General features: G+C 45.2%; 2 protein-coding genes and 1 long non-coding RNA gene across 4 annotated transcripts; 1 reads left to right on the forward strand and 2 right to left on the reverse strand.

Annotated features, from left to right (window-relative positions):
- Nucleotides 1-5288: 5288 nt before the first annotated feature.
- On the forward strand, nt 5289-7576 carry LOC309352991. Of its 2 annotated transcripts, none has more exons than XR_014161510.1 (3): nt 5289-5389; nt 6549-6856; nt 7461-7576. It is a non-coding gene; the product is annotated as an uncharacterized lncRNA (long non-coding RNA). The 2 variants fall into 2 exon arrangements; XR_014161511.1 differs by lacking the exon at nt 5289-5389 and adding an exon at nt 5480-5622.
- A 1915-nt stretch (nt 7577-9491) lies between these two features.
- TWIST1 (twist family bHLH transcription factor 1) lies at nt 9492-15450 on the reverse strand. The gene is made up of 2 exons (XM_081833942.1): nt 14311-15450; nt 9492-10353 (listed from the first exon to the last, which is right to left on the reverse strand). Exon 1 carries the CDS (start codon nt 14987-14989, stop codon nt 14345-14347), a length of 645 nt encoding a protein of 214 aa, XP_081690068.1. The 5' UTR covers nt 14990-15450; the 3' UTR covers nt 9492-10353; nt 14311-14344.
- A 23150-nt stretch (nt 15451-38600) lies between these two features.
- Nucleotides 38601-39344, reverse strand: FERD3L (Fer3 like bHLH transcription factor). Its single transcript, XM_081834927.1, has one exon. The coding sequence runs from the start codon at nt 39298-39300 to the stop codon at nt 38749-38751; it is 552 nt and encodes a 183-aa protein (XP_081691053.1). The 5' UTR covers nt 39301-39344; the 3' UTR covers nt 38601-38748.
- Nucleotides 39345-71918: the final 32574 nt, after the last annotated feature.

The following is a 71918-nucleotide window of genomic DNA, read 5'->3' on the forward strand; positions in this document are numbered from 1 at the left end:
TACCAGATTGCACTGTTAAGTCTTTTAAGATGCCGCTCCTTTCTTGAACGGCGTGCTTCCACCCTTTCAAATCGAATTGCAAAAAAAAAAAAGCTTACCATGTACGTATGTGTAAGATAGACCATTTCATACACAGCTGCGGCAAAAAGACGCATCTGAGACTAATCAAAAGCAGGAAGTCATATTGGCCATTAGAGCAAAATTCAAACAGAGACAGTAAAAGAAGACCTTTATTGGGATCAAGCAAGGTTCAGAAATGTGCCAGCTTCCCAGTAACTCAGGACTCTTCAACAGAGTAAATTCTGAAATGGAATAGTTCCTTCTTCGCAACCTTCTAAGAGGTTTCAACAACAAAAAACTACTTTTTGATCAACGCCGACATCATGGGTTTAATATCAAGCCAAATTTCTCACCTCCACCCCTCCCGCTTGGCTTAATATCGATGATATCTCCTGGACTCTGAAGCTTGATCACTTTCTCCTAACATTTTGGTTGGTCAGTATAAAAAGAGGAATTTGCATTCCCACCTTCAGAAGAAAAATGGCCGTTCTGCATTGTAATCTAACCTGTATTTAACCACTTTAGCCTATTCGGAGAGTATCTACCTGGAGAAAAAAGCTTACTTGTTTAGGAGGCAGACTGGGGAAGACCTGCCCCCCGGAAATGACACTAGTGTCCCTGATATGAAGAACACCTCCTCAAAGCTGGCAATTAAGAAAGAAGGGGAAACGAGGTGGAGATATTCTGTATTCAGAGAAACGCCTCTCCTCCCCTCCCCCAACAAGCGTCATGAGGAAGAGTGCTGTATCACACAAAAGCTGGGACACCACACCATGAACGTCGGTCGATTTCATGAAGATATTTTTTTCTCTCCTTCCCTTATATTAAAACCTCGTGATCTAGAGAGATGACATTTTCGGAGGAAAGAGCAACCGGGTGGTTGTCTTTGGGTTTCTAAATTGAGGGTTGGATCTTATGATTCAGAACTACTTCCAGGGATTCTAGCTGATGAAGGACTCCTTTAACCGGTCAAATCGACGTGGGTATGTCGAAGCACTGTTTAGGAAAGAGAGAGAAAAGCCACTCCCCAATACGAAACACGTTTACTGGGAAGCGAAATGCAACTGATTTGGATGAGATTTATTCCCAAGTAAATTAGTTCAAGGGCTGAGATCTTCCCATTCCAATGTTGCTTCTTTTTAGCTGTCTGCTCTAAAGCACGTGATTTTTATGTAGTAGAAGCTTAGATGGGGGGGGGGAGGATGCGACTGCTTAAACTAACCTCTTTCTCGGCATCTTTTAAATCCAATATTGATTATTCTCAAGCAAGGCAACCCTTTCTGGATTCGCCGATCACGTGCTCAGTTGCTTCTAAAGTGGAAACAGGGTCTGCTGTTCAGAAGAGGGCGGGGGATGTGAAGAGGGGGGGCAGCCTGTGCGAGTGATTTTAACCTGCTCCACCTTGAAGTGACCTGCCAAATGCACTTTCTTATTTTATAGACATCTGGGAATTCCATACATGCCTTAAACGCCAATTACACACCTTCTTCAAAGGACACGTGCTTTGATTTGCCAAGAACATTTAAAGTCGGCCGAAGTTTGAAAGAAAAAAGAAAAAGCACTACTGCAAAAGAAAGAGGGGGAAAGAAAACGCATGGTTTTTTTAAAAAAAATGGTGGGGGATCCTGTACAATGTTCTCTGCCTGGAGAAAGGGGAAGCGGGGAGATTATGTTGTTTTGTGAACGAATCGATCCGGTTTGGGGCCGAAAGCTTCTAATTTTCCAGGGTCTTCCAGACTGGAGCGGGGCCTGACCTCATTTATTTCGCTAAACCTAGAGGCTTTATCTCTCTCTCTCTCTCTCTCTCTCTCTCTCTCTCTCTTTCTTTCTCTCTTTCTCTCTTTCCTTCCTTCCTTCCTTCCTTCCTTCCTTCCGATGGCATTGCTTAAAGAAAATGGACCAAGCCTGCGATTCTATGCACTCTCCCATGAGCAGCACGTGCATTAGGATTGCAACTCCATGCACAGTTACTCTGGAGTAAGCACTACTGTGCCGCAACCCGAGGCCTGGGATGCGCAGATAACCTACCTGACTCCCTTTGCTCTATTACCGAAACAAAAGGTGTTACGCTAACTGCAAATGCAGAATCCCGAATCGGAATCGAAACCAATAAAAGGGGAATAATAATAATAATAATAATAATAATAATAATAATAATAATAATAATAATCACAATAACCGCAAGAAGAAGGCGAATCACGATCACTTATTGCTATTACCCGTCCTTCAAAATGCACGCAACGATCGAGATAAGGCTGAATCTGGAGGCGAGGGGTCGTGCTCTTGTGTGGTGCCAAGACCCGCTGGAGGTGCTCATCGCCTATCTCTGGTGCTCAGTCTCACGGTCTCGGGTGGCTTTGTGGGATTCTCTTCCCATGCCTCTCTGAGGTTCCTCCTCCTGACCTGAATCTGGTCTGTTGTACCAACTGGCACCCAAGAGTCCTTGGAAGGCTTTCAATGGAGCCTCCTCGGCGAGGAGGAATTAAGGGTCACGGATCCGCATCATGGATGGGGAGGGAGACTGCGGCTCCTCCAGCTTTTGCTGGACTCCGACTCCCATCAGCCCCAGTCGATGGGAATTGGAGTCCAGTAGCAACCAGGAAACTCACCCCGAAACGGTTTTCCAGGCAGTACTCGAATGAGAGGGTTCTTTCCCACGAGTTTCTCACTGAACCCAAAGCCGCAGGAACAGCCTCAGTCAAGAGCTGAGATTTACAAGTCTCAGTTGCACCCCACAAATAAAACGTGAGCTATCCCCAAATCATACCTCTCTATGGTCTGACTCAGGGTAAGGTGCCTTTCAGGTTTACAACCTGACTCTCAGTTTACAACCTCAGTCAAGCACACAGGGGTGGCGTAAGCACATAGATGTGTTAAAAGCACCCACCCACCCAAGAATCCTGGGCACTGAAATTTGTTAAGGGTGCTGCAAATTACAGTGCTGCGATGGGCAAACTACAGTTGCCAGGATTCCTGGGGAGTACGCTTTACATGTGCTTTTAATGTATGGTAATCATATTTATATTGACAAGGAAAGTAGGTCTCCTTGCTTAAATATTAAATATTGCTTAAATATTGAACACATATTACTTCGAAATATGTTTCCTTGACTGCCCTGGGATTTTCTTTCACCGCTGCTTGGACGACACTCCAGCTGCGATCCCCACCCCATTGCTCTACCTGCTCCTGCCAACCTAGCAGTTGGAAAGCACGCAGTGCAAGTAGATAAATAGGTACCGCTCAGGTGGGAAGGTAAACGGCGTTTCCGTGCGCTGCTCTGGTTCGCCAGAAGCGGCTTAGTCATGCTGGCCACATGACCTGGAAGTTGTAGGCCGGCTCCCTCGGCCAATAAAGGGAGATGAGTGCCGCAACCCCAGAGTCGGTCATGACTGGACCTAATGGTCAGGGGTCCCTTTACCTTTTAAGTGTACCCTAAGATGAATCCAGGTGAATAATAGGACACTTTTGAGTTAACACAATAATGCATAATTTATGTAAACCGCTTAGAGGTTATGAGGATGGTGTGGTATATAAATCCGGTTAAATAAATATGATATAAATTGATGAGGATTGCCTTCCCCCCCCCCCCCCAGGGCTCTAATATTTGCATGCTAACGGATTGCATCGTTTGATATAACGTAATTGCTTCGGTTTGGATGTTTTAGGTAGGATCGCCTGCCGTTCATCATATACCCCATTACTGTACATGCTTAAGATCCAAAACGCGTCTTCTCCAAGCCGTAGCATTTCTCAACCTAGATACCCGCCTAAACCAAAACCCACCCACTTATTTACTCAGAATATTCCATCCATTTCCTGAACCTGTTCCCAAGCAGGGCTGCGGTCCAGCACCCCTTTACTTCGAGGTAAGCTCTACTCCACGATTACGCCATAACGAATTTGTCACTGCTCCACAAAACTCATAACTGTTTGTGTTTCAACAGATGAATACATCCCCTCCGGAAATGAAAATTAAAGGTATCCCAGTGGACCCGGCCCTCCAGACTGGTTTGTGTGTGGGTGTGTATTCTGCAACGTGTCATCGTTGACACAATAATACTGAATTACTGGTGGAGTTCCACTGGTCCATCCACACAGTATTCCGGTTTATTCGTTGTTCTGCAGTGTCTTCCCAACGTTACAGCATTAGCGCGGTCTGCAGGGACGCTCTTTCGCTATAGCTGAACAAAAGAGGCACACAAACCCGGAATATTTGGGGCATAAAAAGTTACGAGACATGCACCAATTGGAAACGCAGCATGCATACCCTGAAACGTTTGCAGGAGCAAAAAGTATTGAAAGCACGACCACCGTGATAAGTACTAACGATAAGGGTAGTGAAAAGACGTCTGCAGGGGCCCCGTGTCTTTAAAGTATCTGTGCACCCTTACATTCGAGTAAGCCCTGCTGATCTCAAGGAGGCTGACTTCTGAGTAGGCCTGCCTAGGATCGTCCTTTAAAACAGCAAACCTCGCAGCCCTTTACTTTGCAGCAAGCCCCATGGAAATCAGAAGGGCTTACTCGCGAGTAAACATGCCCAGGACAGCGCCACCCAGAAAGCCCCGTCACTGCATGGGACGAAGTTAAGACTTAGGCACAAACACTACCACCAACGCCACCCAAATACACGCGCCCTTCCTCCAATTTTCATTGGATCTGCTTGGATTTCCCTAACATTTGTTGTTTCCCCGCACATTTAAGTTTGTTTTTCATCTCCCCTCGCCCCTCAAAAAACAACAAAAAAAACTTTTTTAAAAAAAGATTACAGATGCAGGGAAAAACCGCCTGACATCATGAGAGCGGGGACAAACGCTCACTTTGAAGGATTCCTGGGCAGGACTTCAAGTGAAATCGTATGCCTGAGAAGAATTTGATACTGGACTAGAGAAAATAACTAGATCGGCGTTTGCCAAACCGTGGAATGTGCAAGAAGGCTCCGCGGGCGCGCTCTCTAGCTCGCTCTCCAGCGCGCGCGAGGGCCAAGTTGCAGCAAAAGGTTGCCTTGCTTCTAGGGCAATAGCAACAGCCCCAGCGCCGCACACTCCATTCCCTGCACCAGGCCACCGGCAGCCGGAGCCCTCGCTCTCTCCCCCTTTGACTGGCAAAAAGAAAAGAAAAAGTCCCAGGAGCCTTTGCAAAATTAAGAGGGAGGTATGTGTGTGTGTGAAGTGGGTTGCTGGGGGGGGGGTATCCCAGAATTCATTTGTCTTCTTCCAGGTTTCTGAGTGGTCCAAGTCCTCTCGCCAGTCATCAAGCCCTGTTTCGCAAGAGGATGAACACCATGGCAACCAAACATGGCCGGCTTCCTTATGGGGAAGCAGATCAGTGGGTGAGGAACGTACAAGGCTTGAGGGGCGGGGAGGGGGGAGAGAGAGAGAGAAGTCAGAAAAGTTTGGCTGCTCCAAATGCAGCTTTGACTCTCCCCACCAATTGTCAGCGAGTTTCTCAATACTCAGAAAACTATGGCCATCCTTGTTTTTTATGTTACACACAGATCTATATATCGATCGATCATCTATCGATCACCTTTCCTCCAATTTATCCTCACAATAACCCTGCAAGGTAGGTGAAACTGAGAGACAGTGGCTAGGCCTAAGTCACCCAGTGGACATCACCATTGAGGGGGGCAGGGGTGCCAGCTTGAATAAAAAATGGGGGGGGGGAGGTAAGCCACGCCTCACATAATCACAAGACAGGGAACACACACACCGTTGCTCATCAACTTTGAGGAGGTCAGAGTCCTTAAATGTTTTATTTGGGGTGGGGTGGGCGAAGGGACCTCGGCACCTAGGAGTTGGCTCCTGTGGGGTGCGAACTTGAACCCTGGTCTCTCAGGTACTGAGGTAGGCCAGCAGTCTGCACCGGCCCCCAAAATACCCAAAGCAGGAGGCGAGCTGGAGAATGCGAGAATCCATCCTATGGCTCTTTAGTATACCAAGCGAACGCCTTCCTGCTTCAGCTAATCCCACAATGTCCTAAATCCCAAACATTTCCCTAAAGGGCCATCTCGACTGAGACGGCAGCATCCTCTCCCTTCCTCCCAGGGGTGCCAACTTGAATAAAATATTAGGGTGGGGTCAGGTAAACCCTGCCCCACATAATCAATCACAAGACTCGGCGTATGTACACCATCTGAATGGGGGGCTGAGGGGAGCTTGGTGCCCAGGAGTTGGCTCCTATATTCCCCCACCCTCCTCCCCTCTCTGAAAGGAACAAGGGGTGAAATAAAAAAACCGGATATCTACAGTTCTATGATCCTTTACTAAGGAAGGATACCAATACCATCAGCTAGCCAGCATAAAGAGGGTGGAAGAGAAAGGTGCCTCTGGCAACTGTTCTGAAAGGGGAGGGGGGACGGTGGCCTTCCGGACGCTGTTGGACTTCATCTCCCATCAGTCCCAGCCATCGTGGCCAATGGTCAGGGGTGATCGGAGCTGGAGTCCAAACAATATTCTGGAAGGTCACCAGTTCTCCACTCGTTGCCCTAGTTGGAAACCCTCTCCAGGCGTGACGGACGTTCTCCCCACCCTCCAGCGCAACGAATAACATATCAAGGCTCCCACCCCAGTGAAAGTCGCCTGTATTTTCAAGCACGCCCAATGAAACTGAAGCAGGCACCCGGACGCCTTTTACCTGGAAGCGAATCCCACTGGTGTTTGCCCTCACTTCCTCACAGAAGTATGCAAAGAATGACATCGGATCTCCTTTCAGCGCCAGAGCCTAAGGCAGCCTTTGGAAACAAGAGTACAGTACTTGGAAATCAGTTCCGCGGGAAATCAGCGGGCCTTACTTCCGAGTAAGCATTGTCCAGTTCTGGCTGTGCATCTTTACTTGGCTCAAAGGGGCTCAGCTCCCCAGGAAGTGCATTTTAGCCTTGGAGCCCTAAACAGCAATCCTGAACATACTTTCTTAGAAGAAAGTTAGGCTGGGGAAAAAACAGGAAGGCGGGTAGGCCTAAACGTTTGCTCAGAAGTACGTCCCACTGGATTCAAAAAGGGTTAGTCCCATGTGTAGGGACCCAGGATACAGTACTAAACAGCCTGATCCTGTGCACATTTACCCCCACTGAATCCAAGGGGAAGACTTACTCCTCGCAAGCGCCTGCAGTCCGAGGAACCGAACTGAAACCAATTCCTCTCGGAGTAGGTGAATGAATTCGAATTTCAGGCGTAGGGCGTGAGCGTCAGATTTACATGGGGGATCCATAGATTTAGAAACAGGCTTCCTGAAAAACCAATGGCAACTACTGCACACCATCTCCACCGATAAATTCGGAGATGCCAGTCGGGGACAACTTTTAGGATCAAGTCCATTCAAGAGGGAGACTGGACAAAGGTTTTTGTACCTTACCTTTTTCAACAGCACAGACCATGCTCTGATTCCTGCTCTCTGCTTTCTAGCTCTCCTCCAGGTCGGAACTGGCCCCCCAGATCTTCTGCAATCTCAGGCCACTTCATTTGGGGAAATCCGGTCGATTCCAGAGCTTGCTGGGCGACACTGCCGAGGGTACCCTTCCTCCTTCTGACGCGGGGCGGGAGATGGACCTCCGCAAGCCTCAAATCCAGTTTTGTCAAAGTCCTGGCTAATCCCCTTAAACACAAATAAACTCTGCCGTTTATCTATCTATTTATTTATTTTAAAAAATTCTGTCAACAGCGCTCACCGGCCCCCGACACGGCCGATGGTGAGAACCGTGAGGAGCTGGGGAAGGCGGCGAGAGGTGGCCTAAGGATGGCCAGGGAAAGGTAAACAAGGCATCCGGAAACGTCAAACCGAACCTGAGCAAAACAAACAGGGATGGTTGGGATGAGGGAGACCAGCCCGGCTTATTTATACGACCAGAGTAATCAGACATGGATAAGGCAGAGCAAACTGGCATCTGCTACCTCCCAGATGCTTCCATTTCAACACAAATGCGGATCAAAGACCTCAAGGACCGCTTTGCATGGCAGGCAGCTCGCTTCCTCGAGTGTAAACCCGCGCGGATCTGAACCGCAGGTCGGCGTCAGAAGGCGCTTTGGATTTTGCAGCTCAACCCAAACGATCCGATCCGAATGGTTTGGGGCGGGGGGCGGGAGAGATGTGTTACCGGATCTTATTGCACGTTTACACGAAAGGAAGCCCAGTTGCTTCTGGCTTGAGAAATGCTAGAGGCGCCAACGGGTTTCTGTCTAATGGGCACCGCGGGGAGGATCGCGTCGCACCCAACCGTGTCAGTTAGACCGGGAGTGCCTCTACTTCGGCTTATATAAAGTGGAATGAAGGGGCTGGGGGGGGGGCGTCACTTGGGAAGGGATAAGGCGAGCCCAGGGGTTGCCCGACGTGCCATTTGTTCGCCTGGTGTGAAACAACAACATAAAAACTGATCCTTAAAAAAAAGAAAAGCAGTGAAATAGGAGACCTTGGTTTTCCCTACTCCTGGAGTAAGCCGCTCGCCTCCGAGCCACCGTTTTGATAACCGCTGGGCTGTTGCTATAGCCGGACACGCTGCTTGGAAGCAAAGCTCCCTCCGAATGAATGGGGGCTTCTTTGCTTGCAAGGCGTTGAGTTAGGCGTGGGCTGTTTTCCTGCATGGACATTCGTCGTCGAGTTCCTTCTGCGGCAGTACAGTCTATTTGTCTGATCGATGGCAACAAAACAATCGGGGGGTAAGGGGACACACACACACAGTCTGAAGACCTCAAGTCTGAGGCTCAAACTTTCGGTCATCTATCTGCAACGCCGCGCACGTCAAGGGTTCGCCACTTCTCATTGGAAAGCCAGCGTGCCTGATCCGAGGAAGTCAGTCCCAGCAAAAATCAGTGCGATCTCTCTCTCCCTCCCCCCCCCCGGCTTACTTTCGAACACACGTTTCTGGAGGCAGGTGTGAAAAACCACCACCCACTCCCTGCTCCCGACTTAATTCGTTACAAAAACAAAACTCTGGATGCATTTGGCTTATGGATGGGCTTCAATCAACCTCCACTCCGCCCCAAACCCTCAACAAACACAAATAGCTACGCGACCGCTGAGCACCTTTATCTGCCGCCCCCCGCCCGCCCGAGATAACAAGAAACACAGCGGTGGAGAAATTGCATGCAGACCAATGGGTGGTTCTTAATTTAGATCGAAGGAGGATGAGGATGATAATAATATTAATACACTACACTTTACCATTATAAAATTTGCTATTTTGATTAAAAGGGGGAGAGAATCCGAAGTCCTGCAAAATCTTCAAGCAGAATCATAAAGCTGTCTCGATAATTAACACTCATGTGTCTGTCAGTAGCTAGTTTATTTGCGTTCTTCTCTCGTTTGTTTATATTCCCTCCCCCCCCCCTCTCTCTGACCCTGGCCCCTTACTCTCCTGGGTAATTTCAGATCTACGCGATCGAGCATTATTTACCTTCAGTTTCAAGCCCGCTTTCCTCCGTACAGACCAAACTTTAAAATTCTTTTAACATTTCAATTTATTTATTGCAGGGAAAAAAAAATATACAATGATATTTACAAAACAATCATAAAAATAGGAATGCATTTAGACACCGGATCTATTTGCATTTTTTTTTAACATGGGTCATCAATAAATAAATAGAATGTTTCATTTTTTTCTCTCTCGCTCTCCCCCCACCCCATTTCCCCCTCCTTTTTTTCTTGCAGGAAAAATAAAATATAAATGAAAGAGGAGCAGGATATAAGAGTTTTGGAGCCCATAATGCATAGCTACCCTAAACATATTTTCTTAAAAAATATGTTTTCCTTTCTCACTCGTTCTAAACGGGTTTTTTTCTTTCCGGGTTTCTCTGTCATTAGATCTGTTCCAAAAAGAGAGCGAGGGGAATGGGGGGAGTCCACAGTAACGTATTTCCTTTCATGAGTGGCTCATAAACTCTCTTGGGAATGCATGCATGCAAGAACAAAAAAAAAAAAAAAAAAAGGAAGTAAAGAGGAAAAAAAGTTAAATTCCAACATTCTTCGTCAAAATAGAAAAATAAAAATAAAACCGGTTCAGATTTTTGATCAGAATGCAGAGATGTCTGGTAGGGCCCTTTGGCCGCCTCTGGATCAGCCGCCGCACCATCCGAGGAGCACCCCCCCCCCCCGGATCTCTCGCCTCTCCTGGTCTCCCAACGCCCTACTCCTTGCAACGTGGGCCAAGAACGCCGCTCAATTTCCAAGAAAATCCTTGGCGTTATATATTGTCTTAGAGGGAACAAAGGGGGGAGAGAAAAACAAAGGAGGGGAGCCGAGTCCAAGTGCAGAGTCTCTCTCTAGATTGTCCGTTTTCTCTCCTTCTTTGGGAACAAATGTCATCTGCAAAAACCCAGAGACAGAAAGAGAAGAAGGGAATGTTGGTTACTGGAAATGGAAAATGAAATATATTGCGCACATATATTAAAAGAAAGAGGCATATTTTAAAATTATTTTAAAAAATGAAACACCTCCTTCTTTCGGTTGTGTTACTTTCTATCTCTGCACATGTCCATTGTATATATTTTGGTACACTGCCCTGGTTGAGTACGATTGAAGGGCGGCATAAAAATACGCGTCACAATTCCAGCAAATAACACCGCTGCAAATGTTTGATTCTAGCCTGCTCTACACAATGTGCTTCTGTGTGTCCACGGGGGTGGGGGGAAGGAGGAATTAAAGCACAAAGGAAGGAGGGGGGAGGGCCCTGCTGGAGAGGCATGAAATTAGGAAACGCGCAGAAGGGAGTGTTACGGATATCTAGGAGAATCTAGTGCATGGGGGGGGGGGCGCTTCCCCCTGGTGCTCTTAAGATCAGCTACTTGGAAGCAGGTCCCCTCAGGTCTGGGGGTAGCTTGCTTTCAAGGAAGCCTGTTCAGCAACCCGAGGTGGATGCTTTCTCAGTCGCTTCAAGGAATCATAGTAATAATAATGGTTCATGAGTTGTCCCCACCTAATTTCCCTGTGTGCGCTGTAAGTACTGCTAGGAGACTGAGGCACAAATTTAAAACAAAACAAATATTTTTTGGGGGGTGGAGGGGAAGCAGAGGCTGGTCGTGGGTCTCTGCCCATCCGGAGAGAGGCAGTAGGAGGCTGGCGGGCAGGCTGCGGATTGCGGTTCGATTGCAAGCTGCGATCCCCGTGACAGTTAAGCTGCTTTGTTTAACCTGACCAGGTAGGCGCTCTGGTCTGGGCCCTCAACCTCCGGCCTAGCTCAGCAGTCGCCTGATGCTACTGGAGGAGAAAATGCTGGGCGGCCCTTGGCTTCACGTAATGCTCCAATCCCGATCATGTTTACTTGGAACCAAACCCCAAATGCCTTCAAAAGGGAGTTGTGGTGGCGAGGAACCCTGGCTGCCCGGATGGTCTCATTTGCACCCCAATTCATCCCCGCTGCTGAGCCGATGGGACTTTTTGCTCCGGGGGAAGCGTGTACAGTATAGGATTGCAGCTATGCATCACCCGGGTACTGCTCGTGTTTTCCCTGGGGAATGTCATATGCAGCTCTGAGTAGGGTTGGTACTTTAAGTACGTTTGCACAAGACTAGACCTTAAGCTGCGCTCCTGGGTGGGTCTGACTTCCCAGTAAACATGCATGGGATCGGGAGTTGCGGTGCTTCCTTCTCTCCCAAAGTCCCACGCCACCCTAAGCGTTTCCTGAAGATTCCACGGACAGGAACGTGTAGTACATTCCCACGTGTCTGTCCTCCTCAAGGCCGCAAGCCAGGAGACTTACAGCCTCGTTCTATATATTTACTCGGAAGTCAGTTAATGGAGCTGCAGCCCCAATAGGGGAGACTCTGCGACCATCTCTCAGGCCAGGCTCCCCCTTGAACATCTCATTATACGCCACATTTTGTTAGAATACTGAGAATTAGGTTGCCTACACGCCACTCATTTCAAACTCATGACTTCGCCCAAAGAACCCCGGGAACTGTAGTTCCTTAAGGGCGCTGGGAATTGCAGCTCTGTGAGAGGTTAAAAACTACAAACGTTTGGGAGCGAGTGTCTCTTTGAGTTCTCCTGCAGCTTTACGTGGTTGAGTAATCCTCAGCAGAGTAAGGCCCCATCCCATCACCATTTCGATCAGTATTGATATGTACTACTGATAAAGGTTCGAATTAAGGCTTCAAATCCATTTAGTTTCCAAGAAAGCAGATTTAACAGCTCGATCCTATCCATGCTTGCTCCTTAGGTCTTCTCCCTAGGTGTTGTGTGCAGAGGATCGCAACATCAGGATGGAAGTACAAATGTACTTGAGATTCTTCCATGGTGGCGCCACCAGTCTCTCCGCTGGGACAAGTCAATGCTTGGCTACCAGCTCGACCGGACTCCGTGGGACCTACCTCCGAGTAAACATGCACAGGAGCCTAAGCATATTAATTTGGCAGCAGGTCTGACTGGGATCCGTGGGACTTACTCATGGAAAGAGGCTGCAACAGTCAGTCATAATAAGGACCTGTTTGATTATGGGGTCTCATCTTAAATGAAGCGGCGTGCGCTGACTCTGAGACTCTAACCCAACATAGAACGCTTTGCAAACCTTAAATAAGAAGTCACCACTACGCCCAAACCAGTTTAGTTGCGTAATTTGAGAGATTATGTTTAGGGCAGCCGATCCAACTTGCCTAAGAATCCCAGCGAGAATCAGTCAACGTCCCATCAGACCTTCGGGACCCCGATGCCATAGGCATACAAGGATTTTTTCGCGAGAAAAGGAAAAGGCGCATTTAAGACTCCCCACAACCCGCGATCTGCTTCCAACAGCCCTTTCCTTGGGAAGGAGCTCCCTCGGAATCAACGCATTTGGAAAGTCCGCAAGATTTTTTGGGTGGGGCTAACTAAACAAAACATTTAACTTCACGCCACAGCCACGGTCCAACGCAGGGCACATGCTCTTTAAAGGAGACGCTTCTGTGGACTGCGTGTTGTTTCTGGCTGGCTCCACGGCCAGTTAACCAGCCTTGAAGTCAAGAGAGGACCTCCGCAAGAAAGCGTGTGTCGAGGATCTAGCGGTGGGTGTGTGGGTCAGCGTTAGGAAATGCGATTCCCTTCCTACTCAAGAATTTACTTCTTCCTTTTCAAGCCGAAGCCTTCTTGGGATGGGATCACCCGGATCTCCCCCGAAGTGGAGGGCGACTCGAATACAGTAAATGCCGAAGTGGGAGCTTTTCTGCTTTGGGTTGGCGAATCTAGCGAGTTCGCTGATTGTTTGCGAGCGGGGTGTCTGCGTGCATGGAGGGGTGTCTAGCAATTGGGATTTTAAATAAAGACTTTCCCCTCTTCCTGATTTTTGGCCTAATTCCCTTCTCAGGCTGCAGGCCCAGAAGTCCCGTTTCAACCTTTCCCCACCACCAAGGAATTTGGATCGGGTAGGGAGGATCCGGGGTGCACCCCGGTAGGACACGTGTTCAGAAGGGGAGGGAGATGGATGCCTTAACAATACACTTCAGGGGTGGACCCCGCTCTCTGCCATCCAAGGTGACTTGCTACCCTCGCTTTTTCGCTTGCTCCTATTGGTCTAGCCTGACTTTCCTTCATCCCGCACGCGGAAATCCATCCCGCTTAAGCCGGGCTGCTAAGGCCTACGCGCGCTGCTTTGGAAAGGCAGCCTTCCATCTTTGAAAGCTGGGGGAAGGCAGGGCGTGTTAGTCGAATGCTTTTTTTCCACCCCAGGAAAAAAAGTTAGTCCGCTCTGGAGTCCAGAGGGACTTACTCAGGAGGATGCGGGAAGTTAAGGAGGCGTCAGAGTGGCGGGCGAGCCTCAGCATCTCCGAAACCGGGAGGGAGCGTCCTAGAGGCCCTCTTTCTCCCGTCTCCAAGAAAGAGAGAGAGAGAGAAAGGCTCTCTCCCTATGGATCTTTGCAAGTACCAGCGTTTTGGACGGATTCTTAACTAGCACTGAAGTGAGGATTCAAAGGGACTGGGGGATAACTCTCTCTTTCTCAAGCAAAGGATCGAGAGGAGGGGAGAGAGGTTGTGAGACAGGAGTGCTTCCTCATAAGGAAGCCTAGCCCAGCTTGGCCTGCAAGCAAAAGGCCCCGATTTTCCAGGGAACTTGGCCGCTCCACCCGGATGCGTGTCCGGGGTCCCGAGATCGTGCGCAAAGCGAGTTCCTTTCGCAGTCTAGGTTGGCTGCAGTCCAGCTGCGCCCGCCCGTCTCAGAGGGATTCCTCGAGAGTCAGGCTGCTCCAGCAGGCCCACGGCGAAGGCCAAGTCTGAGCGCGGGCCCCCTCCTCCTTCCCAGATCCCAGATCTCTCTCTCTCCTGCCCGTCCCGTCGCGTCCCTTTCCCGCTTACCTCGGTCTCCGGCCGGGCCAGTCGGCGCGGAAGGCTAGTGAGAGGCAGACATGGACCAGGCTCCCTCCATGCGCCAGACGGAGAAGGCGTAGCTGAGGCGCTCGTGGGCTACATAGCTGCAGCTGGCCATCTTGGAGTCGAGCTCGTCGCTCTGCAGGACCTGGTAGAGGAAGTCGATGTAGCGCGCGGCCAGCTTGAGCGTCTGGATCTTGCTCAGCTTGTCCGACGGCAGCGTCGGGATGATCTTGCGCAGCGCCGCGAACGCTTCGTTCAGCGACTGCGTGCGCTGCCGCTCGCGCACGTTGGCCATCACCCGCTGCGTCTGGAGCTCCTCGTAAGATTGCGGGCTGCCCCCTCCGCTGCTGCTCCCGCCTCCGCCGCCTCCGCTGCTCCCGCCGCCGCCTCCGCCGGATTTCTTGCCCCGCTTGCCTTGCGCCGGGCTGCACGGCTCCTCGGTCGCCGAACCGATCCCCCCGCCGGCTCCTCCTCCTCCGCCTCCTGCGCCTCCGCCTCCTCCGCCGACCCCGGCGGCGCTCCTTCGGCTCGATCGCCTCTTGCGTCCCCCTCGCTTGCCGGAGCCCTGAAGCTGCTGCTGCTGCCGGTCGGGCTCCTCCTCGCTGTTGCTCAGGCTGTCGTCGGCGGGCGAGACTGGAGAGTTCGACTCGTCCTGCTGCATCATCTCGGGGGCCAACCCGCAGCGCGCTGAGCAGCCCTTTTTAGGGGGCGAGGGAGGAGGGGAGAGGAGAGGGGGGAGGAGGAGAGGGTGCCTAGCCAGCCAGCTCCCCCTGGCTGGATCCTGGGCCTGCGGAAGAAAAGGAGGAGGAGGACCAGGGTGTGGGTGGGTGGGGGCTTTGGGGGAGGGCCTCAGTTGGGTGGGTGGGGGGAAGCCATCGGGAGCCGGGGGAAAAAAGAGAAAGAGTGAGAGAGAAAGAGAAAGAGAGAGGGCGACGAGGACGGTGGAAATCTCCCTGGCGGTGTCAGCTCCCCTCCCGATGGCTCCTTGGAGCTGGCTGGGAGTTGGGCGAAAGTTGCAGCCAGGGACGCTCTTATAGCTCCTGCTGGCGGAAAGTTCGGGGGCAGCGGTGTCATTGGCTTGACGTGGAGAGGAGGGACTTTGCCGAGGTTGAGAGGAAAGTTTCCGCTTCCCCCCCGCACCCTCCCCTCCCAAACGGTTCCCAGACCGTTAGCCAGAGATCGAGTGGAGGAGCCCCCGCTTCCAAAAACCCCGGGTTCCCCTCGTTTGAAGTAGGTCTCAGAGCAGATTGCTCTCCGCCTTTCGGAAAAAGAGCTTTTGTTAAGTATAGCAAAAAAGAACCCCGATTTCCCCTCTGACGGCCTCCTAAGCGCAGCAAGCCGTTTCCTTCCGAGATTGCGCTTTTAAACACACTCCCTCAGCAAAGCCAGGTTGTAGTTTTTTGCTCAGATCAAAATCAATACCTTCGCATCCCACCCCGTTTCCTTGAAAACAGGGCCCGTTGGCTTCCATAGGCTTGGCTTCCGAGACCCTCATTCGCATGTATATTTCAGCAGGTCTGGGATCGCTGAAGCCATTGGTTCGCAACTGCAATGAGCCTTCCAGATCAATGGGTTGGGGATCAAATTGTGACCGCGGAGTGGGGAAGGATTCCCGCAACAATCCAGCTAAAGCAAATCGCCACCAGTCTCCTTTTCCGCTCCTATCCCCAACGCATTTCCTTCGAAGGGCTGCGATCCTAAAGGTAGGCGCAAGTTCTGGAAGTGAATCCCCGTGAAGAATCCACGGGACTTCCTTCCGAGTGAAGATGGCTAAGAGGAGGACCGGAGTCCTGCAGAGCTGGCGGATTCAAATTTTAAACCGGCTCCCAATCCGCAGTGCTTCTTACTTAAGCCTCTAATCCAGTTTCGCTCCGCAGTGCAATTAGCGTGTGAACTCAGCTGCCAGCCCCCCACCGCTTTAGCGGGGAAGTGAAACCCTCAGATCATCAAGGGGCGACCTTGCATTCCAGTAGCCCGGCTTAAGGGCTCTGGGGATCGCTCCGGGAGGACGGCGGCTGTACCCTCCACCGCAGCGCCTATGGCAGTTGGGGAACTTGATCGCTTTGCGCCTCGCTCGGCGGTTTCCCCTCCTTAGTTGCGGCTTTTCGAGGCGAGGAGGTGAAATTGACAAGCGACCTGGAGAGGCTCCCTTTTCCTTAAGCGCTTCTGCGCCCGCTCAGCGCAGCCCGCCCAGGCAAAACATCTCTCTGCTTCTCGGGCAGTGGGTCAGCAAGCCGGGTGATGTCACTCGCGGGGGAAAGAAAGGCTGTGTCCACAATACGAATCAGATCTGAAGCGAATCCTCTTCCGTAGGTTGCAGCAGTCCTGAGCTGGCTGGCTGGGAAGGGAACCCCGCTGGGACCGGCTTCCAAAGGCGGGAGGGCTCGTTTGGGACAGGCATGCCCGCTAATTTTCAGTAGATGCAACAATCCTTGGAAAGGTTAAAAAGGAGAAGAAAGATTCAGACCCCGTCACCTCACACCCACTTCCATCCTAGCGCGATGAAGAAACCCCGAAGAAGACAAACCTCATCTGAGTTGAGACTCGTCGTCAAACTGGATTTAGAACTGGAGGTGTTGGGGCAATCCTCAGCGCCAACTGGGCATCAGATTCCCCAGCGGGCCTGGGGTTGAGGATTGCCCCAAGGAGGGCACCCGAATCTGAAGGCCATTGGCTTAGAAAAGGAGCCATGTGGATCTGAATGGCTCCACATCCAGGGGATTAGAATCGTCAAGATGTTTTGAGGGAAATGGAAGATGACCCTATAGGGCCCATTTTGAGGACATGTTATTTTCTGAAAGTAAAAGCGGTTCAGATGTATCTACTTGCTTGGCTGTCATAAACACACACCACATACCCTACTTTTCTCCCCAGTGAAATTCCATAGCCACATATTCCTAAAACAGCGTGTGTGGAAGTGAAGCCCTACACAGAAAGGAGTCGTTCTGAAATCTACGAGATTTCTTATATCAGACTTTCTGTTTCCGTTTATTTTATTTTATTTGAAGGGAGGTGTCTTGTTGTTCTGGAGCATATTCGATTTTATATTGTCATTTGGCTATCTTCCTACCTGATTCTAGAATTCCCCTTCGCTTCCCCCATTTCAGAACAGGTGGTTTTCTTGCTTGGTTGTTTCCCCTTCATCCCAAAAGTAAGTAAGCAAGTAAGCAGCCCATGGGGGAGGGGGAATGTACCTCCATAAAGTGAGTGGCAATAAATGCGGTTTTCTTTTTAATAAAAAAAATATTCAGGTCACTGCAATACGAAAATAGTTTGCATACAGTATTTCTAAAAGGTTTGTTGAGTCTCCATCTATCTCAAAAAATAAAAATAAAAAACAGAATCAAGATCTACAATATTTTTTCCCTTTGCCTTCTGTTCCCCTAATTTTAAACAAACAAAGGAAAAATAGTTTGCTGTCTATCTGAAAAAGATATCCCAGCCCTTGTCCCTTTAAAAAATATTTTTATCCAGCCTGACTTTATCTTATTTCATTTCCTTAAAATTCGGGATGTTTTGTTAACGGAGGCACAACTGGTAAGGCCCACAATATTTGGATGTGCGGATAAAATGTGTCTCCATTGCAGAGAAACCTGCATCGAGTTCCCTGAGAAAATCCTGCTTGTTTTTTCCAAGACAGGGACCCTCTTGTTCTACAAGGACGGAAGTGTGGAATCTCACCGTTAAGCGTGTAGAACTGAATGCAAAGCTTGTGCCGCCCACCGCATTCCTTTTTGCAAATACGGTAACATAAAAAGCGTACAGGTGGGCCTTTCAAAGGCACCCGCCTAACCCCACCCTAGACGTAAGGAAACCCGCAGAGGCCTCGCATGTTCTGCAGTATACTCGTGTGGTTACCCGCAGGATTGATTTCCCGGCTGCTGATCGATCGAAGTCATTCCCAAAGGGCGGAAAGGGGGAGGAATGCTGTCTAGGGACTCCAGCTGATGCACCAGACGGGGAGACTATTGGGCGCCTCGGACGTACAAGCCACGCCTAAGCCACCCCTAAACTACTGAAAGGGGCCAAGCGCATTGCTGTCAATGGTGCGCGTGGAGGGCAGGTGTCAGGCGACTCTATTTATGTGGACCACTTTCTTGAATTAGGATAATGAATGAGCGAATTACCTGGAGGACATTTCAGGATACGAGGATGGGAACCCCAGAAGAGGTGAGGAGAGGCTTCAGCTGCACCTTGCAAAACGAAGACATCATCCTCACCGTGGTAAACAACTTCCCTTTTCCACACATGACATGGCATAGTAACATCTCGACAATTGGGAGAAACTGGCATGCGGGCGCTGCAACTGGAGAACAGCCTTTATCAAAGGTGTCGTAGACTTTGAAGACGATCGAACTCAGGATGAAAGGGAGAAACGTGCTAAGAGGAAGACACGCTTGGCAAACCCTCACGGTAATCAGCTCCCGCCCTGAAACATTTGTCCCCGCTGTGGAAGGACGTGTGGATCCAGAATTGGCCTCCACAGTCACTGTTGAAACCGTGTTCATGGAAGACAACCTTACTCTGCTACTAGTGATCGCCAAAGAAAGAAGAATGCGTCCGTTTCCTTCATTTGCTATATTTTCGATCGTCTGTCACCCTGAACCCAAGCCTATGAAGAGACTCTTAAGACCTGGAAAAGATCTTGTAGTCCAACTCCGCTGTTCTGTGTAGGGAAGCCAAAGCTAGGTGGCTGCGTGAAGTCCTCATGAGAGGAAGAGCCCATCACTTCTCTAGGAAACTGGTTCCACTGTCAGACCTGAGGACAGGAAGTGAATCCCAATGTTCAGCCAAAACCATCTGTAACTTACGCTCATTCCATCTAGCTACTACAGAGTTTCCCAAACTAGGGTATCCAGCTGTTGTTGGACTACAACTCCCATCACCCCTAGCTAGCAGGACCCAGTGGTCAGGGATGAGGGGAGCTGTAGTCCAACAACAGCTGGATACCCTAGTTTTGGGACATCTTGATCTAGTAACTGCTTCTTTCCTCAGGGGTAGCCCGGATTAATGGCTCATTGGAACATTGGAAGGGTGCTAGCATTGTTCTTCCAGGCTTTCTTTCTACATGTCCAGTTCCTTGGACCTCACAAGTCAAAGTGAATGGTTTCCAATGCAGCTGATTCTCTTTCTTTAAAGCTCGGTGAGCAGTATCCAGACCCCGCAAAGTGCTTGATTTTGGGGTCCTTCAGCTCTTAAGAAGAAGGCCACATTGAAAAGGACTTTCTTGAGGGTAATTCAGGGGAGATCTTTGACCCAAGGATGGGTAACCTGTGGTTCTCTAAATGTTGCTGGATTCAACTCCCACCCCAAGAAGGGCCAATGATCAGGGCTAGTAGGAGCTGTTGTTCAGCAACACCTTCAGAGTCACATCCCTGGGCCAAAGATCTCCTCAATGGAGCCACTTCCAAAGTGGCCTTCTTAGGAGCTGAAGGATCCGAAAGCCAAGCATTCTGTGCGGTATGCAGGCTGCTCAAGCGAGCGGTATAGAAAGAGAAACAGCCGCATTGGAAACCGTTTCTTTTGGCCTGGGAGGTTTCCTGGGCAGCATTTGAAGGTCGGCGGATCAGAATTTCCGTGGTCCTCTGTGCTTTGCTTTTCAGAGTATGGAGGGGAAAGTAACATGTATGGTCTTTACAGTGAGGTGGGAGGGGGAAGGGAGAAAAACAAAACGTTAGCCTATTCTGCGTATAGTCTATTCTATGTACGGTTATATAATTTGTAGTCTGCAACTGGTGACCTTGCTGGGCAGGCTTGGGTATTCAGTGCTATTCTGTAAAGCCACGGACTAGCGCCTTACTGCAGGCCACGCGTAGCAAAACCCCAAGCGTTGCTTTTCCTAGCAGCCTTTCTCAACCTGTGGGTCCCCAGATGTTGTTGAACTACAACTCCCATCACCCCAGCTAGCAAGGCCAGAGCTCAGGGATGATGGGAGTTGTAGTCCAACAACATCTGCGGACCCACAGGGTGAGAACCGCTGGAAGGGGAAGGGTGGGCGGAGATGAAAGGCCCACCGTTCTTCCGCCCTAGGTCTCTCCCAATTCCCCATTGCGCTGCTGCGAGCGCCTGTTTCCTTCGGTTTTGACATTTCGTTCGGGAATACATTCCATTGTAGCTGAAGGCCACGGAGCACATACTTGACCTCCTTCCACTGAACTCAACCAGGCTGGCTTCAAAGAAAAGGAGGTTAGGATCGGAGTGGTGGCCTGACATCTGAAGCACACACCGTTTGGGACCCAGGTCCCTTTTGAGGCGAGTTGCTCCAGTCCTTCGGAAGTCTTATGCAAGCACACCCGAGGAAGAAGTTTGAAAATAAGGGTTCGGTATCCTGATTCCAAGCGTTCTTCCGGTTTAGGCGTTACAAAAGTCTTCCGCGTTAGCCGGTTCACACGTTCGGGCACATCGCTGATTTCGCTCGACTTGTTTAGTTAATATTTAATGTCTAGAGACTGAATGTAGGTCAGCGCTGTGTCTTAGGAAAGAGGCAAGCGGTGTCCTTTTCACAAGGCCTTTCACACGTGCACATATGATTAGCACGTATGTGTGAACTAGCAGGCCCTGGAAAGAGAATCCGCGTGCTTTGCTCGGAAGGGTTGCCTACGATGTAGCTTGTTGGCTCAGTTGTCTCAGGGCTGATGTTATACCTCTTATAATTCTGCAAAAAAACCCCACTGAAATAGAAAACAATAATCATTTGCATTTCTACCCGGTCGCTCTTCCAGGAACATAAAGCGAGTTATATTCCACCCCCATTTCCTTTTTTATCCTCCCAACAACCCTGCGAGGTAGCTTAAGCTGGCGAGAAATAGCGTGTGTTGGTGTGTGAACAGCCAGTGAGTTTCCTGCCTGTGCCGAACTCTGATTGTCGTAAACCGCCTTGTGCATAGTAATATAGAAAGGCGGTATATATATTAAAAGTGAAATGAAATGAAAGAGTCGAAATTCCGAGCTCTTCCCACTACAGCATGCTGGGATGTGGAACCTGCGACCCTTCCGCGCCAGAAATTGCTGGACTACAGCCCCCATCATCCTGAATGGCTGCGGCTAATGGGAGCTGGAGGCCACCAAAATTCCGAAGGCCACACGTCCCCCACCCACCAGAGGAATGTTGGCCAGGCGGTATCGAAAGGCCGCTTTGCTATGGAGCGGAAACCGAGTTGTTCGAAGCGAACTTTCCCTTTCTTCCCGGGCGGTCCATGAAATCGACCTAAGGGCGTCCTGACTCAAACCAAGGCTAATCTCTATCTCCTCCGCTGGAGCAACCCACGGGGCAACCTTCGGCCGGCCGAAGCAGCTTTGGCAGCGAAAACAAAAAAAAAAGTGTTCAAGGAAACCCACCATTCTTCCGAAGCAGGAGGGTTGCCCGAGTGTGCCAAGTTTATTTATTTCCCTCTCGCATCTCGAGTCGAAATGCCCCGTTTGTTTAACACCACCAGATATAACGTTTTATTATTATTATTTTGCAGCCAAGGCGATTGCGTTATCTGGAACTTACCACTCCAATCTAATATAACCACCCAACAAAAAACGCACGAGATGGATTTTTTTTTTTTTTTTAATAAGCCACAAGTCAGTTGCTGGAAAAAAGGAACAAACGGAACCCCTTCAAGTGCTGCCAACGAAAGAGAGAGAGAGAAATCTTGGAAACTTAACAGACCCCCCCTTCTCCCCCTTCTTCCTGCACGTGAATACAATTGCTAGCGTACTGGAAGAGAGGCTCTAGTTAAAACCTTAAAAAAAGCGAGGCCGGCCTTAAACCCCCTCCCAGCTGCTTTTGAGCTTAAATTTGATGGATAATTACTAAAAAGAGTGAGAGTTTAGCCTCTCAGGCAGTTAACGGAAAGCGAAGGGCCACTTTACACGGGCCGTGGGGCGTTTTCATACGTGACAGGAAAGGTGTTTCCACACCGGAGGCTGTGTGTGTGTGTGTGTGTGTGTTTTCTTTTCTTAAATCCGTCAGCAATAAGAGTTTAATATCTAGGCTTACTAGATGGTGCCCAGTTTACTAGACTGCATGCTGCATTTGCAGAGGGTTCTGTTCTTTCAAACCTGAAACAAAAACATTAGCAACAGATAAGCAAGATCTGTGTTAGGCTGCTGCAACTGAGACAAGCTCGTCTCTTGGGGCACCTTAAAGACAATCACATTTCTAAGCTTTCATGGACCAGAGACAGATAGGTAGCCGTGTTGGTCTGCCATGGTCAAAACAAAATAAAAAAATTCCTTCCAGTAGCACCTTAAAGACCAACTGAGTTAGTTCTAGGTATGAGCTTTCGTGTGCATGCACACTTCTTCAGATACACTGAAACAGAAGTCACCGGACCTTTCTATATAGTGAGAAGGTGGGGAGGGGTATTACTCAGAAGGGTGGTGGGAATGGGTGATTGGCAGATAGCTGCGATGAGCCTGTTGACGACTCTTAACGACTGCAATAGGTCTAACAGGAAAAAGCAAGGGGTGAGAAGGTGAAAAATGGCTTTGTCATGTATAATGAGATAAGAATCCAATGTCTTTGTTCAAACCAGGTCTCTCCATAGTTTTAAGTTTGGTGATAAGTTGCAATTCAGCAGCTTCTCTTTCCAGTCTATTTCTGAAATTCCTTTGTAATAGAACAGCTACTTTGAGATCTTGTATAGAATGTCCTGGGAGATTGAAGTGTTCTCCTACTGGTTTCTCTGTCTTGTGGTTCCTGATGTCGGATTTATGTCCGTTTATTCTTTGGCGTAAGGTTTGGCCTGTTTGTCCAATATAGAGAGCTGAAGGACACTGTTGGCATTTGATGGCATACACAATGTTAGACGAGAGAGAGTCCACCATGGACCAGAGAGTCCACTTCATTGCTGCAGCCCAGGGAAGCCTGGGCCATAATGAAGCCTAAACCAAATAATGGATTTGATGTTGCTGTTTTTGCTGCCGTGAGATTAAGGAGGACATGTAAATTGCTCTACCAGAAGGAATTCAGTGGTGCTTACCTCCAGGAAACTGATGTTTCTGCCCCATTAGCTCCCATTAGTCTCTACCTAGTTCAGCAAGCCCCTGCCAGAATCTGCCAAGATGCCTCTCTGAAGCAGGGTATCAGTCATCTCTCTCTTCTTTACCACCCCACTATCCAGTATATTTCCTTATTTAGATGATTTCTATATTGCTTTCCATTTCCACCCTGCACCACCAAACCATCCCTTAAATGCACTTTTAATATGATGAACATAGTGAAGACTGCAGTTTCCCCCAAATTATTAGGACTCTGCAACTGATCAGGCTGAATTCCAAACCAAACTGAGCCTGGAAACTAATCAGCAGCTCATTCAGTTGGGCCAGGCTCAGTGTTACACGTTCAGACCTCTTGGTCTCAGTCAACAATATGGCCACTGAATTCTGCATCAGCTGCAGTTTCTGAACTATCTTCAAAGGCAGGCCCATGAGTAATACATTGTAGTGAAGAACAAACAAATCAATATTTAATAACTTGAAGCCAGTGTGGTGTAGTGGTTAAGAGCGGTAGTCTCGTAATCTGGGGAACTGGGTTCGCGTCTCCGCTCCTCCACATGCAGCTGCTGGGTGACCTTGGGCCAGTCACACTTCTCTGAAGTCTCTCAGCCCCACTCACCTCACAGAGTGTTTGTTGTGGGGGAGGAAGGGAAAGGAGAATGTTAGCCGCTTTGAGACTCCTTAAAGGGAGTGAAAGGCGGGATATCAAATCCAAACTCCTCTTCTTCTTGAAACATGGGTTGGATTATCACATCCTGAAATCAGCAGCACAATAAAAGGAGTATAAGGGCTCCTTCCATATATATATATATCTCACACCAGGCACACTGTAGGACACACTTAACACAGAAGTCCCATTGAAATCAAATTCAGGTAGGAACCAATCAATGGAAATCTATCAAATCAACAGAAGCATTGTGGCTATTTATACAGCACGCCTGGGTCATCAATCCCTAGATCTCCTTGGTCTACAAAACATGGAAACCGAGGCTGAGAGAATCACAAACCACAAGTATTTCCATGTATGATCAGGGATCAGTGGATCACACTGTTTCTTTCAGTAGAGTATAGAGATTGCTCCAATATTCATACAGAATCATGGGTGTTGTTTCAGTTTAGAGATGTGGTAATTCCATCCTCCAACAGCCATGCTGGAATCAGGTGAACACTATTGATCCTACAAAGGGCCCATTTTCACAGTGGAGAGGGAGAGACTGAAGACATTCTGGCAGGCCTTTAGAGCCCTGGACCTTGTCCAGAGTGAGAGATAGATCCGCACAGCATAGAATCCCCTCATCACCGACCCTTTCCGTAGATAGTTATCTGGATCTTTGTTAACAAAGTCATAAAATGAAGATCAGCAAGTTAAACATCCATGACATCAAATGCTTTAAAAAAATTAAAATGAGTTGTTTTGGGGATGGGTAGGAAGGGGCTTGGTCAGCCATGACAATAAAAAAGAGGCAATAACCAGCTGTCTCTAATGAACTGAGGCAAGCTTTGACCTTGGTCAGCTTGACCTGGGTTGAATTTCTCTTTGCTAACTCCCAAGGCCAGGCTCAGCCAAAACTTGGACGGAGGCCCTTGAAAATGAAAGGATCTGCAGAGGTCCAGCATCACATATATGGCAACGGAACTGGAACCTCGCCAGATGGCAAAATGGTGCCTCTTACTTTTTGCTCTGCTCTTGGGAGGGTAGGTTAGATTGACTTTGTTAACTATCACTGGGATTTCAAAAGTATTTGTAATGTCAAGACAACTGATTCCAAACTTTTTTTAAAAAAAGCAAGTCATGTTCCTAGATATACAGATAAAGTCTCAGGGTAAGGTAAAGGTACCCCTACCCGTACGGGCCAGTCTTGCCAGACTCTAGGGTTGTGCGTCCATCTCACTTAAGAGGCCGGGGGCCAGCGCTGTCTGAAGACACTTCCGGGTCACGTGGCCAGCATGACAAGCTGCAACTGGCAAGCCAGCGCAGCACACGGAACGCCGTTTACCTTCCCACTAGTAAGCGGTCCCTATTTATCTACTTGCACCCGGGGGTGCTTTCGAACTGCTAGGTTGGCAGGCGCTGGGACCGAGCAGCGGGAGCGCACCCCACCACGGGGATTTGAACCGCCGACCTGACGATCGGCAAGCCCTAGGCGCTGAGGTTTTACCCACAGCGCCACCCGTGTCCCGGCAAAGTCTCAGGGTAGGGGAACCCATAGCTCTCTAGATATTCCTGGACTAAAAGTCCCATCACCTGTGACAGCTGACCTTGCTGGTTGGGGCTGATGGGAGTTGAAGTCCAACAACATCTGGAGTTGTCCATCCCTGACACATGCGTGGTCAAATCCTATGCATTTTTACTTAGAAGTAAGAGTCTGAGATCAATTGGGTTTCTTGTAAGTGCCTAGAATTGCAGTTTTGAGGTGAAATCTGATACACACTTACCTGGGAGTAAGTCCCAATGAACATGTCTGAGTAGACAAGTATAGGATTGCAACTTCAGACTCTGGAGAGAGAGCTGATATGAGAGAGTGCTGAAGAGAGGTTGGTATGATAACTAAAAGTTGGAGATCAAGGATTCTAATTCACAATAGGATAGTCAGAATCTCATTTCTTGTAATCCACTGGTTTGAGTTCTACCATCCAGAGCAGGAGAAGCTTTTTTCATCTTCCATGTGACAACCCTTCAGATATTTGAAGCTATCACATCTCCTCTCAGTTTCCTCTTTTCCAGGCTAAACATGCCCAATTCCTTCAACTGCTCTTAATGCTTGGTTTCCAGACCTGTGATCACAGGGTCGCCATATTTCAAAAAATTGCTGTACTTGAGCTATTTGGAGCTATTTTTTAAGGAAAATTGGCAAAAACGACACTGCTGACATGGCTTGCCATATGTCTGGATTTTCCTGGACATTTTCTTTCCCCCTGATTTCTGCCTGGATACTGCTTTCGACTACAGTATTCTGGGTATGTCCGGCAAATTCTAGATGTATGGCAACCCTACATGATCATCTTGGTTGCCCTCCTCTGCACATGTTCCAGCTTGTCAACATCCTTCTTAAATTGTGGTGACCAGAACTGGACACAGTATTCCAGATGTGGCCTGATCAAAGCAAAATAGAGTGGTGCCATTACTTTCCTTGATCTGGACAATATCTTTCTGTTGAAGTATATTGTAAAAAAATATAGGCTTTGGTATACACAAAAAGAAGTGCCTTCATCCTTTTTCCCTTCAGAGAATGAGACCAATCTCCACACACACAGGATGGATGATGATGATGATGATGATGTGGGATATAAATCTGTCAGTCAAGTCCAACATTCCGTGAGAGGACTAACTGCCTCTATGTGGAAGGCAGTTTTGTCAGTTGGTCGGTTGGTCGGTTGCTGCAAGGAGAGTTAACTGGTAACTGCTCGGATGCAGTCTTCTCATGACTCACTACTATCTAGTATATAGTTTATCTGTTATGTAACCTAAGCCTGCCTTCAGAAACAATTCTGTAAACCTGAATGAATCTGATAGTAAAGTAGTTTATGTTAATATGATTCAGATTCATGTGTGTTTTCTTTAAGAGGGACAGAAAGGGATTATCAACCAGGAAGGTATAATTATTGATAGGACTCAAACGAGTTAGCAACCCGCTTGTCACTGCATAAACTCAAACAGGGGATCGTTTAAACTCTGCAAAATTATATAAACGTTCCTAATAATAATAATAATAATAATAATAATAAAATAAAATAAAATAAAATAAAATAAAATAAAATAAAATAAAATAAAATAAAATAAAATAAAATAAAATAAAATAAAATAAAATAATAAAATAAAATAAAATAAAATAAAATAAAATAAAATAAAATAAAATAAAATAAAATAAAATATTTCTACCCCGCCCATCTGGTTGGGTTTCCTCAGCCACTCTGGGCAGCTTCCAACAAAAGATTAAAAATAGATTAAAAGATCAGTCATTAAAAACTTCCCTAAACAGGGCTGACTTCAGATGTCTTCTAAGTGTCAGATAGTTGTTTATTTCTTTGACATCTGATGGGAGGGTGTTCCACACATATTTGAATGGTAAAGTTATGTAGCTCCACAGGCACATCAGAGAAAATATGTGGCTCAGGCTTGGAGGAATCTTATGGATATGCCACGAAGTCTCAGTCAATGCAGTCCTATACACAGTGCTGTGCTGATTACGCAGAGACTGGGTTACCCTTAAGGTTGCTCATTCAGACAAATAATGATGTTCTGTATATATTTACACATTAAAATCGAACTTCCTCTTGACAAATTGGTACTTCGAAATTCTAAGAACCATATCTGGTCCTTAGAACCACAAATAGAAATGCAAAAGATGGAGAATCGTTTTACTTGTTCCCATTCATTTTTTTAAAATGTACATTTTTAAAAAATCCATCATAATATTGATTAGCAAGGCGAAAGTATATCAGTATATAATAACATGGGAATAAAATTTTAATCTCAAATGAGAACACTATTTTGATGTAAACCAAATGACAGCAATATCTTCTTTAATTCTAACTTCTGTACGCTTTGGATCCTTGTTCAGGAGGTGTGAAAGGGAGTGTGTTGTATAACTAATGGCCACAAGAGGATGCAATTTCCCAGAGAACCCCATTTTAATTAAAGAAAAGTGCTTCAGGAAGAAGATCAGAAGCCTATCAGCTAAGTAAACCGTATCAGTTCAACTCTCATTTTCTACGTAATACTTTGGTATAAACAAGTCTATTGCGTACATGGTTCTCAGTAGAAAATCCAGGACCACTCTTTAAACCACTGTGGAATTATTTAGGATTAATCCTGGTGGTTTTGGCAGTTCCATTAGTTGTTCCTTGCACGTTCACATTAATATTTTCATTAGCTTTCAGGACAGAAGAATTTCAACAGAATAACAGTAAATATTTTTTGTATTGCAGCTCTTGCAGTAGCCGTGGGGGATACCAGTCGCACTTGCTACAGCTCAGTCATGTGCCAATTTGTAAATACTATATGGTGTAGGTGACTACTATGAGCTTTTAAAATGTAAACAAGGTGAAATATTTGGTTGAAATCCTGCGCCAGTTATGAAATCCTATTTACAGCAGAGGCAGAAGAACCAGCAACCCCTCCAGATGTTGTTGGACTCCCATCAACCTCAGCCAGCATAGTCAATGGTCAGGGAAGATGGGATCTGTGGACCAGCACTGTCTCAGCATCACAGCTTTTCCTTTTCTATCTTGCAACACCATCCTATGCATGTTTGCGCCAAGAGAAATCCTATTGAATTCAGTGGAATTTACTGTCAAGTAAATGCATGGAAGCTTTATTATTTATTGAAAGCAGGACTGGAGAGCCCCACATTTCCTGTGGGGGAACCATCCAGGGTGTGCCTGGCAGAGGTGGGCAAAGTCAGAAGCAAAAGTGCCAGAACAATCAATGTGACTCTCACCTATTGTAGGCAAAATTCCATCCCTGCAGAATGTATCTACAAAGACATTCTGTCTCCCTCCAGGCCAGCAAGAGGACAGATTCCTACCAGGCAACAGCATTCAAGCAAAGTATGCAGCATAGCTGATAAGGGTTGTGATGTGAGGAGAATCTCAAGAGCTGGTCAGGGAGGCCTGAAGGACTGTCTCTGCTCCCTGGGATGGAGGTTCTCCACCACAATTTAAAGTGGCTTAAGACATTTTTTTAGACGTCGGTCCTCACAGAGCAATGTATGAAGGCAAGAGAAAGAGTCTCAGCAGACAGATGTACAGATTGATATAAGCAGTGCTAATTTTTCCTAGAAAAAGAGGTGCTGGAGCTCACGGTGACATAGGTGCCAACTCGCTGGGGCCCTGGGTGCCCAAGCACCCACAAAAGCACCTGCACCATGAACACCTCTCTTGTTCTCTTATAATGGCAATGGTACCCACCTGAGAGGTGCTGGAATTGAGTTCCGGTAAGTTCTGGCTGGAAAAAAGCCCTGGATACAAGAAGATGGTTTGACTCTGGAGACAGTATCAAATGATGGTGGAGGTCTTCAAGGACTTTCTATATATCAGTCTTGGACATGTAAGGAGTAAATTACGGTAAGTGAAATGGAGTTTCATAGTCATTGTGGTTTAATGAGCAGAGTGTTAGAACCAAGGCAATCCAGGTTTGTATTCCTGGTCAGCCACAAAGTTCACTTGGAAATGTTTAACTAGTATTTCTTAGCTCAATCTACTTCATAGAATTGTGAGGACAAAAAATGGGCATGAGAACATCATATAGTGCCCTGAGTTCCTAAAGTACATTCCTGAAAATTAACACAGTCAAAGATTGGCTTGGTGCAACATTATGAGATATTGGAGAGGGAGCGCTTAGCATTGTTCTCATGTGAGAACTGGTGGCTTTATCATGTAAAATGACTTGAAAAGCCCTTTAGACCTGGACTTGTATGAGATAACTAATGGCTGAGTGCGCATGTGAGCTCAGATTTGAATCACAACTTTCTGTGATGGAACGTACTGGCTGTACAAAGCTTCTTCGCTAAAAGAATGGAATTCATACCCATGAGGACCAAAGTGGCCATCATCTGCCTTACAACAGTGAACAGGTATGTGTGTACCTGAAGAAGGAAAGGGCAGAGTAAATCTTCTTTCTTACTAGAAGCAGGCTGTATTCAGTGGCTGGTGTGAGTGAAAAGAAACAGAAGCTTGTTGTCCCAATATGCACGTATATGCCCTTATGGATATATGGAAATATTTTCCAGCCAGCCTAACTGATTGGAAGCCAATGCTGGAGCTGTTCCAACTCCTCCTCCCTCTCAATCCAGCTAAGGACCACACAAGCAGATCAGCTTGGGCTAATGAATTGGGGAATGGCATCTACCTAGGGAAATTTAAAGCTCATGTAAATGAAGGCTGATTTCATACCTTCTGCAATTATCATGGTTCCTCTCTAGACCTGGGCAGTGCAGTAAGTCATGCCAGGATGTACTTTCTGGCTATTAACCAGAGGTTTGGAAGTTGGAGCCCACCCAAGGACAGCTGTTGGCAGGATTCCTGCATTGCAGAGGGCTGACCCTGGGGGTCCTGTCCAACTCTATGATTCTATGACTTCTATGTGATCATGTCTGAAAGGGGGCAATGCATCAAAAGGGAAGTGAGGATATTGATATCTCTTTCTGGAATATCACTGGTTTAGGCTTCAGATTGTGTAGATTTGAAATTAGTTATAAGTTTTTGCCAGCACTCAATTTCTCACTCAGATCTGAGCAATTTCTTACTGTCACACCTAAGTTCCACATACATTGGAATTAATCCCCAAATGACAAATTTGCTCAGCATTCAAGATCCAATTTCAAAACCTATATCCTGAGTGGTTTTTGTGTGTGTTTTGTTTTGCTTGAAGAACCAATGATCTGAATCCCTATGCATTACTTCAGCTCCAGTTATTGGCTTTTATAGCAGGGATGTTCACAGATACATCCCCTTCTGCCACCTCACTAGTCATGCCCGCTACCTGCATGCGTGATGTACATGGGAAGAGGCCCTATGTACATATCAATGCATAAAACACCTCCATGGGAGCAGGGAGGGGTCCAGGGCCAATGAGGATCTCTCCTTGCATGAAGATGCTCTATGTGCGTATGTTCACACATGCACAAGGCTCCTTCTCATGCACACGGAAAGTGTTAGTGTGTGTGGCTGTCAGGTGCACCAGTGGTTGTGGGCAGGGTTAGCCCACAGTTGAACTCCCCTGGTAAGATGTGGCTTCAATAGCTATATGGCTATTTGGCCATTGGGACATGCCTTGAGGTCCTGACAATGCCCAGACTCCTTTCACCACTGATGTTCTGTTCCTATTGAACATTGAGCATGTCTTGTGCATTTTGTGGGAAGTATTAGCACTGTGCTGCTGCCTTTCACAGATTCCTTCAACGAAAGCCGCTCAATGTATGCACAATGTGTAGCAGATGAAACCAGTTTCATTCTTCTTTTTGGACAGTTACCACCTTATGAGAAAAGCTCTGTACTGAATAATGGCATATAGTGCTGTTTGCCATCTGGACCACCAGGGATGAGGAACCCATGGCCGTGCCAATATTATTGGAATCCAACTCCCATCAGTCCCAGTCAGTGTGACCAATGGCCAGGGACAATAGGAAATGTGCCCCAACAATGCCTAGAGGGCTAGAGATCTCTGATCCCACCCATGTTCATATCTTAGTCATCCAGAGCTCCTAGCAAAACACCATAGATTCAGATTTATCAGACTACCAAAGTACTATATCAACATACAGGGAGAGGTTTAGGTTATTAGCACAGTAGGCTATGGGAACTGAGCTTGCTCTCATATTAACTTACAGTGCTGAAGACACGACATTTGAATGAACAATCCCATTGTGTCAATGGGGTGTCAAACACATCACTGTGAAAAAATATACCAGTGATGTACATCAGGCTTGTTTGTTGCTACACTGTAGCCTTGGGAAGCATAGAGTATATTTTGTTTTAATAGCTTAGTACTGCTATAGGGTGTCTGTTGAACTGTCTGTTGGACCTCACCCACAAATTTCTCCCCCTCCTATCGGATTGTAAGAAGCCAAGGAAACGTTGCTTGGCTAATGTTTAATTCTACACCCGCCCATGATTAACAGTTGTGTTCTGTGTATGAAGAAGATACCATCTTAAGAGGAGCTAAAATATCAGCTTAATGATCATTTGGCAAAGTTTCCAGAGATCTGATAAGATTTTGTGGAAATTCAACACCAACTCCAATGCAGAATAAAATTAATTCCATACAAAAGGAATTTTACCAAAAACAAACAAACCATTATTTCTGCCCTCCCCCTTATAAAGTCTTTAGTCTTCAGTTTCTTGCAGATCTGATTATTCTCCTCAGACTTAAGAAGTGAACAAATCAAACACTCAGACCTGCTGCTTTTAAAGATGTAAGACACAACCCCCCCCAAATAGTATTGAGTTGGAAGAGAGAGGAAGAGAGAGAGGGAGAGCACACTCAGTTTACTGCTCAGTTTCAAGAGATAAAAGGATCCATGAAGGAAGAAGAAGAAGAAGAGGAGGAGTAGTAGGAGGAGTTGTTGTTTGGATTTGATATCCCGTTTTATCACTACCCTAAGGAGTCTCAAAGCAGCTAACAATCTCCTTTCCCTTCCTTCCCCACAGCAAACACTCTGTGAGGTGAGTGAGGCTGAGAGACTTCACGGAAGTGTGACTAGCCCAAGGTCACCCAGCAGCTGCATGTGAAGGAGCAGACAATCAAACCCGGTTCACCAGATTACGACTCCACCGCTCTTAACCACTACACCACGCTGGCTCTCACTGCAACAATCCTTTTAACTGTGGTAGTGAAGTGTAAAGGAGACACATCTCTAAAAGTCTGTGTAGAAAATGGGATTTCAGCAGGTGTAGCTTGCAAGGCATACTATGCCTGCTGAAATCTCCATGTCTATGCAGCTATTCATGAATAGACCAAGACATTTCACTGCCTGATATGCACATAGGACCTCTTCTCGTGTACATTAAGTGTGCAGGTATGGAAGCCATGCTTGTTTAAAGTGATATCACAGTGCTTTAAATCTATAGTGTGAATGTGGCCTTAGAAGAAATTAATAAATGAAATCACTGATGATGATGATAGCTACATACAAAACCCAAGTGGACTTGTAGTTGCATCTTCAACACTGGTGATGGGAGAGGATCCTTTTCTGCACTTGAAGGTAGTAGTATAGTTTAGCACTTAAAGGTAAAGGTAAAAAGACCCCTGACCATTAGGTCCAGTCATGGACGACTCTGGGGTTGCGGTGCTCATCTCACTTTATTGGCCGAGGGAGCCGGTGTACATCTTCCAGGTCATGTGGCCAGCATGACTAAGCCACGTGGGAATGTTCAGGGGTACAGGAGAGGATATATTGTGAGATTATATCCTTATCCAACTTGTGCTAACAAGTTCCCAAAATATCAGCAGAATAAGACATTCCCCTTTTTAAGTTCGCAACGGTAACGTGTGCTCAGGTTCGCTAGAACCTCTATAGTAATTACTCTGGTAATTTCCCCTTTGTTCCCTCTTAAAATACAAGACACGGCACAGTCTTTCATAAAACTATAAAAAAGAGTTTACTCACGTTCTGTTCACAATAGGATCCCAGAAGGCAGAAAGGCTTAAAAAGGTAACATACATTTAGAATCTATCTTATAAGAAGATAGTCCCTTTCTCCTCTCTTGGCTGGGTGCCAAGAGGGCATCTTTAGCAGATGTTGCTTCTTCGAAGGAAGATGGCAGAGAGAGAGGGATGGCTGCCCCTGCCCTGTGCTTTTAACATTACCTGCACAGGTGAGGCCACACCCACCTCTGGTCACATGCAGAGGAAGTCTGTCCCAGGAAGTTTACCTGCTGGCTGGACAGACATCCCTCCCCATGTCTTAACATGTACACTCTAGGAATGTTGTAATTGACTGCTCCTGTGTTTTACATCCCACAAGCCGCTTCTGGTGAACCAGAGCAGTGCACGGAAATGCCGTTTACTTTCCTGTAGGAGCGGTACCTATTTATCTACTTGCACTTTGACGTGCTTTTGAACTGCTAGGTGGGCAGGAGCTGGGACTGAGCAACGGGAGCTCACCCCGTCGCAGGGATTTGAACCGCCGACCTTCTGATCGGCAAGTCCTAGGCTCTGTGGTTTAACCCACAGCGCCACTCGCATCCCAGTTTAGCACTTACAACTCTGTTAATCAGCCATTGTGATAGATCAGGGTTTCCCCAACTCGAGTCTCCCACTGTTTTTGGACTACAACTCCCAGAATCCCTAACTAGCAAGACCAGTGGCCAGGGATGATGGGTATTGTAGTCCAAAAACAGCTGGAGAGTTGAGTTTGGGGGACCCTGTGGTAGATCGTGAAACTGGGTCTTCTGTAGCCAAAATATCTTCCAGAACACCAAGCAGAAGACAACTCTCATGTACTCAGGGTAGGTGGGGAATGGGGAAGGAGAAGATTATATCACAGTCTATGGGGGTTAATTACACCCATCTGTCACCCAATTTTCACTTTGACATAGGTTTGCCATGTGACACATACACCCAAAGTACATCCAAAAAACTACCGGAAGATTCAGGACATCCAAAAGAAAGTATGTCTTTACAGAGTGCATAGTTAAACTTTGGAATTTGCTCCCACCAGAAGTATCGATGGCCACCAACTTGGATGACTTTGAAAGAGGACTAGAGAAATTCATGGAGTGTAAGGCCCTCAAAGGATACTAGCCGTGATGACTATTTAACTATTGGGGGCAGAATTCCTTTGAAGACCATTTGCTGGGCATTACAGGAGTGAAGAAGACTCCCTCACTTAGATTCTGCTTTGGGCTTCCCATAGGCATCTGGTTCGCCTCTGTAAGAACAAACGGCTAAACTCAATGGGTCCTTGGCCTGATCCAGGTGGGCTCTCCTTATGTTCTTAAGCACAACATTAGTGATTGAGTAACCATCTGTTAGGAGCATTTATTTTTGGCTGCTCATTGGGCATATCTCCATTCAAAATCTAAACCAGTTCCAGATCTGTTTAACTCAAGCCTGCCAGCTAAGGAACTCTGGGACTATAGTTTTAGAATCAAAAGTCTCTAATAAAAAATTTCAAAAGCCCTCAGAAAAGGACAATTCCCAGGTTTCTTTGAAGGAATCTATGCTAGGAATGTGGAATTTGTATTGCATTTCTAATATGATTTCTTTTTTTTTTATTTGGATGTGTAAACCACTTAGATGTTACTGTTGAAATACAAAATGGTATATAAGTTAAATTAAAAATGTCCCAAGCTGATTGGGAAACACTGCCCTAAGTGATTTAAAAAAGAAAAAGGCGGGTGAATAAGATGCACTGGCTGAATATTCCCAAAAGATTCTGAACCAGAAACTAAGGTCATAATTATTTCCTGGGTGGTTTCTTATGATATGTTTTGTACTCTGGTTCTGATAGCTAAATAAAACCAACCATCCAACACACAATCACTTCAGTTATAAAGTGTGTTTACCTAATTTGTTGAGAGGTAACCAATGTGATGCCCTCTAGAGATTGGGCTCCAGTGTGCATCAGTCCCAACCTGCAAAGCCAATGATCAGGGATAATGGGAGCTGTAGTCTATCAACATCTGGAAGACACCATTTTTGCTACACCTGTGATCAGCAGCAGCCCGAGAAGGACCAAGTCTCCACTTCTGAGTATTTTGAAGGGAAAAACCACAAATTACTTGCACTCTTCACCAATGAGCTATTTATATGTTCTCACCTACCAGAAGCAGGATCCAAAGGAGGGTGATCTAATGTGGATATGGGTTCTGTTCCAGGCTTGAAATTCCTGTGGGAACATTCAGCAAATCATCACATCCATTTGATGTATGTGTAGAACAGACCACAGATGACATACATTTCCAATGCCTGTATTTAATCCAGAACATCTCCTAGTCAGATAATCAAATTCTGTCTTCCAAAGATTATACTGGGTATCAGAAGCTCAGTTGCTACATGGTTAACCTATGGACATGCTTTTAACAGATATTTTTATTTTCTGTGTGTCTGGCTACTGGTTGATACCTGGCACGACACCCTTGCTCCACTATGAAGTTCTGCTATAGTAAAGTCATAATAACTAATTGTTTGAATACTATAAAGACGATGAATTTGGGGGTGAAGCATGAACAGATTTTTTTCCCTGGCTTTTAATTTTTTTCATTGTAGAAAAACGCAATTTAGTCATGTTCAAGTGTTTTAACATTAAGCCAAGAAGGGGAAAGTAACAACATTTGTATTATTTGGCAGATATGTGCTTAATTATGAAGAATTCCACTTAAAATAGTGATAGCATTTTAATTTTATCAAAGCACACTAGGTGGAAAGCAGAGTTGTGTAATGAACACAGTATTTATTTTATGAAACCAAAACATCAGGGAACATCTGAATACTTTTAATGAACTTGTCTGTGTCTGACATTGTCCAGTGTGACAGAGTGAAATATAATCTGATCACAAATATCCTGGTATGTGAAATCCACCAGTTATACCATGAACTCCAGGCCAGTCTCTGTAGGAAAACACATCCAATTAACTCTGAGATAAATGATGAAGTCTAGGGAGCCATTTTAACAAACACACAAAATACTATATCATAATCTAGATCATTTCCAGTTTATTGAGCATTATACTAATTAGTTTGTAGGGAGCTTATACAACACCAGCTATTTATAACACATGCATTCTGAAATGCTTGTGGGGAGGTTATACAAGGTTGCATCAAGCAATTGTTGTCCCCACACTTTCCAGTGCAGTTTCCCCATCGCCACAAAAAGTCCTGTTCTTTCTCAAGCAGGTTTTGTTGCACAAAACAGCCACTGTAACTGGATAGCCTGAATTTGCGGATATGCACTTGAATCCCACCTGCAAAAAAGTGAGAGTCTGGAAGCCACCTAAGACAATATAATATCAGTAAAAAGAATATTTGGAGGCAAATTTCAACTGTGATAAATATATTGTCAGAAATACAAAGGAGTGCCTTTCTGGCATAGTTCCAGACTTTTACAAAGGCAACAATGGCATCTAATGCAAATTGTGAATGCCCTTACAGTTTGCCCTTACATTTCACTGGAGTCAAATAGAAAAGACAGAAGCAACAAACACTACACTGAACCTGGATGGATATATTAAAGTTAAAGACAATCCAGTTCAGCCAAAGTACTTGGAAGCACAAATACCACTTCACATGATATCTTATATGATCCAGAAATTAAACTCTACGTCAGAGGAAAGATGTTCACCTTGGAACATGCGATGGAAGCATCTTCTCCTTCTTTGCGGGGGGGGGACGACGACATGAGTGTGGATTTGATGCCAAAGTGCCCCCTGGCACATGTACCAAAGATGGTGGCGGTGGGAGCAAGAAGCCACCCACCTATGTCTTCATTCATACATTACAACGTATTTGACTTTGCTTAGTGGTTAAAACCATATGGCTTGTGAATTGAGCAGACTGTGTGTGTGTGTGTGTGTGTGTGTGGTCTTTGCTCTCTCAGCCCCCACCTTCCTGAAAATTCGACAGCTTCCCCACCCCACCAGCATTTCAGTTCCTTGATGGAACAGGTGACTATGTATGAAGGAGAGAAGGAAGATCATTAAAACATAATCGTTCAGTTTGTCAAAACGAAGATTACATCCGATCACTTTGTGGTAGTAAAAAAACCCGTCGCTGGGAGGAGGGGTGGGTGATTGGGGCGTTAAATAGAAAATGGAAAAGGGAACTGTGAACATATCTGGGCCAACTGACAGCCACCCAGCACTCTGGGGATCCACAAATTCCTCTGTATTCCGCTACACTCACATTGCCCCCAAGAAGCCTTTCCTCAAGAATTGTCTTGCCTTCCTTCCCTTGCCGAGATGGAAAAGCAAGGAAATGGAAACAGGTGCATCGTAACCCGCATTCTGAAAGAGGGCGAGAGAGCGGCGCGGGAGGCATGGGCGTAGCCAGGATTTTTTTTTGGGGGGGCAGGACTTTATTAAGAGAGGCAGGGCTTTTGTTAAGGGGGCTGAACCAACGTGTTTGGTCAGTTAGTTAAGTATTTTTATTGTTTTACTTGATCTAGGGGGGCAGTGGCCCTCCTCTCCCCCCCCCCGGCTACGCCCGTGACTGGAAATGCCTTTGCCCCCCAATCGGCTCATCTCCACTCTCTTCTTCCGACAGCCATTACATCCCCTAAACTCAATCAAAAACCCTTTTCAGCTTCCCATTAATGTTCCAAGCTACCTGCTGATTTCACATCCCGTAGCATTTCCCCTCTCTCTCCTCTTCTACCTCGCCTGGATTTTATTCCATGTCTTTCCAACTTTCGTCCAGTGCGCCCTTCCTTGCCTGGAACCGCACCCCCAGTTGGGCGGCGCCAGAGGGGCGAAACCCCACAAATAAGGAGCTAATCCCCATTTGTCCCCCATTTCTGCACTTCTATAATTAAAAGGCTGCTATTTTCCTTTCTCACCCACCTAGAAATATACTTTGCCCCTTCTGCGCCAACCCCTCAGAAATTTTTTTTCTGGCTCCCTCCTTTGAAAACAAATGGCCCTGGGATCCCAACTCTCGGGAAGAAAGCGTGTCAGGTCGCCCACTGGGGGTCCAACGACCCCTTTCCCTTGTCAGTTGCAGCATCATCCCATCAGATCTCCTCTCCCGTCCAAAAGAAGCGGCAGAGGAGTCCTTCCTTGCAAGTCAGCCGTGATAACTGAAGAGTGCCAGTTATATGGCTTCGACGTGCGCCCGCTCCTTAGCTTCTTTAGAGAAGACCGACTCAGGAGCTGCCTTCAGCCTGAAGGAAATGTCTCCCTGCGTCTTCTCTCCCGCCTTCCAGCCTGCCTCGGGAGCGCGCAGCTATGGGCTTCTGAGTGCTCTCCATCCTTGGATGGACGGCCCCCCGCCTCGCCCTAGCTGCTCCCGCGGCCCTCCAGCAGCTCGGTCATGAAGGAGATGTAGACGATAGCCAAGCGCAGCGTCTCGATCCTGGAGAGGCGCTTCTCGTAGGCGAAGGTGGGCACCTTCCTGCGCAGCTGGTCGAAGGCTTCGTTGAGGTTGAACATCCTCTTCCTCTCCCGCACGTTGGCCGCCTGGCGCTGCGTGTGCGTGATGAGGCGCTTGCGCTTGGGTCTGCCTAGGAAAGCGGCCCTCCTCAGCCCTCCATCTGGCCCCCGTTCTCTTTCCTCCTCCTCCCCCTCGTCGTCTTCTTCCACCTCGGGGTCTTCCTCACCCATGCGGAGCAGTCCTCCGGAGGCAGTAGAAGACCTTTGGCCAAAGGGAGCGCCGGAGGGGAATGCGTAGAGATCCAAAGGGGCCGCCGCCAGTCGGGGAAGCCCTTCGGTGCTGAGATCGGCCAACAGGTCCAGCATGGATGGGGTCCCCAGCCTTCCTTCGTGGTGGTGGTGAGGGGGCCATTCGCTGGAGGTGGAGGATGTGCTGGGACTAGTGGTGGCGGAGGTCATAGTGACTTGAGCGGTCCTCTGACGCTTATAGCCCCGACGGGAAGGCGCTGCTGGTGGTGATGATGCTCGTGGTGGGCATTAATATTTATAACCCCGGAGGATCACCGGATTAAGGGCTTGGAGGAGGCTGGCCAAAGGGGCGAGGCTGATGCGAAGCGACAGGCGAGGCTGTCGGAGACACAGGAGCCTTGCCAGAGGCGAGTTGCTGCCGGGGACGAAGCAGCCCTTGCCCCAGAGATGAGGCCGCCAGTTCCTTCTTGGCAACAGCCCCTCTCAGCCACCTGGGGAGAGACCCTTTTCATCCCCATCTGCAGCCGCGACCAAAGGATTTTCACTCTGGAAAGAGCTGGGGAGGGGTGGCGGAGGGAGGGAAGGAGAGACACTGGGCCTGTGGTGTGTGTGTGTAGACCCAGGAAGGGGGGGGGGGGGAGAAGAAGCCTTTTCAATGGATGTCACAGACAAGCTCAGGGATGCTTTTAATGATGCCCTGAAGAGCGAACCTGCCTGCCAAGGGTCACGGGGGAATGTTTGCCCCGTATCCCAGCGCAATGGCAGATGAATGGGAAGGCCTCCATTAGCCTAAGTAAGCATAGTTGGGGAGGTGGTGGTGAGGGGAGAGAGGGAGGGAGGAGACCCTCCATTGCATTCCCAGTGGTAACTCTGGGACTCGTTCCTCAAACATCCCACCCCTCTCCTGGCATAAGTGTGCAAACAGCTCACTGCTCAGCAGGGCTTATAAAGGCGGCGGGGGGGGGGAGACTCCCGAGAGTGTCTCCAGGGGTCTCCGAACACTTTTTAGGTTCCTCTTAGCAGCAGTCTCGGCTGAGAAATTGAGACATAATAATGAATCATAACAGGCACTGCCCTCCGCTTGTTGGAGGCTACAGGGGACTATTCTTCAGGGACATCCATATTTCTTGTGATGAAGCATTTTATTTGTTTTTATTGTATTTACACCCCATCTTTCCCCCCAAGGAGCTCACAGTGGTGGACATGGTTCTGCCCCGCCCCATTTAATCCTGCGCAACAACCTTGTGAGGAAGGTTAGATTGAGAAGCAGTGAATGGCTGAAGGACACCCAGGGAGGACCTGAACTGTCTAACCATTACAGCATATTGACTCAGCTGAAGGAAATGCTCTAAAAGACACTGGAGGGTTTCGGGGTTTTGACGATTTTTTTGTATTTTCTTCTTCCTCATTTAGTTTTGCAAATATCTAGCAGTAAGTACCTTTCGCGACTCTCCCTCCACACCTTAAATCATTATAGCACTTATAATAGTCATGGCTTTTCCCAAATAAGCTTGGGAACAGTAATTTTCCAAGGGGGCTGAGAGTTGTTAGGTGACTCCTCACAGAGCTACATTCCCAGCGTCTTTAACAAACTACAGTTCCCAGTATTCTTTGGGGGGGGGGAATGGAACCACCATGGTTAAAGTACTACTAAGAGAGCTTTATATGTATGGGGCAGATGTGACCTCTGCGACCAACCCCTCCCGAAACTTGAAATAGCACCCCTGATGAGCTGTGAGCTTTTCATTTCCTATTCCAGAACAAAACTTGGGCTTTATTGCTTTTAGCAGCGGCCGCGGGGTGCTGTGGTTATTAGCAAGCAAATACTAGTTTGTTGCCCTCCTACAGCCCAGTACGTTCCCATGAAACGGGACATTAGATCTTAAATGCGACACCAGCGAAAGCTTACTTCTCTCTCTATCAGGTGCGCGTTCACCCTTCCAGTACCACCTGGCTGCCGATGTCTAAACTGGCCTCCTGATTTTTTCTCCTCAATCCCTTCTTCAGCTGGAATGTTATTGTCTAACTCACCCAAAGGCTATTATTTGTTCCTCCTACTACAGGTACTTTAATTTAAACGAATGTTTTGGCTCTCCTTGAGCCCAGGACGAATGAAGATGACGACAACAACGACAATAAAAATAACAACAACAGCCCTTCGCTTTTAGAAGATCTTTCAACTATCCTCAAACAAAGAACATCGCTTTTGTTTGACTCCAGGTCAGTAAACATTCCCCACCGAGCACAAAAATCGACCCTGTTTGTTGCAGGCTGGGCAGCAGCTGCTGCGATTAAACCAGCCTTTGCAGCGGGGAAACGAGGGGAGAAAGCTTAGTCCTCCTTGACTCCTTTTCAAGGCGAGGCAAACAGATCTGCCCTTCTTCGCTTCCCTTAACGTCTTGAAAATGAACAGTCTGGTCCATCTCGGATGCAGGCAATCCCTGGAGAATGATATTACAGCTTAGCTCGGAGAGAACATCCTTCTGACGGAGACTGTGGATACAAAGGTCCTGTTAAGTACATTGGACAGCTCCCGGAACTCGGCGTCTTCCAAGGCGGATGCAACAGGTAAACAACATTTGCCTACCGCACAGTCGGGTTATCTTGCTCTCTTTCCCCACTTCTTCAAACGATTCCTTAATCATATAGACACAGACACGGTTAGTTTGTCTTTGGGCAACATCTTGTTAAGCTAGGTATAAACATGAATAATTTCATCAGAGAATTCCATCAGTTTACTACAGGATTTTGTTTGTTTGAGGTGGCATTCAAGTTTGATTCTGCTTGTGAGAGTGTTAAGCGTTTCATCAAAAATAAATACATCTTAATGCCATTTATTTTGTATGATTAATTTCTAGTGATCAGTATTCTGACATTTTTGAGTACCATATACTGGGGTGGGATTAGACAGGTATGCAATAGAGTAAAACCAAGGTTTGTTAACAATTTTTGAATAACAATACAGTGGTACCTCGGGTTACAGACGTTTCAGGTTACAGACACTTTAGGTTACAGATTCCGCTAACCCAGAAATAGTACCTTGGGTTAAGAACTTTGCTTCAGGATGAGTACAGAAATCGTGTGGTGGCGGCGTGGCGGCAGCCGGAGGCCCCATTAGCTAAAGTGGTACCTCAGGTTAAGAACAGTTTCAGGTTAAGAACGGACCTCCAGAATGAATTAAGTTCTTAACCCAAGGTACCACTGTACAGAATTATAAATGTCTGGACTGCTTTATTTTAGGAAAAAGTGGAGCAATTGGTGATATTTTGTTAAAACTATCTCACATGTATTTGCTTTGGAACTCTTTAAATAAAAAAAATTTTTTTTTACTCCTAAAAACATAGAAGTGAAAACTGTCCTAATGGAATTTATGACCATACACAATTATTTCTCAATGTGTTTACTTTGCAACACTATAACAACAGGTTGTGATAAAGGAGTGGTTATAGAGCGTGTTAAGAGCTTCACTTTCACTGGAAATTCACTTTGATCAGAAGCAATGACAAGTGATAAGGTTGTATTTACTAGTTACATTTAAAAGAGAAAAAGAAAGAAAACTGCATGGGAACTCAAGCGGCTATTGTTCAAATCTTATTTCAAGAGGAACAGTGCAATGCTATGCACATACAGTATACTCAGAAGTTAGTTCCATTGAGTTCAATGGGGCTTAATCTTAAAAAAAGTCTGCATAGGACCATAGCACCAGTTACAAAGTTATTAAGGGCTAAAACATAGCTGTTAGTCACAAGTGGTATTCAGCAATTGACTGTTACACCATAATTTGTCCTCTATAGTAAGAAATAGAGACCAGAGAAGCTGCCATTCACTATGGGTGAGTCACATTGTTCCTTAGGAACACAGAAAGTTGTTTGACTCTTGAGAGTCCCATGGACTGCAAGAAGATCAAACCTCTCCATTCTTAAGGAAATCAGCCCTGAGTGCTCACTGGAAGGACAGATTGTGAAGCTGAGGCTCCAATACTTTGGCCACCTCATGAGAAGAGAAGACTCTCTGGAAAAGACCCTGATGTTGGGAAAGATGGAGGGCACAAGGAGAAGGGGACGATGGAGGATGAGATGGTTGGACAGTGTTCTCGAAGCTACCAGCATGAGTTTGACCAAACTGCAGGAGGCAGTTGAAGACAGAAGTGCCTGGCGTGCTCTGGTCCAGGGGGTCACAAAGAGTCGGACACGACTAAATGACTAAACAACAACAACAACATCATCTGTGTTGTTTGCATTGACTAGCAGTGTCTCTACCCCTAAAAGGCGATCACTTTATCCCAAACATTGGCTTTGTATTTGGGCCAAATAATGAGGTGAATCAAGGTGATTCAAGGGTCTTCACCCCCTCTTGGGTAAAAGTACAATGTCAATACATACCAGTGAGAAGTAACTATTCTGAATGACAAAACAGTGGGGCAGTGCATCAACAAGTAGGTTAATTAATTTCAGCTAAATGAATACTGGGGCCATATTGGGCAGGGGCTAAAAAGTGAAGTTTAGTGGTTTCCTGGTTATCAAACAGGCTTCCAAGACAGGTTCACCTGGCTCCATCTTGAAGGCCAGGTGAATATCTTCTTGTTTATTCAGTCCTGTTGAATAACTTAAGTAGTCTGGGCACCCAGCCTTCCTGGTTGTCCATGGTTCAATTAAAGCCTAGTAGAAGACTTCATGAGTAGTGATTGCTATTCAGAGCTTGGAAATTTAGTGTCAACCATTGCCACTTGCATTCGCAAGAAGTTAATCCAGTTCTGACAACGAGTCAATATGTGACCAGCAGCAATTTCTGTCTCCCTTTCTGTTTTGATCTGAATTCCACAACATCCATAATCGTGATGTGAAGCAACTTCTTCCATGGGACTTATTCAAACCAGAAATCTCAGGCAGCCAGGGAGGCTGTAGAGTGCTGGAAGAAAATGTCTGCTAGAAAGAAAATCACGTAGACCACACACATCCCCCTTGGTCACTTTGCACTGGTAAGTTAAGCTCAGAAGCCGCCACTCACTCACCAAAATTTCAAAGTAACTTTAATTTGGCAAAATAATAAAATAAAATAAATGGAAGCTTCTTTCAGAGAGGAAGAAAACTTCTGAGAAACTGGAGGCCAAGATTTTGGCACAGCACTCCTCTTCCCTGGTGTCCAGCAGATAAAGTATTTCTGGTTGCATTAATCTTGAAGAGCAGACAGATGGGGAAATCTGTTGCAGAGGATACCATAGATCATCCTTTTCGACATGAATAAGGTGCAGCATCGATCCATTCTGGTCTATCATGTTGCCACAATCATAACTGCATTAGCCCTTTGTAAACACTGGGGCTGTAGGCTGCGTCTCTAGCTGCCGGTGCTTTCAAACTTGAGTGAGCAGGTGCAGGCCTGTCCACGGCTGAGACTCTCAGCGGACTCAACCTTGGAGTCTTGAGCAAAGGGCTTCATTTCACTGCTTCAGAGGCTGCAGATGCGACCTTGTCATTGCCATTTGTCACACATTTTTGGCTGCTCTTTTATCTTACTGTAGCCTCATCTCCCAGCCGGTTGCACTAGATGGAGAGCCCAGGAACAAAGCTCAGTGTCAATCTGCAATAAGCAGAGGTGAAGTCCCACAGGGAAAATCATACATGCATTTAAATACTCCGACAAGCTAACTCTTCTCAGCTGTGCAAGAGTTATGCTGTTTGGGAAAGCTGACAGTGTACTATTGCCAAAATTTCTGCTACATCCGTCTTGGCCTTATCTTTAGGTGGCTGTGCTAATTGTCATAAATCCAGAGAGAGGGAGAGAGAGAGAGAGAGAGAGAAGGAAAATGAAACACACAGACACATTCAGTGCGTAAGTACTGAGTTGCTGTTTATTAGCAGCAATTAGATCTTAGGAACATTTAGCTGAGAAATGCTTCCCTCCCCTTTATTCAACACTATGAATTTCACTTTTTTGTGAAATTAATAACCTGGAAGCAAGGAAGCAAATAAAAATGTTAAGTACGTATAGATGCACATTCTGGGCAAAATGCATTTAATTTTCATGTCTAATGTAACATAAATTAAAACTAAATTTAACCACCAAAGCTAAACCACAAACAAAACTGACATTTTGTGTGTGTGTATATAATTCTTACAGATTTTTAGGTAGCAGCAGAGGGTTTTGAAACTCATTTTCTGCATTCAGAGACATAGTCACTTAACGAAATCAAGATTCTGCTGTGTTTTCAAAGATGCTAAAGTTCTAAACCTACTCCAAAGGTTCCTGTACTATATTTTCAAAGCTACTCTGTGAAGTACCCTGATATTCTGTGAACTGGCATGAGACCTTCGAATATAGGGTGGTATATTATTATTATTATTATTATTATTATTATTATTATTATTACTACTCAGGTTCCAGTCCAAAGATGCTAAGGTTACAGTTGAATACATATTAACTTAGGAGTAAACCTACCAGGGTATCCACCAGCAAGGTTCGGTCTGGGAAGATACACAAGTTGTGAACATATGCTTCAAGCAGAAGTGTGACTCCATGAAACATCAAACATTACTTTCCTGAGCAGTGCCCGAAAAGTGTGCCTGGGGCCATCACCCCGGCAGCTTCCCCATGCTATGCTGCTCTCTGTGGGGGCATCACCCCCTGGAATTCTGCTGCCCAAGGCCCTGATTGCTGACGGATTATATCCTGCACATAAAGGTAAAGGGACCCCTGACCATTGGGTCCAGTCGTGGCCGACTCTGGGGTTGCGGTGCTCATCTTGCTTTATTGGCCGAGGGAGCCGGTGTACAGCTTCCGGGTCATGTGGCCAGCATGACTAAGTCGCTTCTGGCGAACCAGAGCAACGCACGGAAACGCCGTTTACCTTCCTGCAGGAGTGGTACCTATTTATCTACTTGCACTTTGGCGTGCTTTTGAACTGCTAGGTTGGCAGGAGAAGGAACCGAGCAATGGGAGCTCACCCCATCACGGGGATTCGAACCGCCAACCTTCTGATCAGCAAGTCCTAGGCTCTGTGGTTTAACCCACAGTGCCATCTATTATATTGGGAAAGAATTGATTTTAAGAGGAGGATTTAAGATTGAGGCATTTGGCTCTTCAATTCTTGCACACAAGTTGCACGCATGATTTTATGACTGTACTTTTGCAATACAGAGTTTATTGGAAGTCATTTTAATGTTCCTGGTTTTTCTCTCCCTTTGTTTTTATTGTTGTTTTCATTCTTGGCCCATTGCTGCACATATGGTTCAGAAACCAGAGTTGTGCCCAGTCCAATGGAGTAGATTTGGGGGAAGCTTCCTACCATATACGATATACGATATCTTTATTGTCATTGTCCCATACAGAAGAATGAAATTGAAAAACTACATAAAACATTCAAAAACTCCTAAAAACTCTGAAACCCCATTTTAAAATGCACTATACTATAAAAACCCCTAAAAACTCTGAAACTCCATTTTAAAATACACTATAAAGGTAAAGCGACCCCTGACCTTTAGGTCCAGTCGTGACCGACTCTGGGGTTGCGGCACTCATCTCGCTTTATTGGCCGAGGGAGCTGGCGTACAGTTTCCGGGTCATGTGCCAGCATGACTAAGCCGCTTCTGGCGAACCAGAGCAGCACACGGAAACGCCATTTACCTTCCCGCTGGAGCGGTACCTATTTATCTACTTGCACTTTGACGTGCTTTCGAACTGCTAGGTTGGCAGGAGAAAATACACTATACTATACTATACTATACTATACTATACTATACTATACTATACTATACTATACTATACTATACTATACTATACTAAAAAATACACTATACTAAAAAATACACTATACTATAGAGACCCCTTATGCTGCATTTTGAACCAGAATTGCATTTGCGTAGAAACTGTTTCTCAGGCAGCTAGTCCTGGCCTTTATATCCCTATACCTTCTTCCAGAAGGCAGAAGCTGAAAGAGATAATTTCCGGGATGCATACTATCCTGCACTATCTCTGCCACTTTCTTGTGGCACCAGGCAGCATAGATTTGATCTAAGGTGGGAAGAGTGCACCCAATTATTCTCTCTGCAGTCTTTACAACCCTGTATAGCATTGTTTTCCCCCTGGCCGTGCAGCTCCCAAACCACACACACAGACCATAAGTTAATATGCTATCCACAGTGCAATGGGATCTCTGTAGGCCACATCAGTTGTTATGTGTGCATAATTCCTGATTGCATCTGTCAACTTTCTCCCTATGTATGCTGATCTCCCTCAGAAGTTTCGGATGACTTGCTTGGAACCAGGTATAATGGATTTCAGTCCAAACACAATTCAGTACTCGGGATCATAGCCTAAGGCAGAGAAACCTTTGTATTTATTATTATTTTTTATAGTGCTATCGTACCTTTATCTCAAAGGGTTTGCAATAACCTTTTGAGAAGATTTATGCATCTGTGATTCTTCTGAATGCATAATTCTATTCTTGTTTTACATTATGTAACAAAAAGAAATCAAACACGAGACTCTATTTCATTCCCTTTAGCTTGCCAGTATGATGCAAAGCAACCAAAAGTTAGATAAGAATCATCCATATGTGTGTTTGTGTATGTAAAAAGGGAGAGTGCAAAGATGTGGTTGTCATCCTTCTGTTGGGTCTTTACTCCAGTCTTGGTACAAAACAGGACACTCATTGTATAAAGGGGTCATTGTCGCAAAATGAATGATAATGACATAATGGTGAGTTGGTATAAGAGAATAATATATATATATATACCCGAGGACCGCTTTCTCTTCATCTCGCTATCATTTGCAATCTATCAATACAAAAATTCCGTATCTAGCTATACATCCAGATGGTTGACGTTATATGTGATTGGATGAAAGCTCCGATATAAAATGCCTATGGTTTACTGGATTACCCTTTGGCCACATGTTTTAAATTATATATATATATATATATATATATATATATATATATATATATATATATGAACCATTGCAATCTTGCAACAAAAGAACAAGACTTTATTGTATAACAGGATTGCAGATGTGGAAAGGTGCTCCTAATAAAGTCAAAATATTTTTTACTCATTGTGCATCTGGAATGCCAAAAGATCTCTGAAGTCACCAGAAACTAATGCTAGACAATCTTAGGTTTGTGATTAATTTAATATTCAGAAAAAAATATAAATTTCTTTCAAAACTCTGTGCCATTCATCATCATATTGTCGTCCCATCGTAGGTAATCCCAAAATGATTTACAAATCTGGATCCCTCCCCCCTAATTTCTGAAACAATGTTAAGACATCAAAGAGTTTCAGATGCAAACATCAAAGGGGCAGTCCAAATCAGAGATTGCTGGCTAAGACAGTTTAGTTCATTTAATATCCTCTAGTTCTCTCAGGATTAAGTTACAGCATATAAAATTCTTGGAATCTAGTTAAGGAAGGAGTACTGTATGTTTATTATTTATTGCAATAAGGTTCTTTTGTGGGGCAGAAGACTTTCTGGCAGAGAGGAAGTCATCCCTGACCTCCTCCCCACCCACTGCTGCAAAAACTCAGGTCCCAAACTGAATATCTATGGACATCTAAGATACAGTGGTACTGTCATATAGGGAAATCCAGATATGGTACAACACAGGAAATATTCACATATGAGCAGGAGATAAAATTCAGTGGATAACACTTCAGTCAACCTTTTTGGACCAAAACACTGGGATGCTCATTTCGCTTCTGTGGCACCTGAGTGGCTTCACCTATTTGTGAATGAGCCTGATGGATGATTATTTAGGGTTGCTGGAGAACTCAGGTGGTCCAGAGAACCTGGACCTTCCAACATGCATGCTTAGGCACTAGATATCTAAAATGGGCCCCAAAAGCATGCTCCTGAAGACATCATGGGGCAAGCGCTTTCCTCTGGTGTAGATTGGAGCCTCCCTACCCCCTGATTAATTTTGTGTGGGATATCTAGAAAGGCTAGTGCATTCCAGAAGAGCTTCAACAAATTCAGAGGGTTCAAAGGTCCAGGGGTAGGAGATCCAGAATTATTTCAGGCAGATCAGATTAATTATTGCTGGGTTTAAAGTGGTTTACAAAGCCTGGGTCTCCTAAATCTGGCCTAAAAATCCAATTGAACAGGAGTTTGCTGGCAACTCAATAAGAATGGTTGGGGAGAAGGAAATGTATCTGACTATTTTCTTACGCAGTTTCCTAGATAGTTTTTGCATTCTGGTTAAGACCGAGGTTTAGCTATACTGAAATAGTTCTGTGGAAGTTCTCATTTAAGCCTATTAACAGCATTTATGACTAACCCTAAGTATTGAGCTGTTACCATTATGCCTTATCCCTCATTGGTCGCTTGTTAAATAAAGTATAGTGGTACCTCTGGTTGTGAACGGGATCCATTCCAGAGGCCCATTCGCAACATGAGCAGAACTCAACACGTGTCTGCGCATCTGTGTATGCGCGGGTCGCAATTCACTGCTTCTGCGCATGTGCCTGATGTCATTTTGCGCATCTGCACATGCGCGAGCAGCGAAACCCGGAAGTAACCCTTTCCAATACTTCTGGGTCACTGCGGGATGCAACCTGAATACGCTCAACCTGAAGCAAACGTAACATGAGGTATGACTGTACAGTTTCATTCCCAAAGTTCCTCAGCTTAATTTTTTACCCAGAACTGGAAATAAGTTGCCTAAGGAACTCCAACACTAAGAGTCCTTGATTCATGGTGTACACAACTACTCATACAGCCTTCTTCTTGTATTGCCTTTCATCTGAAGATCACAGGATGGCTCACAACATAAAGATTCAAAATGAGAACACAACATACATAATAAAAAGAAAAACAGAAACAAACCCACAAGCACATTTAAAAGGCCAAAGAATGTTTAATCACCCAAAGAGCTGGTTATAGAGAAACGTTTTCTCCTGGCACCTAAAGATATGTAATGAGGGCACCAGGTAAGCCTTCCTGGGGAAAGCATTCCACAAATGGGGAGCCACCACAAAAAAATGCCGATCCTTGTGTTGCCACCTCTAAATCTCTTATGGAAGGAGCACACGAATAAGGGTCTCAGATGATGATTGCAGAGTGTGGGTCGGTTCATATGGAGAGAGGCAGTCCTTGAGGTAATGTGGTCTGAGCCATTTGGGCTTTATAGGTCAAAGCCAGCACCAAAGTCTGAAACTGAAAAAAATCAGATTAAGAACTACCTATATCATTACTGAATGATTACCCTATATCATTACTGAATGTGGATTATAAAATATTTGCTGACATTTTAGCAAAAAGACTTAAGAGGGTGTTGGTGGAGGAGATTCATAAGGACCAGGCAGGCTTTCTCCCGGGAAGACATTTATCAGATAATGTTAGGAATATAATTGACATTATAGAAATGTTGACAGTAAATATTAATACAAAAGCAGTATTAATATTTGTGGACGCGGAGAAAGCATTTGACAATATTTCTTGGAACTTTATGAAGAAGAATCTCCATGGGATGGGGGTAGGCCAAAGGTTTGAAAATGGTATAGGTGCAATTTATTCTGAACAAAAGGCAAAGTTAATTGTAAATAATGTGGTTACTGATGAACTTCCTATAGAAAAAGGGACACGGCAGGGGTGCCCAATATCCCCATTACTTTTTATATCAGTTCTGGAGGTTTTATTAAACATGATTAGGGGGGACCAGCTGGTAAAAGGAATCCGGGTCGGAGCCAAACAATATAAACTGAAGGCATTCGCAGATGACCTAGTATTGACTTTACAAGAGCCAGACACTAGTACAAAAAGAGTTTTAGAACTAATTCAATTCTTTGGCCAGGTTGCAGGATTTAAGCTTAATAAACAAAAAACTAAAGTCTTGGAAAAAAATCTAACAGATGTTGAAAGGGAGAAATTCCAAAGCGAAACTGGGTTAATGGTGGCTAAGAAAGTGAAATATCTGGGGATCAATATGACATCCAAAAATGTGAATTTATTTAAAGACAATTATGACAAATGTTGGACAGAAGTAAAGAAAGATTTAGAAATATGGTCGAACCTGAAGCTTTCCTTGCTAGGTCGAATTGCTGTGATCAAAATGAATGTCTTGCCAAGAATGTTATTTTTGTTTCAGACATTACAGATTGTGGACAAACTAGACTGCTTCAAGAAGTGGCAGAAAGATATATCTAGATTTATCTGGCAGGGCAAAAAGCCCAGAATTAAATTCAAGATATTAACTGATGCAAAAGATAGAGGGGGGTTTGCCCTGCCGGATTTAAGACTGTACTATGAATCAGCAGCTTTCTGCTGGTTGAAGGATTGGCTACTTCTTGAGAACACTGACATTTTGGATTTGGAAGGGTTTGACAATAGGTTTGGTTGGCATGCTTATATATGGTATGACAAGGTTAAAGCTCATAAAGGTTTTAAAAATCATGTGGTTAGGAAAGCATTATTCAATGTTTGGATCCGATATAAGGACTTGTTGGAGAATAAAACTCCTAGGTGGTTATCACCAATGGAGGCTAAGGAGGTGAAGAAACTCAATATGGAAGCTAAATGGCCAAAATATTCTGAAATTTTAGAACAAGAAAATGGTAAATTTAAATTAAAGAGCTTTGAGAAAATAAAGTCCAAGGTACGAGATTGGCTCCATTATTATCAAATAATGGAGACTTTTAAACAAGACAGGAAACTTGGCTTCCAGGTAGAGAGATCGAAACTAGAAACAGAATTGTTAGAACCCAATACTAAGAATTTATCAAGAATGTACAATTTGCTGCTGAAGTGGAACACAATAGATGAGACAGTCAAATCAGCTATGATTAAATGGGCGCAGGACATTGGTCATGACATTATGTTTGCTGACTGGGAACAGTTATGGACCACCGGTATTAAATTTATGGCATGTAATGCCTTAAGAGAAAATATTATGAAAATGATTTATAGGTGGTACATGACCCCAGTCAAGCTTGCTAAGATTTATCATTTGCCCAACAATAAATGCTGGAAATGTAATGAAACTGAAGGTACCTTTTTTCACCTTTGGTGGACCTGCCCAAAGATTAAGGCCTTCTGGGAAATGATTTATAATGAAATTAAGAAGGTACTTAAATGTACTTTTCATAAGAAACCAGAGGCATTTCTCTTGGGCATGGTTGGCCAACTGGTGTCAAGAAAGGACAAGATCTTCTTTTTGTATGCTACCACAGCAGCAAGGATACTTTTAGCAAAGTATTGGAAGATGCAAGAATTACCTACACTGGAAGAATGGCAGACGAAAGTGATCGACTTTATGGGACTGGCAGAAATGACCGGCAGAATCCGTGACCAAGAGAAAGAGATGGTGGAAGAAGATTGGAAGAAATTTAAAGTTTATCTTAAGAATTATTGTAAAATTGATGAATGCTAAAATGTCAGGGAAAGGAAGATGCAGAATTGCAGCGGAAATTATTTGATGAATCAAGATGAAATAGAGAATGAATAAGTTATACATATAATTGGACTAAGGGGTTGCTGAAAAACTGTAAAATAAGGATGCAGAGAGGGTGAGGTATGGGGAAGTCCGAGAAAGAAGGTTTATGAAGTTGTGGATTTGAAATCATACATGTGTGTATGTTTTTGTTTGTTGGTGTTTTGCTTGTTTTGTTTGTTTTAAAACTGAAAATCAATAAAAAATTTATATAAAAAAAACAAAGCCAGCACTTTGAATTGGGCCCGGTAACTCATTGACAGCCAATGCTGTCAGGTCAGGATTGGTGTAATATGACTTCCGGGTCGGCGCCATCGCCGAATGGCGGACTCCCTCCGAGCTCCGGAGGGAGCCTGCACGGCAGGGGCTGGGTCCTACCGCACCGGCGATGCGGGGACCCTTAAAAACCACGGCCACAGGGGCCGTGGACATGGAGACTCGGCTGACACCGTTAGCGCCCTCCCGACTCGTGAAGGAGCCTTTTTAAAGGCTACGGATCGGGTGCCGGGGAGAAGCGTGGTGTTTTGAGTCCTCTGCTATCCCTGCCGTGCGAAGCCGCATGCCATTCGGCGGAGAGCGCTGGCTTTTTCCTTTGAAAATTCGGACCTAAAAGAACAACCCGTAAGTAATTGGAACTTGGACTAAAAAGAGGGACAAAAATTTTAAAAAATTTCGGAGCGAGCGGGGGAGGCGCAAAAAAGGAAGTCAGCCACCCCCTCCATTGTAGAAGGGTCAAAGCAAAGGATCTGATAACTAAGATCGGAGTAACATCATTTTGGCAAGTTTTTAACCTCACGAGTGAAGAATATGAGATTGAGCTGGAGGAGGAAAGTAAAATTCGGGCTTAAAAACAACCCCCCCTGGAACCCCGGGAGCGATCGATGACGGAGTTTGGAGAGGAGAAAGGCAAGTTTTGACAGCTGTCAAAGAGCTGTCAAAGCGGAAAATAAGATAGAGACTATGTTACAAGGACTTTGCTGGTTATATTTGTTATAAATTGGATACAAATTGTTTTAAATAAGGATTATAAAGTTACTAGGGTTAATGGACGCGATCTGGAAGAGAACTCAGTTTTTGCAATCCACCTAGAGGAGCCGAGGGATATTACAAGTGGTTTTAGCTGGAAATTGGAACAGAACTGTTTATCTCCTGGGAAACTGCAGAAATGGAACATTATTATGACTACAGAGGCCACTACACCGAAGAAGACAATGGAATCATCTGTTGTGGAATGAAAGGAACTTGACGTAATGTTTTGTTTCTGAATAACAAGCCTCTGTAAAGGAACTAACTTTTGGAATTAGGACATTTGTGCAGGAAAACAGGGACAGAAAGAAATAGAAAGAGGAGTGTGATCAATAAGAACAACAAAATAACAAGAATTGGACCAAGTCAAAAGTGGGGACGTTTGGGACATCCAGATTTGACAAGCTTAAGGATTATAATTTGGAGTTTTTCACTCCTGGATATAAAAATCTGGATGGAAAAAATGGGCCTTTCTTTGAGACAGAATCCTTCCATGATTGGACATTCGAAACTAAAGAGGACTGGCAAAGGACTATGACTTAGAGAGACGTGGAAATATCGGACATTGAGGAACATTGGGAACGCAACCGGGAAAAGGGGGGGTGGGAAATGTGGAATCCAAAGGGCGTAAACTATGTTTTATTTAGGCGATATACATCTACATGGTATTCTAAAGTGGGGAACTCGTGGTGGGAATAAGCCGATTTTAGGGGAATGGAAAATAATGTTTTTTTTATAAAAAAAAATTTTTGGGTTAAGGATAACAAGTCTGAATTGAGGAGAAGAACTTGTTGAGATCATTTGAGAGATTTGGAATACAAGGGGGGGAGGGAAGGGGAAGTCCTGAAAGGATGTAATTGGAAAAAGATTTGAAATTGGATGTTTTATTAATTTGTAATTAATTGGAAAACTTTAATAAATATTATTCAAAAAAAAAAAAAAAAAAGGATTGGTGTAATATGCTCCCATGAGCAACCTGGACACTGAATTCTGCACCAGCTGAAGTCTCTGAACCATTTTCATCTCTGAATTCACACTTGTTCTATACAGGGAGTGACCAAGGATATAGCTCCCCAGTCTTGGTCATATTACCTTGCTCCCATCTTCACTGAGGAAGTTTGTTGCAGACATCTTCCTGATAAAACAAAGAAATAAAAAAGCCATTGGCAAAAAGTTCATGCGTTTTGTTTACAACAACACAGAATTTGAATTTAGTTCATTGATGACAACTTGAAACAGGGTTGGGGAAGTGTGGCCCTCCAGATGTTGTGGGCTCCATCTCTCATCAGCTCCAGTCAGCATGGCCAATGGTCAGGGATAATGGGAGTTGTAGTCCAGCAACCTCTGGAGAGCCACAGTTTCCTCATTTCTGACAAAAAACAATTATTATCTAAATGAGTGTTTTCCAAGCTTGGGTCTGCAGCTGTTTTGGGATTACAACTCCCATCATCCCTAGCTAGCAGGACTAGTAGTTGGAGATGAAGGGAATTGTAGTTCAAAAACAGCTGGAGACCTAAGTTTGGGAAACACTGAATTAAATTAACCGGCCCAGCAGAACTATCTCTCTAAGATTTTTTTATATGTATTTTTTACAACTTTGGCAACTACAGCAAATACCAGAGGCTGACCATCACTCCTCCTCCTCCTAATTTCTGTCATTTGAAAAAAGATTATCACCCTCCAAATGATGGATATGCATGATGATAAGTTTCATATTTCAAGAGGGAGGGTGCTCACTCTTCATCTCCTGAAAGTCCTGGGAATTAAAACCTAACCACTGCAAGACACACACACTTAACTTCTGGACTTTCCTTTTAGATCATGTATCATGTAAGTACAGACTTCATTATATCACTTGTAGAACTGGTGCCAAATTAAAAACCTTCTAACTTACAGCGAAGCTTTACCAATGCTTTCCACTTCTATTATCTGCTTGTCTCAACGACTCTGTGGGGATTGCTGTGGTCTCATTATTTGCGAGACGTGATACACTTTGGGACATGATTTAAAAAAAAAGAGACTTTAAAGAGCCTCTTGACAATTGTCCAAGGCAGCACCATCAGCCTGTCAGACAGTTCATCTGGTAAATGTGTTTATGTGAGCTCACTCTGGCCCTATAAATCTCATGCCTTGTACTGCAGGGGTCTTAAAGGTGTTTCAGACTAGCTTGTTTGCCACGACAATTATGTCATTATATATGTGGAGATAAAAATGGTTTTTTAAAGGATGCTGGCAAAAATGATTCTGGCTCACAAATGGAGGAAGACCACAGCAAAGACACAGTCTTCCAACTAGAACATAAAGTGTGGCTATTCATAGCCCTCAGCCAAAGAGGCAATTTTCAATGGCACAGCTCATAAAGTGGATTTGCAGCAGTAGCAACATCTAAGCTGTTTCAGGATATCACAAGACAAGGATGGTTATTTCTCTCTCATGCTTTTTGGCTTGCATAAGTTGGAACAAACAATATGGAGAGATGCACACACATTAAAGATATATATTCATTAGAAGAGACTGTAAATCTGTCTTAATACAAATGAATCTGAAGAAATGAGCTCATAGTTGGAATTTAGGAAGCCTAAATAGGCCCTCAGTATGTACAGGGGATCTCCAATCTAAGTTTCATAATGCTAAGGAATGAAAAATGCAATCGGGATAATTTCTGAAGAAGCCCACAATTTTCCAGTTGTGTTCCTTTACTTTATTCCTAAATGGCTATTTAAACCTCCACCTTTCTGCTGCCTGTGTCACTCAAGGCAGGTGACATCCATCAAAATTACAGGCTTGTAATGGACACTGTACCAGCAAAGTACAATAGAGTTGGGTATGGCATAAAAAAAAAAAACAATCTTCCCAAATCAAAACATTGTCTACTTGGTAAGGCAAAAAAGCCTGCTGGAGTATGCAGGCCTTTGCTAGCCAGAGCAAAATAATGCAAGGGGTGGGCAGTTGAACCACCTCTCTCTGGTCACCACCAACTGCACTTGCGCATAGGCAACTGGCAGAGAAGGGCATCTCCATCAGATCTGAGGCAATGGGCATAAGAGGAAATGCTGTTGTAATACCACATGACATACTTCCCTATACCTTGCTCATCTTTGTGCAGAGTTGGGGTGATGCACACCCCTGTGGGACTCTCCTTCTTGACTGATTGCCCAACCAATTGTCTAAGACCTCAGGAGGAGAAAGGGGTGTTGGTTACTATCACCCTTGGGGTGGACCATAGCTCAGTGGAAGAGCATATGCTTTGCATTCAGAATACCCCAGGTTCAACCCCCAGCAACTCCAGGTTGGGCTGGGAGGGCATCTGAAACCCTGGAGACATGCTGCCATCATCATAGATAGTACGTAGTACTCTTCTCCACCAGGGTGCACCAATGATTGTATCAAGCAGGCTGCATCTTGGTAGCAGCAGCCCTCTGTGTGGGAATGTTAAGGGTGGCAGGAGATGCTATATTGATTATTAATATCCTTCCTAACTTGCACTAGCAAATTCCTTTACTTAGAGTTTACATTTCCCTTTTACATGCTGGTTGCAGGCTTGTGTAAGCTTCTCACAATTATACAACTCAATCTATCTTAGATTATATTGTACGTTCCTGGTAAGTTCCCTTGAATCCCTCTTAAAAGAATAAAGACACCACAATCTTATTTAAAGTCAATAAAAGAAGTTTACTTACATCAGTTCACAGTTGGATCCCTGAAGGCAGACTTAGTTACAAATATGCATATGTGGATCTACCCCATGGGGAGGGGTAATCCCAGTGCTTCTGCTAGCTGAGAGCTAGCTGAGAGCTAGCATAGCAGTCCTAGCCGAAAGCTGGTCAAACATGGAAGGAAGTGAAAAAGAGAGAGGTGTGCTGCGTGACTCGTCCTTTTGTTACCTGGACAGGTAAGGTCATGCCCACCTTCAGTCACATGCAAAGGAAGGATGCTCCAGCCAGGAGGAACAGGAAATTTTGACTGGCTGGACCAAACATTCCCCCGCATGTCCACTCTAGCATTACAAGGAGTGTTGTACTTGACTGCTCCCAGTGGATTACATCCCACACTCTGAACCATAGCCGTTCTATGACCAGGTTCACATGACATGGTAAGTGCAAATATGGGTTATCATGACCACTCAAACATGTGAACTCTCAGAGAGGAGCTTGCAGTCATTATGCCACTTTGAGCTACATCAAGGTTTGGCTTAGGGTTGGTCAGACCAGGACCTGTGCTGAATCTCTCTCCTCACTAACCATGACCTGTATAGGTTTCTTCTTGGCTACAACTTGTGGTTAGTTAGGAGAGAGCTCAGCAATGTGTGGCAGCAAAAAAGGGCTGGGGAGGATCAAAGTGTTTGTGAGCTCCTCTTGGGGACCTCACATATTCACATGGTCACAATAATTCATAGTTCAGTGTACCATTTTGTGTGAAACAGGTCTATATGCTTTACTTTTTTGAAAACTTGGAAATACACAAATAAAGAAATGTAGCTCTCAGGAGAGATACAATATTATCAGGAAGTAGAATGGAGTAAATATCAGGAAATTCAGTGATAAGATTTCCTCTCTTTTTGATATTTTTTTCTCTTTTGCTTCTTCTCATCCCCTCTGTTTTTTTTGATAAGTGATGTTTGCTTTCATATCTCATTTGCCAGATCCTTATCTTGGATCCTTTGTGAACATGTGTTCAGATTGTGCTATCTGACTAAGGGTTTCTCAGATTACAGTTTGCTGTCCAAATATGTACTGAAATTAATGTAGGAAGCAGGTTTCTCTGTTTTAGGCTAGCTGACGAAGATTTGTAAAGTTGGTCTTTGCCCAACATATATCCAGTAAAGTTATATCAAAAGGCAAAGGAAACAGTTTGGCTGCATTAAGCCTTTCACTGGCAAACAACTAGCGCATATCCCACCAGGATCCAAGCTAGAGGTATAGCTGCAGCCGTTCTCATTGTGACAAAGAGGCAAGCCACTCTTTGGTTTTAAAAGTTGCTTGTCTTTTTGGCAGTGGGAAATGGTGCTGCAAAATGAGAAAGCAAAGCACTCTCCTTGTGAATGCTCCATCTTCGATTCTCAGACTAGATTGGCAAATATGCTTAGAGCACAGTTACGAGCTAGCATCTTTCTGGCACAGCTATAGGCATCATAGGTAGTTAAGCCTAACACATGATACCTTTATTATAGAATTCACCCAGAGTTTTCTTATCCACCTAAATTAGTAGTTGATAGAGTTTCCCAGATTTATTTGTTGGCATGAATAAGAAAGAAACCAGTTCAGCAGGGTGGTTACAGAACCTTCTTTGCCATACCATTTCTTTGCAATATCAGAATGTAAATGTTGAAAAATTTTAAAGCCCCACAGTGCCAGGTTCAGTTACAGTTACTGAAATTTTTGCTCCACCCATACTGTCTAAATGCAATCACACAGGCACTGGGCAAGCAATAATATGTAACTTACCTTCACAGCTGGCAGTGCATTGAGGACTGGTAGTGCATCATCAACAGTGGTGATGGATACTGCAAACAGGATAGCTGCCTGTCTTTTGAAGATTCTGCCACAAAACACAGGGACCCCCTCTGAAATTTGTAGTTGCAATGGCGTTTGTATAATCCAGTTACTGACTGCAACCAGAAGAAGTGAAAGACACGTTTTTAAAGACAATTCACTGTTTTCCCAACACTTTCCAGAGGAAAAGAAGAGAATATCATTTGAGCAATGTTGACAGTAAAAACAAAAAAGCTGGTCATTCCTCTGATCTGCAAACTACAGGAAAAAGAATACTGTGAATGTTTCAAAATTTCTCTGGATTTTTGTACATGGTTCCTATAAGCTGTTTTTAATCTGTTGCTACTTTCCCTTTTTAAAAAAACAACAAAATGTGGTTGTTCTTCATCATGTTGGTGTTATCCCCCTTGGGTGCCTCAGTTAAAGGATATAAAAGCAGCAGGCTACAAATATATTTTTTTTAACAGAGAAACAAACCCACCAAATGAATCAAGATCATTGCAGTGCCAAATTGCTCCAACAATCTACTGGCCTACATGTTTCCTGGCATAACTGAAAGAGAGGATTTTGGGAGTGGTAGCTTAGTGGCAGAACACCTGTTTTAGACTCAGAAGGTTCCAGGTTCAACCCTGGTCATTTCTGGTGGGGCTGGAAGACATCCCAGTCTGAAACTCTGGAAAGCCACTACCAGTCAGAGTAGACAGGGCTGAGCTAAATGGACTAATGGTCTGACAACGGCAGCTTACCATAGACTCTTACCCGCTACCTTGCGGAACATCTTCAGGAGAAGAAAAGGCTAAGGAGTAAGCCCTACACATATTCAGAGTGGTGTCCCTAAGACAGTTAGATGGTCTCTTGTACCCTTCCTGCAGCCAAGTTGGTGTCAAATGAATTGCTCTGCTTTCCTTTAGACCATATTAGTGAGGCCGAGAGGAAGGTCTTTGAAATATACTCGGAGTCAAGAGTGGATTTCATGCTCTTTATTCAGCTCATAGTGGTGAGGAGGAATGGAAGTTCCCCCAGAATGTCTGCTTTATATACATTATTTACACAACGGGCCCCACGTGATTGGTTAATTCCGGGATTCACCTGTAGGCCAATCAAGTTGCGGATTCACTTCCACCTCAAGCGGGATTGGGTGGCTCCTGTGGACCAATCAGACTGCTGCATTCTGGACCCTATTGTTCTAGGACCAATCAGATTGCTGCATTCTGAATCCTATTGTTCTAGGACCAATCAGACTGGTGCATTCTGGACCCTATTGTTCTAGGACCAATCAGACTGCTGCATTCTGAATCCTATTGTTCTAGGACTAATCAGACTGCTGCCTTTTGGATCCTATTCAACTCAGTACATAACAGTCTTATTGTCTGGCCAGCCCAGGACCTCCATGCACACTGTCTAGGCTTGCACCTTGGAGAGGTCTCTTTGGTGCTGCTAAGGCAGCAAAAACAACACAGGAGGCAGCAGTTGCAAGTTACTGGCCTCTGCAGCCACAGCAGGCCCTGTGATTCTCTTCACCCCAGAGCCACACTCTATTGTCTCTTGAGACAGATGGATGCCAGCAACAACTATGGACTCAACTACAAATGGGCTTTCCCCCTTTCTCCCCAGATTTTTTTTTCCCCTTTGGAAAAAGGGGCATATATATAAATAGATTTTTGGCTCATTTGACCACACACCCTCAGAAATTTGAATCCTTGGGAGGTTTATTGATTTGCACTCCTATGCCTAAGGCCTCCAGCCATTTTTCAAAGGTTTGGCTTCTGCGGTTTCCTATACAGTTCTGGCAAACATTGCTTAATTAGGATAACTTTGATAAACAGAGCTGGATATGCAAAGCTCAGTGGCATTTGGGCTAGATTGGGCACCGTAGGTGACTTACGTGCCTCTCACTTGTAGATTTATCTCTCTCACAACATAGCCATGTTAATGCAAAGCTAGACTCTTTATTGCAATAGTGCAGAAAGGCATTCCCCGCAGCCCGTCTCCTGGTGGAGCTGGCTACTTTAGTTTTACTTATTTTCTTAGCAGAAAGGGAAACACAATGCTTACATTCCAGACATTGCTATGGTGACAGCAAGAAAGTGCAGCTGTAGACCTGAAGCAAAAAAAACTGAGGTAATTTTGAGCCCTGGAGACTCAGTAAATATTAACTATGCTGAAGAAAGCTAAGAAGAGCAGCCAAAAATATACTCCCTTAATATTGATGAGTCAGGGTTTTTTTTAAGGACTGGAAAAAAATACTATCTTGAGATTAGCTGTGACTTTTAAGCAATTTTTATGGGTGTTTCAAAATAATAATAATAATAATAATAATAATTTATTATTTATACCCCGCCCATCTGGCTGGGCCTCCCCAGCCACTCTGGGCGGCTTCCAAAAGAATATTAAAATACTATGATACATCAAACATTAAAAGCATCCCTAAACAGGGCTGCCTTCAGATGTCTTCTAAAAGTCTGGTAGTTGTTGTTCTCTTTGACATCTGGTGGGAGGGCATTCCACAGGGAGGGCGCCACTACCGAGAAGGCCCTCTGCCTGGTTCCCTGTAACTTGACTTCTCGCAGTGAGGGAACCGCCAGAAGGCCCTCGGTGCTGGACCTCAGTGTCCGGGTAGAACGATGGGGGTGGAGACGCTCCTTCAGGTATACTGGACCGAGGCCGTTTAGGGCTTTAAAGGTCAGCACCAACACTTTGAATTGTGCTCGGAAACGTACTGGGAGCCAATGTAGCCAAATTTGACATGATGGCAGGCCTTTTTGTGTGTGCCAGTGTTCAAATATTTGGCTTCGGCTCTGGTTTTGCTGGAAGTCCAATCTTTCAGATTTCTCCTCAGAGCCAAAAGAATTATGGCTGGGACACTCTTTTCAAGCAGTTTTGCACTTTTTATTATACCTCCTAGTACCAAATGGATGATTCCTTCGTCAAATGTGAACTATTTCCAAGGAGGTCTGGCTGAAGGTCACCTGGCGAGATAAATGACTGAGTAGGTATTTGAACCCTGGTCTCCCAGGTCCTAGTCTGACACTCTAACCACTATGTCACACTGGTTTGTTGGAGTTTGTAAGCAACTACTCATATACTGGTTGCCCTACAACAAACTGCCATGCTGATTTTCATGTCTTCTTTTGGGGGAAGCTTTCAGATATGTGTGTGTGTGTGTGTGTGTGTGAGAGAGAGAGAGAGAGAGAGAGAGAGAGAGAGAGTGTAATTGCTTGATTGGGATCAAAGGATCTGCCCATTTTGGTTCTCTCTGTTTCTCATATTGTTTTGGAAAGTGAGGATTTGATAGATCCACCTTTAAACGCAAACAGAATCTAACCCCCCCCCCCAATCCACACTATGTATGATGAGTGCAAATCCTAGAAAAATTGGGAGGGAAGTGTAAGAACCACCTGAAAAAAGCCACCATAACAATGGGTTGCTGGTGTCTACAGTTCCAGAGAACAGGTGGTGCAACAGGACTGTTGCCAACATTAAGAATACTAGGTGCAAGAGTCTGTAAATCTTGGGTTCTGGGGCTGCCAGGGAGAATGGGGACTTTTAAAGGGCTATGCTGTTCAAGCCCGTTAAAGGACCAGCTGGTAGAGTTTTGTGATGGTGAGACCCAAAGGGGCTGTATTGCAGAGTGTTGATCACGTTTTCATCTGTGAGTACTAGTGGGGAGAGGGGGAGATTTAAATACAATGAACAGAAGAAGAAAAACCAAGCCAAAAAAAGAAAAGTACAGAAAGGAAATCTGCGAACGAGCCATAGGAGAAAACACAGACTTTTTTATTGGCCCAAATGTGCTGTCACTGATAGGTGCAGGAATGAACCATTGCTACCTTGCTAGCGAAAGGTTACGTCAAACAGCATTTCTAGTGCTCAGAGATTATGACCACACCGAGAAAAGTGTGGAATGCAGAGCCCACCGAAAACATTTTTCTGCCTGAGGCAAAGTACAAGGTGATGCCCTTCTGCACTCAGATCCCAAGTTCAGACAGCAAACAGAGTGGTAGTTGAGTCGAAATTCACCACACCTCTGGGCAGCAGACTAGCATAAGGGCATGCAAGGCAGCCATCAAAACCAGCAACAAGCAAGCTTTGCTATCACTGAAGGTGCTGACGCAGAAACTTTTGAGGACCTCAAGAGGACTTGTTGGGGATGGATTTGGGTTTCTGCTGCTGTCCCTAGGGATGTAAGAAGGCATTGTTTTCCATTTTGCTCTGTATTCCTCTCAGGCAGCGCTGTTTCCATTCCACTGCAGTTCACCTTCCACCAAAAGCTACATAACTCAACTCATTGTCTGCTGCGGTGAAATTCAGCAACGTTCACAATCGATGCAATTAATTACGTAAATTACACACGTTATGTTGTCATTACATTTCCCCAATCCATTTATTTCAATGTAAGTGAGACTCAATGCCAAGGCGGGAGCATGCACACCCAGAGAGAGTGTACTTGCAATGGTTATTTTGAAACTGGCTGTATAGTAAAAGAAAGTTCTATTTAAAAAATGCTCAAATTCCCCACAGGTTTGGTGTGGCCCTCGTTATAGGATTTTACAATTCTGCTGCTGTTGCACAGTAACCCTTCCTTCACCTTCTTTCGTGTGTGTGTGTGTGTGTGTGTGTGTGTGTGTGCAAACACACACACAAGGGCACACTCCCCACTTCAACCACATACACAGCATGCAGTTAGATTTTCCACTCAGCCCCAATCTTCTCCTTTCATAACAAGGCTGGGAAATACTGTATTACACAGAAATTTTTTGCTCCTCATAAAAGTAACTCCTTCTGAGCCAGCCTCCCGTGCAGGTTCTGGACCACCAGGTCTTTTTCTTAATGAATTTCCACACTGTTGTAATGAAACACCCCTGTCCAGGGAGAGGGGAGGGGGGAGATTTTTAGCAACAGGCTCCCCAAAGTGCAGCGCGCTATGTGCCACTGTGATATATTGAGCATTTTGAGAAGCTCTTACCCTGGTGAAGCCCCAAACTGCTGTGCATGTCATCTTGCCTCTCAACAAGCTTCTTCTCGGCAGCAGAGCCATGATAATCCCTTTCTCAGGACTCAGCTGTAAAGCCCATCTTGCTTGTAATTTCCCTCTTGCTTGCATTCGGTCTGGCAGCATATTGGAAGCCCAAGGTGCCAAGCATTCTCATAAAAAGACTTAAAAAGTTGATCCTGCAACAAAACGATGGAGTGTGGAGTTCTCCTTACCAGGTGTGCTGGTCCCGGGGGCTAACCAAGAGTCGAGGTCCGAGTCCAGTCTGAGGTGAATGGTGCAATATGAAGGCAGTCCGTAGAAGTTGAAGCTGGGTGTTGGGTGAGGTCAGGAGCTCCAGCAGGGAAGCAGGTCGGGGATCAGGCTGGAACTGACAACCAATGATGTTGCTCCCACAACTGGGGCTGGCTGGCTGGCTTTTATCTCCCCCAAGGCGTAGGGCGGCCCCGATCCTCAGGTGACTCGCCTCTCCTGGTCTGGAGGCAAGCACTCCTCCTGCGGGAACTTAGTTCCCTCTGCCTCTCTGCCCTAAGCCTCTGCAGCTCAGGAGAGGCTGGAGGGCTACCGGACCCAGAGACAACCTCAGCCTCCTCTGACGGGGCTGAGGGTGGAGCACCTGCAGGCAAGGGTCCTCCATCCCCTCAGGAGCCAGAGCAGACTCAGCTGATGGCTGTACCTGAGGATCCAGCACAGGTGAGGACCCTTCAGGCTCATGCCCCAGCCCCAGCTCAACTGGTTCTGGAGGCGGGGAATCCTGTGCAGGCTGGGATTCCTCAGGTTCAGCATCCGAATCCAATTCCCAGGCCATCACACCAGGGCTCCAGCCAGCCATGCCCGCCTCCAAGAGACTCCATTCCACCCCACACTAGTTCTTCTGTCTCATCAACTCAGCATCTGTAGCCACTAAGCATGTATTGTTCTTAAGAACACAAGAAGAGCTTTCTGGATCAGGCCAATAGCCCATCTTGCCCAGCCTACAAGCACAAGCACACTCTCCCCTCCTGCCATTCCCAGCAATTGGTATTCAGAGGAAAATTGCCTCTGACAGGAGAGGATGGGGAGGTTGACATGGTGCGACTGTACCAGCAGAGCCAATCCAGTGTTCCTGCCAGTGCATTTGCACTGTGCCAGCTTTGTTGGAGCTTCAGCCTTCCTCCTCCTGGTAAGCAACAGCAACCTGCCTGGTGGAAACTAATGTCACGGTTCCACCCCACTCTTCTGACAAAACTTTTACATGAACTAGGAGATGCGAGTTCAGCTGAAGTATGTGTGTTTGCAGGACCCACTGTATTCTTGGAATGTCATATGTTTTAACTGGTTTTAAATCTGAATTTTAAATGGTTGTAACCTGCCCTGCTGGTAAAGGGTGGGTAATTACTAATAGTAATAATAGCAATCATGAAGATGATGAAGACAATGATGATATACTTCTCTCCTTTGTTATTTCAAAAAAGCACTTTTTAATATTAGTTCTCTGACATTAAAAAAAAATACTGGGAGGAAATCTAAAGTAAAGACTTGCAGCCTTCCACACCTACACTCATATTCTCTCTCTCTCTCTTTCTATATATATATATATATAGAGAGAGAGAGAGAGAGATATGCTGGATATCCAAATGGCTGTTATTGGAAAAGCAGCTCGTAAAGGCCTCTTTAATTAGAGAAAAGTACCAGAGGAAAGCTGGTAGTGCACAATAAAGGCTGGGATTTTCTTTGGAAGATGGCTTGGGATGAAATTGTAGTTTGGCACGCAATCCGAAACCACATCACTCCGTTGTTAACTGTGATCAATTGGCTGTTTTTGTCTCTCAAAAGAAAACTGTCCTCTTTATGCAAAATATACCACATGCATTGCAAACACTGCAATTGCTTGGGCTTCATGTGTCCTGCAGAGGAATGTAGCTGCTGGGAAAGGAGCCTTGGTGAAAGAATTGCTGTCTGTCAGGGATCACAACAACAAGCTAGATGGACCAGTGGTCTGGCTCAGTATGTGACAGCTTCCTAACAGTTCCTGTTCCTGTTTTAAATGTGGCAGAGGATGCTCAGGGACCTCTTATCACAGAAGCAGCAAACTGGCAGTTACACTTCACCCGAGATACCCTTCAACCCTCCTAGAAAACAAGCAATCAATGTTGCACTACGCACAGTTTCCTTGATCCTCTGTACTAGCTGAGTCATAGGTTGTTCCAGCTCATGCCAGTCATCTTCTAATGATTTTTCCCTTGGCACAGGATCGGAGGAGTTTTCAATTCCTGGCAGTTAAATGCAGCTGAGCTTCACTGACCTGAATGAACTGAACTGGTTGAAAGTGCTACCAAGGAGATATACAGTAGAGAAGACAATCTACCGTGTTCTTATAATTATATACAACAAAAAGCTCCACCAGGTTTCCACCTTCAAAACTTTTACAGACCTAGCTAAGGGAGCCTGCTACGATCTCGCTCTTTGTATAGCTTTCACTGCTTAACTTTACAAGTTGTTGTTGATTTATGACACAATCTGATCTATGACTTCTGATCCATGGCTGATGTGTGGCTTCATGTGATAGGGGAGGTGCTGTAGTGATGAAATGCAAGATCTGCTGCCAATCTAGGTGCCTCAGTTGTGTGTATGGGAACTTTCTCCGATGGCGCAATGGCTAAAACAGGGTGGAGCCATGGGTGGGATGCAGCAAGCATAGAGGATGAGCAAACCTTTGCCATATCTTCCACCCGTCCATTAATGGGCCCCAAACTTGGTGCAATGAATTTCCCTCCCATTTAATTCAATTGATTGATTTTTCCTTTAAAAAAGCATACAAAAAACCGCCCAAAAGCTTAACACCTTCTATGCATCCAGGTCCAATGATATTTGTTTTCGCTTCTGGATTTTCTTTTTACTCTCTGTATCTTCACTTGCTCCCCGAAGGCAGCTGCTACAGGACCCACAATACACTGCAAAGGAGGCTCACCCCATAAGCAGCAGTAACTAGGATGCTCCTAGCTGAGCTTCCATGGGGTATGACCATCTCACTGTTCCCAGCAGTCTCCTGCACCCATTCACTCTCTTTTTTCAGTTAGCTCTGGAAGTGGTGGAGGTTTTCCAGCCTAGTGCCGTCAGGACCACTGCACCTGCCACATCGCAGTTGGGCAAGCCACTATCAAAAGCACAGGAGCCCTGCTGCAGCAGCTGGTTGCCAACCCCAAATATATGTCTTTCATTTTCAGGACTTCCTCTCCTCCCAGGTGAGGATCAATAAAGACCAGATCTTCCCGTGAGAAGGTAATGCTTAGCAACAGGCCAAACTTGTTTCTTCCACCAGCAATAAGTTCTCAAGCTTTCACCGTGATTTCAGCTGGAGAGGCCATTCCTCTGACTATTCTTCAGAGGAAGACGGAAATTCTCCCAACATTTCAGGAGGAGCTTGACTAAGAAAATTTCCCAAAATTTCTCGGAAAATTCTTCCTTGAGACATTTCAGCTTGCTTGAACTGCCCTGTTTTCTTTGGCTCCAGATACTCAGCAGTTTCTATAAAAGGAAGCAGGAAGAGGTTTCTTGATGGCTGGTCGACAGCTCATCACATTTGGAGGAGCTCCTTGGCTCTAGTCCCTTTGGTTAGCTGCTTTTCTAAAGCCTCGTCTTTGATTTTCATCAAAGAAGTCGTGCTTGCCTGCCTGGTGACAATGCTGGCCAAATCGACAGACTTTCCTCTGATCCAACCCTGCCACCCATCTCCCAGTCAAGCCATGTCAAGGTGCTTTTAGTGGAAGATTCAGATATTTTTGTAAGTTGCTGCAAACCGCCCCCCCTCAACCTGGTGCCTTTCAGATGGTTTGGACTACAAATCCCATTGTTCTCTGCCATTGCTCATGCTGGATGGGAGTGATGGAAGCTGTAGTCTGAAACATCTGGAAGGAGGAAGGCTGGGTGACAGGGAAACTTATTAATAGGAGTACATGAGAGTCCAGAGCAACAAATAAATCCTTTTGCAGCACAGTGCTATGGATGTATACTTAGAAGCCCCACTGAGTTTACTTAAGCTTCATTTAGAATCTCTGGTAAGTGTGTATAGGAATGCAGCCTTAATTTTTTCAACAGAATTTTGGTAGACTTTGGATTTTGGACTCTAAGATCCACCTTTGTATTTAAGAGCTTTTTCTTTTCTTTTTTATTATTTTCTTTTCTGAAGGAAGGGAAATAAAACCATTTTCTTTGGTGTGCTCCATTGATTCCTTTGACTCTGATCCAGCTGTTACCTTTCTTCAGCCTACCAGGAATTCAATTTCTGTTTAATCTCACTGTGTAGCACTAGAAAGGCTATCAGACAGTAAATTCTAGATATTGTCAGAAGCATAGCACACAGAGATTCTGGAGAAGGCTTACCCAGGCCAGAGCAGTCAGTGTTGTCAAAACAAATTTGCTGCCCATAATTATATGCGTACTATACAATAATGGACTGGCCATCTTATTTAGGAAGCCACTGCTGGCTGGATCATCATTCAGGTGGTCAGCTTCTGAAATAGCAGACGTACAAATGAGAGGTACTTTGCTTTATTTATGAGGCTGAAAATGCATTTTAGGATTCTGTGCTGTAAACTAGTTGCCACAAATGGTACATCTCTTAAGGCATGGCAATGAAGATCTGGCTCTAAAGCATTTTTCACTGCCAAATAAGATTCCACAAAAACCTATATCCTTAAATAAAGACTCCAGAATGCCAGCTAGCTTGCGCTTGCTGTGCTCCTAAACGCTGTGAACTAAGTCAAAGTGGCTGCTGTGTCTTGCTGCTACAAGACCGGGTGCTAATAATTAAAATGCCATGTCTTAGACATTGCAGCAAGGAATCATGGGATTGTTGAATGAGGGCAAACATCATGTTACCAGATAATGGAAACACACTGTGGATGTAGACCTTGTCCATATGGAAATAAGGGTTTGGTTGGCACACCATGCTAAGTCAAACTATGAAAACATGTAAGCATGCAGGCTCCATGAGAGAAGATTGCAATGGTAAGTGAAACAAAAACATGGTCTAGCTTAATGTGTCATCCAAACCCTGGACTCATGGTTTAGCTCTAGTCATACTGGCTATGAGCCATAACCAAAGTTTTTCCTATGGTTTATGGTTCATATCTTGTACAGGAGAGCTGGGTTTGGAGAATGTATTAAGCAAAGCCATGTATTAGGGTTTATTCACACTTCCTCTTGCCCTGCTGCTTTCCCCCTGGGGAAAACCATTCTTAAGTGCTCAGTCAGTGCAAACGGTAATTTGGGTTTTCTGTGGATTGCTGTTTGTTCCGATTTAGAGCTAAAGAGTGGGTTTTCCCTGGGAAAGGAGAGGGGCAAGGAGAACACCACTAGGACCTGTGTCAAGCACAGCAGAAGATCATAGAATTGCACAGTTGGAAGGGACCACAAGGGTCATCTAGTCCAACTCCCTGCAATGCAGGAATCTTTTGCCCAACATGGGGCTCTAACCCACACCCAGAGATTAAGAGTCTCACGCTCTACCAACTGAGCTACCAAGAGCAACCAGGAAGGAGCAGAGATGTTGTAAGCCTCTCTCCCAGAGCCTGCACACCCATGTATTTAAGATTAGGCTTAGTGTGATGAGCAAACCTGGCCAATGTGGATGACAACTGCCTGTGTCACCTGTCTTAACAGTATCTTAGATCCTAATGGTGTGGCCACACTTTGTTGTTGGTTGGAAGTTGCTCGAGACCCAGGATGGGAAACCTGAGACTCCCAGATGTTGTTGGACTCCAAGTCCCATCAGCCCCAGCTCCACCATGGCCAATGATCAGAGATGATGGGTGTCCAACATAATCTAGAGGACCACAGGTTTCCATGGTGCTAAATTTTGGGCCCTCTGAAAAAAACAAGACACATTCTGTTACTTCCTGGCTTCTTTAAAATATTTGGGATCTCCACATTCATTTTGACACTGCATTCTGAATTTCTAGCACAAATGATTGAATTTTCTTCACAAAGAAGCCTGACATTCAGAGTGCAGTAGCAAACTTTGGGTTTCTCTCTCACACGTAATTATGTATAAGCATGTACAATTAGGATTGTACTATTTGGACTCATGCAGGAGGTTTTAATACTGGTGACTCTGAATTGAATATTTCTAACTATATCCCCCCTTTTGGGGTTGCAATTTTCTTGTGTTTAACATTTGTCTTTGTTCTTGAAAGATTTTCAGAAAAGTCACTGACTGGGCAATCCTATATGTGTTTACTAAGAATTAAGTCTCACTGAGTTCAAAGGAGTGCATTCTCAGCTAAGGGGGTATAAGATTGCGGCCTTCATGTCACAGAGTTCTTGATTCACATCACATTCCATAGTTTTGATGATTGAGAATTGTCCCCTAAAGCCAGGGCCTATAACATTATGAAATGATAGTAATTTACCATCTCCCCTTCTCCAAGACTAAATGTGTTTCCGCCTGCAAAAATGGAATTTCATAGAAAGGCATAGGCTAGTTTCAAACATCCAAACTCTTCCCCTCACCATCCAATAGTCTCCAAAACTCCTCTTCCAGGTCTTTAAAATGGATGGTAATTTGTATCTCTGTGTTGTGGTACATAGAATGTTTGACTTGCCCTGGAAAGACTTGGACAGACTTACCTGGGAATAAGCCCTATCAAAAATGGATAGGATTGCACTGCTATTCATTATGCTTATGCAGCCCTTAGCCCATGGAACTCACTCCCACAGGGGACAGTGGTGACCACCAACTGAGATGACTTTAAAAGAGGATTACAGAAAATCATGTAGGAAAAGGCTATTGATGGTTACTAGTCATGATGGCTACTAGTCATCATGGTTGGAGGCAGTAGTGCTTCTGAATACCAGTTGCTGGAAACCTCAGGAAGGGAGACTGCTGTGGTGCTAGGGTCCTGCTTGCAGTTTCTCCATGCACATCTGGTTGGGCACCGTGAAACAGGATGCTGGAGCCAGAGGCATCATAGCCAGACACTGGAGAGACCTGTCAGCAGTAAGCATGGACCAATGGTACCAAATAGTATGGGAAACAGCCCTACTAGAAAAATTAACCAATACACTGAAACTGACACGGTGACAAATAGAAGAAGACACCTTCACCCCAGTATGGCTCCCCTTTATCACATACACAGCCCAGCAAGACAATGACAAAAATCCACCAACAGCATACAAATCAATATGGCTAACCTGATCCAAAACACCCACCCACCCCACTCACACATGAAAACAAAGACCACCTCAGCCAACCACAAATGAATAACCACACCCTAGGCCAACCCCAACCTCTCTCATCACCAAAGGAACACAAGTGAACAGCAAAGAACCTGCACAAGCAACGCTGACACCACACATTAAGCAAAATAGAAACATCACCACCCCACCCCCACCCATCTTTCCCCACCACCTCTTTCCCCCTTTTCTTCCCAATGTCTCAACAAATGCAACAGATTTGTAAAAATGTTACATGGGGGGGGGGGGGATATACGAGAGAGACATTGCACAAACTTTTGTAAATCAAGAAAATCTTTAATAAAAAAATGGAAAAAAGAAAGAAACAAGAAGCTGGACTAGATGGGTCATTGGCCTGATCCAGCAGGCTGTTATTTTGTTCTTCAGCCGACTACTTAACATTGGGTAAAGTATTAAGCCATAGGTTGCAATCCTAGCTATGCTTAATCGGGAGTAAGTCTCTCTGCATTCAGTGGGCCTTACTCCCAGGTAATTAGGTTTGGGATTAGGATTGCAGCCTAAACTATTCATAAATTTGTTCTGAGGATGAAATGGAATATCACTTCCAGGAACATTAACTCATTGAAGGAGCAGGATTGTTTTGAAATTCCAGTTTCATAATAGAGAATTTTGTTTCTTTTCAATGATAGTGGGAGACGCATATTTGTGATGGCGGCCCAGT

The sequence above is a fragment of the Podarcis erhardii genome (assembly GCF_964252035.2).
Source record: "Podarcis erhardii genome assembly, chromosome: 12".
NCBI lineage: Eukaryota > Metazoa > Chordata > Lepidosauria > Squamata > Lacertidae > Podarcis > Podarcis erhardii.

Excerpts from the sequence above, each read along its gene's own strand:
- TWIST1 (XM_081833942.1), bottom strand. The coding sequence starts at position 14,989 with ATGATGCAGCAGGACGAGTCGAACTCTCCAGTCTCGCCCGCCGACGAC.
- FERD3L (XM_081834927.1), bottom strand. The coding sequence starts at position 39,300 with ATGACCTCCGCCACCACTAGTCCCAGCACATCCTCCACCTCCAGCGAA.